This window comes from Euprymna scolopes, chromosome 2 (genome assembly GCF_053919585.1).
Source record: "Euprymna scolopes isolate OS-2025 chromosome 2, ASM5391958v1, whole genome shotgun sequence".
In the NCBI taxonomy this organism is placed as follows: Eukaryota; Metazoa; Mollusca; class Cephalopoda; order Sepiida; family Sepiolidae; genus Euprymna; species Euprymna scolopes.
In genome coordinates this window covers 200,677,220-200,749,308 of record NC_136483.1, presented here as the reverse complement: position 1 = coordinate 200,749,308, position 72,089 = coordinate 200,677,220, and positions in this window count along the sequence as shown.

Below are 72,089 nucleotides of genomic sequence, written 5' to 3'. Positions count from 1 at the left end.
AGGATTTTTCACTACGATTAGAGGAAACATAAATCATAGTGTCAGAAATGATACAACACTCTAATCTCTTTGTTAAAATCAATGAAAAATAAAAGAAACAATCATTTTCAAGGGGAAAAAGAATTGCCTCGTTATAGAAAAATTCTCCCCAAGGTAGAGATTCTAAACCAGAGGTAAATTTCCCCCTAGAGGGTAAAAAATTATATAGTAGGGGGTAAAAAATTGGAGTATAAAAATAATTATTTCTTTTCAGATTGTGTTATGTCTTTTCAAAAAATATGATTCCAACAGAGAGATGGTAATGAAACATTTTGCCACTGAACTTTCAGAAATAAAAGATGGCAGTAAAAGATGAACTGATTGATCTTCAATCTTCTTCTACTCTTGGAGAAGAATTTAAAAAATTGGAATTAATTTTTGGATAAAATTCACAGATTCATTCGCACTCCTTACTTAACATCCATTTGAAGTGATTGTTCATTTTGTCACTAGGTACTTATTATGTGGATCAGAGTTTTTTTTTTTTTTTTTTTTTTTTACAAAGGCATCACCACATTATCAAGGCCCTGAGGCCACTCAAGGATAAGGGTTAAAGAGTGTACAGTAGAAATTGGTCAATATAGTAATCATTAGTAATGAAAATTTGGTAAATTTAATAACTTATATGGAACGGCTCATTAAGAACTTATTTACTTTAGACTTGAACACAACCATATTGTAGTTAGCCGGAAAGCAGGAAAACGGAAGACAATTCCACAGTTTTGAAGTTTTGTAGCAATAAAGACAAATTATTTTTTTTTTTTGATGCAAATAACTTCATGATTTTCTATTTAGATGGTTCAGATTTTTTAGATTTTTTAGATTGTTTAGATTGTTAAGATTATTAAGATTTTTAAGTTTTTTTTAGATTGTTAAGATTGTTTTTAGATTGTTAAGATTGTTAAGATTTTTTTAGATTGTTTAGATTGTTAAGATTGTTAAGATTTTTTAGATTGTTAAGATTGTTAAGAATTTTTAGATTATTAACATTGTTTATATCTTTTAGATTGTTAAGATTGTTCAGATTGTAAAAACTTTTAAGATTGTTTAGATTGAATAGATTGTTTAGACTGTTTTGATTGTTAAGATTGATTGTTTAGATTGTTAAGATTAAGATTGTTTAAATTGTTAAGATTGCTAAAATTTTTTAATTGTTTATATTATAAGATTGTTATGATTGTTTAGATTGTTTTAATTGTTAAGATTGTTTATATTGTTAAAATTGATAAAATTTTAAAGATTGTTTAGATTGTTAAGATTGCAAAAACTGTTTAGATTGTTAAAATTGTTTAGATTGTAAAAATTGTTTAAATTGTTAAGATTGTTTGAATTGATAAGACTGTTCGGAAAGTTTAGATTATTAAAATTATTTAGATTGATTAGATTGTTAAGATTGTTAGATTGTTTAGATTGTTACAAAAATTTTTAGATTCTTAAGATTTATAAGATAATTTTGATTGTTGAGCTTGTTAAGATTGTTAAGATTTTTAAGATTGTTTAGATTGTTAAGATTGTTTAGTTGTTTAGATTGATATGATTGTTAATATTTTTTAGATTTAATAAGATGGTTTAACTTGTTCAATTTATTAAGGTTGTTAAGATTGTTAAGATTGTTTAAGTTCTTAAGATTGTTAAAAATGTTTAGATTGTGAAGAGTGTTTCGCTTGTTTAGATTGTTTCGATTGTATAGAGTGTTATGATTGTTAGAATTGTTAAAATTGTTAAGATTGTTTTGATAGTTTTATTTGTTCATATTGTTAAGATTGTTAAAATTGTTAAGATTTTAAAGATTGTTCAGATAGTTTAGATTATTAAAATTATTTAGGTTGCTAAGATTGTTAGATTGTTAAGATTTATCAGATGGTTTTGATTGTTTAGCTTGTAAGCATTGTTAAGATTGTTAAAATTGCTTTGATTGTTTATCTAAACATATTAGATTGTTAAAATTGTTTCGATTGTATAGATTGTTCTGCTTTTTATTGTTAATATTGTTTAGATTTTTTAGATTGTTTATATTGTAAAGTTTTTAGGTTGTAAACGTTTATTAGATGGATTTCTTTGTTTGAATTGTTAAGATTGTTTAGATTGTTCAGATTGTTCAGATTGTTTAGATTGTTAAGATTGTAAAGATTTGTTTGGATTGGTTAAATTTGTTAGATTAATAAGATTGTTTAGATTGTATAGATTGTTTCAATACTATAGAGTGATATGATTGTTAATATTGTTAGTATTGTTAAGATTGTTTAGGTTGTTAAGATTGTTATACGTTTTAGATTTTTTAGATTGTTAAAACTATTTAGATTGTTAAGATTGTTTAGATTTTTTTAGATTGTCAATATTGTTTCGATTGTAAAGATGGTTTCGATTGTACAGTGTTATGATTGTTAGTATTGTTTTAGATTGTAAAAATTGTTAAGATTGTTAGTATTGTAAGCATTGTTTAGATTGTTTTCATTGTTAAGATTGTTTAAATTGTTTTGTATTTTTTTTTATTGTTTACCATATTAAGATTGTTTAGATTGTTTAAAATTGTTTCGATTGTATAGATTGTTTCAATTGTTATGTTTGTTAGTATTGCTAAGATTGTTTGGATTGTTAAGATTTTTTAGACTGTTTAGATTTTTTAGGTTGTAAAAATTGTTTAGATTGTTAAGAATGTTTAGATTGATAAGGTTGTTTAGATAGTTGTGATTATTAAAATTGTTTAGATTTTTAAGATTGTTATATTGTATGATTTTTTAGATTGTAAAGATTTATTAGATGGTGTTTCTATTGTATAGCTTTTTTTCGATTGTTAAATATGATTGTTACAATTGTTTAGATTGTTTTGACTGTAATGATTGTTAAAATTGATAAGATCGTTAAGATTGTTAAAATTGTTGAGATTTTAAAGATTGTTTAAATTGTAATGATTGTTCATTATTAAAATTGTTTAGATTGTTTAGATTTTTAGATCGTTTAGCTTGTTTAGCTTGTTAAGATTGTTTAGATTGTTAAGATTGTTTAGATTTGTAGATTGTTTTGATTGTTTATATTGTTTAGATTTTTTAAATTGTTATGATTCTTAAGATAGTTTTGATTGTTAAAGTTGTTAATACCGTTAAAATTGTGTTTCGATTGTATAGATTTTTTCAATTGTTAAATATGTTTGTTAATATTGTTAAAATTGTTTAGATTGTTTAGGTGGTTTTAGTGTTGAGTTCAAATTGTTAAGATTGATAAGATTTTTCAGATTGTTTAGTTTGTTTACATTGATAAAAATTGTTTAGATTATTAAAATTGATTAAAAATTTTAGATTGTTATGATTTTTAAATTGTAAAGGTTTATTAGATGGTTTTGTTTCTTTAGATTATTAAGATTGTTTAAATTGCTAAGATCGTCTCGATTGTATGGATTGTTTTGAATGTATAGAGTGTTATGATTGTTAGTATTGTTAAGATTGTTTAGATTGTTTCGATTGTTAAGGTTTTTTTTACGTTGTTAAGGCTGTTAAAATTGTTAAGATTTAAAAGATTATTTTGATTGTTAAGATTGTTTGGATTGTTTAGATTGTTTAAAATTGATAAGATTGTTGTGATTGATAAAATTGTTTAGATAGTTAGATTATTAAAATATTTAGATTGTTTAAATTGTTAAGATTTTTTAGATTGTTTAGATTTATTAGATGGTTTTGATTGTTTAATTTGTTAAGATTGTTTTGATTGCTTAGATTGTTTAGATTGTTATGATTCTTTAGATTGTATAGAGTTATGATTGTTAGTATTGCTAGTATTGCTAAGATTATTTGAATTGTTAAAATTGTTTAGATTGTTAAGATTGTTAAGATTGTTTAGTTCGTTTAGATTGTTTCGATTTAACAATTAACAGCTTTTTTAGATAGTTAAGATTGTTTAGATTGTTTTGATTGATAAGATTGTTTATATTGTTAAAATTGTTTAGATTGTTTATATTGTTAAAATTGTTTATATTGTTAAAATTGTTTAGATTGTTAAAATTGTTTAGATTGTAAAAATTGTTTAGATTGTTTAGATTGTTAAAATTGTTTAGATTGTTTATATTGTTGACATTGTTTAGATTGTTAAAATCGTTTAGATTGTTAAGATTGTTTAGATTGTTAAAATTGTTTATATTGTTAAAATTGTTTATATTGTTTAAATTGTTTAGATTGTTAAAATTGTTTAGATTGTTAAAATTGTTTAGATTGTTTAAATTGTTTAGATTGTTAAAATTACTTACATTGTTTATATTGTTAAAATTGTTTATATTGTTAAAATTGTTTAGATTTTTAAAATTGTTTAGATTGTTTATATTGTTGACATTGTTTAGATTGTTAAAATCATTTAAATTGTTAAGCTTGTTTAGATTGTTAAAATTGTTTATATTGTTAAAATTGTAAAAATTGTTTAAATTGTTTAGATTGTTAAAATTGTTTAGATTGTTTATATTGTTGACATTGTTTAGATTGTTAAAATCGTTTAGATTGTTAAGATTGTTTAGATTGTTAAAATTGTTTATATTGTTAAAATTGTCTATATTGTTTAGATTGTTTAGATTGTTAAAATTGTTTAGATTGTCAAAATTGTTTATATTGTTTAAATTGTTTAGATTGTTAAAATTGTTTAGATTGTTAAAATTGTTTAGATTGTTTACATTGTTTATATTGTTAAAATCATTTAAATTGTTTAGATTGTATAGATTGTTTAAATTGTTTAGATTGTTAAAATTGTTTAGATTGTTTAGATTGTATAGATTGTTAAGATTGTCCAAACTGTTAAGATAATAAATTTTAATGAAATGTACGATTGTCATTAAAGTGTTGAAAGTCGCAACAAATCATACTTTTGTTTAAGTAAAAAACGAACTATCGGCGTTGAATGAATCGAACTACCCGACGTTGCCTGGCACAAAAAGTGTAACATATTTCTATTAAAACTTCTATCTTTCTATCTCTCTTTATCTTTATTTCCACTTTCTCTCTCTGGTTTTCTCATCCCTCTTCCCACATCCCTCTTTCTTCTTTGTTCAGCCCATTGGAAATGGACCATGATCGAATCGCCAGATCGGTTATGCAATATCACTCACAGTGACAGGCCATGGTTGTAGTGATGATGAAGATGGGAGCGAGGAAGTGACACCTACAATTCTATGTAGAAGTACACGTCGAAGGCAATCGCCATCTCCCTGCTATTTATGTGATAATGATATCAGGAGGGGTGCAATAGAAATCATCACGCTCGCAAACGACCTCGTGTTTGTTTAACTTGTAAAATGACAACAGAAAATGGAGGAAAGAAGAAGAAAAGACAAACATAATTTTGCAGATCGCTCATTGGTGAACGTATGTCATTAATTTGCATATGTACACAGTTGGTAACTGTTAAATGAGACGAATTCTAAAGCATGAGGGTTGAGTTTTTTTTTTTTTTTTTTTTGACAGCTTAGACCAAGAATGAACCGTGGAAGATGATATTAAATACATGAAGAGTTGTTGCAAGTTGAGGAAAGAAAGGAATAAAGGGCTTTCATGCTTTGTATTGACAAGAAGACGTTTTAACCCTGCCATTTTTCCCCCTTTTCATTTTATAGAATCCAAAATAACAATTAATTAGAGAAAAAAAAATCATGTTCTAGAGAGTCCCACAAGTAAAATTCATAACGGACACCGAAACCACTCATAAAAAGAAAAAAATAAACGAATGCAAGAAGGAAGAATCAGAAGTTTAAATTTTTTTCTCAAGAAAAAAATTAAAAAAAAAAACGATTTCTGTTACAAAACATTTTTGTAGTTTGAACTTTTTTACTTGTTGCAAAAAAGAAAACAAAAAACGCAACTGTCCCTTTTAAAGAACTAAGAAACTGACTATTTGTAAAGGTTGATGGGAAAACTGAAATATAACATTTTTAATTTGTTCAAGAATTTTTTTCCTCCTCGAGTTTTTGAATATTTTTTTTCCTGACTGTAGTTGGAAGTGAACTTTCTATTTAAAAAAAATGAATTGTTTTTTTTTGCTAGAAGGCAAAGACGCCATTTTTGTCCACTTAAATTTTTGGAAAAAAACTTTTCCCCCATCTTTATTTCAGCTTTCAATGTTTTAGAATTGGAAACCCCAAGTGCTATATATATATATATATATATATATATATATATATATATATATATATATATATAGTAAGTTATAAAATATATATGGCGTTTAAGCTACACTGAATATTCTGTGTTTCATCCATTCTAGGATTCTTCACGCTTATATATATATACGGTCGGGTTTCAATCCTGGCTTGAGGTAGTTGCCTGTCTAGCTGCACTGATGAGCTGTGAAACAGCGAAACAGTACTGTATGTGGATGAGTATATATATATATATATATATATATATATATATATACATATATATATATATATATATATATGCTTTACAGCGTTTACACACACAGAACAAAAGATAGGACATTTTTGTTCCTTCCGAGATTTTTTCTTAGTGTTCATATTAAAAACTTCATTTTGTTGTTCTCTTGGAGTAGATATCTAAGATGGAGGACTGGAAGGACATTATCGCACAGTTGCTCAAAGTGCAGGAAAAATGAACTGAACAAAATAGATAGCTGCAGTTGCAAATTTAACTGCAGTTTTAGCAACAGCAACTTTTCCTGCAGTTCTACAAGGAGCAGGAAGAAATGCGACAAAATCAACTGTTTGAACTAGAGGATAAAAAGCAAGAGCCACAACAAATGTTGAAGGAGAGATTGTTACTTCAACAGAAGGGACAAGAGAACTTTTCTTAAAATTGTTGAACAGAACGGAACACAGTGATAACAGCACAGCTTTTTCCATACACCATATGGAATTTGATGGAAGCATTCACCTACGTAACGGAGCAGGATAAGACATTTGGCAGGTGATATGAAGACTTATTCACTGTTGATTGCCAATAGTGGAGCAATGCCAAAAAGGTCCACTTACTTTTAAGAAAACTAGGGACCACAGAACACAATAAGTTCGTTGACTATTTACTACCCAAGAAGACAAGCGAACTGGAATTCTCCAAGGCGGTCAAACTCTTTATCTGAACTTTTTGGCTAAAATACAACTCTTTTTCACAAGAGATAGCAGTGTTTCAACCTGGCGAAACGCGACAACGAAGATTATCTCACCTTTGCGTCCATTGTTTACAAGTACTGCAACGACTTTTGTCTAGCTGAAATATCAGCGGATGATTTCAAGTGTTTGATTTTTGCACAGGGTCTCGTCTCAACGAAAAACGCAGAGATAAGATGACGAGTTCTCTCAAGACTCAAAAGCAAACAAGGGCTCACACTTCAAAATAAATATGGAGCAAAAAATAAAGAAAGAAAGAGAGAGAGAGAGAGAGAGAGAAGAAAATATGGAGTAAGAAAAAAGAGAGAAAGGGAATAATAGAGAGAGAGAGAGAGAGAGAGAGAGAGAGAGAGAGAGAGAGAGTAAGAGAGAGATGAAAATATGTAATTAGCAAAAGAAAGAAAGAAAGAAAGAGAAAGAAAGTAAAATATGGAGTAAGAAAAAGAAAGAAAAAAGACGAGAGAGAGAGAGAGAGAGAAAGAGAGAGAGAGAAGAAAATATGGCGTAAGAAAAAAAAAGAGAGAAAGAGAATAACACAGAGAGAGAGAGAGAGAGAGAGAGAGAGAGAGGAAATATGGAGTAAAAAAGAAAGAAAGAGAGAGAGAGAAAGAGTGAGAGAGATGAAAATATGGAATTAGCAAAAGAAAGAAAGAGAAAGAAAGTAAAATATGGAGTAAGAAAAAGAAAGAAAAAAGACGAGAGAAAGAGAGAAATATGAGTAAGAGAAAAAAGGGAGAAAGAGAAAGACAGAGAGAGAGTGAGGGAGAGAGAAAAATATGAAGTAAGAAAAAGGAAAAGAAAAGAATGAGAGAGAGAGAGAGAGGGGGGGCGTATCTTAATTGAATCGTGAAAAACAAGATGGAGAAATGTTTCCAATTTTTATCAACAAAAATTACATGAGAATTGCCAACATTTTTCCGAAAAGTTATGAGCATTTCATCTGTGATCAGAATCGTGTACAAAAGCAGCCCAATGTTTTCCTTTGTTATCCAGGCAACCCATAAAACTATTGTCCCTTGATTTAGAATGCATGTTATTTTCTTGTGCCAAGAGAAGAGTCTATCAGGCATGTATACACAATGTGATGATGGCCAGTGAGGACATGCCTTGCATGATATGAGGATGACAAAAGAGAAGCTTTTTTCTCTTGATTCAGAAGCACCCTGGTTCCAGCGAAAAGCAGTCACCCATCCAAGAACAGGAATGGTGGGATCAAAAGCTGACCCAACGATCTGAAAATGTATCGAAGTGGAGGACCATACAATGGAGTGATCTGCCTTTTCTGCTCTCTCCTGCCCAACTGGTGCAGCTTCAAAGATCTTGCAGAATACAACAACAAATGCAACAGGCTGTGTCAAAAAACTGAGAAACTGTTGCAAGACCACATGCTTCAAAGACATACAAAGAAGGAGTTAAGGAGAAGCTTCCACAGCCATGTTCAACCCGTACCAACATCTCAGGAAGAGAGCAGACTACAGCTGTTAATCTGATGAAAATCTCCTCTTATGAAGGCCACTCTCCTTGTGTCGACTAGAAAATAATCAACAGCACAAGAACATGAAGTGATCAAAATTGAAAATAAAATGAGGCTACAAAACTGACGTGACCATCTGTGAATGTGGAAAGGAAGACCATACGATGCAACACTGCATTGCCTGCTCTCTACTGCCCAACCAGTGCAACTGGAAAGATATTACAAAATACAACTATATAACAATAATACAAAGGACTTTGTAAAAACATGTGAAACTGTTGTATGACCAAATTCTTTAATGACATGCAAGGAAGGAGGATGGATGTGCAACGTGAGTCTTGATTCTGATGACCTCAGAGGAAGATCAAATAATCTTGACAGTATAGGGAGTTGTTCAGAATAGGAAACTTTGATTGTATGGCCACGTTAAAAGAATGGATGAAAGTTCTTGGGTTAGCAGATTTAGAACAGTTGAAGTAACAAGGTCAGTTCCCTGGGTAAAGCTAAAGAAAATATGGGAAGGAGGGATAAACAAAGACCTGGTCAAAGATAAATTAGTTTGAAAATCAATTTTTTAATGCTGTCCGACACATACTAGCATGCAAAATGGGTGTTAAATTGATGATGATGATGATGATGATGATGATGATGATGAAGAAGAAGAAGAAGAAGAAGAAGAAGAAGAAGAAGACTTACTTCACCAGAATGTATGACCAAAGTCAACAAGATTAACAATGTAGTCTTTTAGTATTTGTGGGGAAGTTGTCTGCAAACAGAAGAAATTCTTGCAAATTTCTTTTCATGCCATCTTTTTCCAGATTGCCCATGAAAAGAGACATTCGGGGATTACCATTGCTAGACACTAAACATATAGAATAAACCCTTTCAACCTCCAAATATTTCCATCCGTGGAATCGTTAATAAAATTTCTACAATCCAACCATATTTGGTACACATAAACTTCAGTCTATGCCTGACTTGTCCATGAAGTTTTATTTACAAATGTCCAACAGTCTTTGTTTTATCACTTTGTGTCAGTGTGTCCACTGGAATCAATTATGTTACCAAGGTGAATTTATTGACTCTTTCGGCATCTGCAGGAATTCCTATTTTTATTGGTGTCAGATGTCGACAGGTGCTGCAAATGAAATCAGTTGCATCTGTTACCTGCAGCATTGATAAATTGATGCACCTTTTGTAGCACCACTTATTGCATATTCTGCATTTGATGCAGTTCCAAGCTTACAGATGCTGCAATGCTGCATAGGCATTTGCCTTGTGAAATAGATATCATCTCTTAGCGTCAGATATCATATGCTTCGTCTTTGTCATGTTAACCATGAAGTGTCCCTTTTTCAAATGCTGATTTCCACCTGTTAAATGCTGTACTCACTTCTTTCGCACTAGATGCACTGATAACAATATCATCTATACTTCAAATGTTGCAAGCAAACCAACATATAACATACAAAATTGGCAATAAGTTTAGCATACTCTTCTCTTAGTACTTTCCAGATTTTGTCTATGATGGGTCTCTTTGGTTTAGGAATGGTCTGAGGAATGTTTTGATAAGCATTATCTTTGTGATAACACCAGAGATAAAGATCTGGGATGTTATGATCCGGTGAGTGTGAAGCCCATTCAGGATCATACCTTTTACTGATGAGACGATCACCAAAGTGTCTTCTCGATCATTAAACACAGGTAAGACAAAGACATTCATTACTGAAACTTGGTGAACAAGCCAGGCATAGACTTAAGTTTATTTGAACCAAATATGGCTGGATTGCAGAAACAATTGCGAATCTTATTAACGATTCCAAGGGTAGTATTCCGGGGGTGGGGGTACCCTATAATGATTATGTTTAAGAACTTTTGAGATATTGATAATTTATCTTGGATTGTTCAAACTACTGTTCCCATCTTAATACGTTACAGAATGTGTCCTTGTGAGGTGTACTCTATAATATGTATGTTAGGATTTGTGGTGTAATGGATAAAGTGCTAAGTTATAATCTGTTTTTAATGACACTCTTCTGGAGGTTGAAGGTTCAATCCTCAGTGCGGGTGATACTAAGAACAGAAGTACAAATTATTAAAGACTTCTACCCGGTCATGGCTGACGGAACAAGAGCATGATATCACTGTGGATTCCGTTTGAAATTCCCTATAGATTCCCATGTTTGGCAACATACATCTGAAGAAGGTCGAAGGTTGCATTGGCCAAAATGTTGTGCAAATAGCATTCAAGATAAGAACAATAATCCGAAGAATCCAAATATTATAAGCCTATAAATAGTTATTAATATATTTTCGGATTATATTTCGAGGATCATCTTATTATCAAATAGATTTTTTTTCTCATAATCAATTTTTATGAAATATTCACCCTCAGATTTAAATGAAGATTTTATTACCATATATGGAAATAAAATGTAGCATCTCCAAATCAACCACGAGAAGAAATTAAATGCGTTTGATTCCAAGAGCTTTAGATTCCAGGGATCAAATGGAGCGATCGAAATACTAACCAAAAAAGTCAGTGACCACACTAACCCATAGGTAGTATCGTCAATAATCTGCAAACGGTGTCTACGCTGGCGTGACATATTCTAAAATTGACCCCAAAGAGAATTGCTAACCAAGTGCTTCAATGAATTCCCAATGAGAAACGAAGAGGAAGACCGAAAGTGAACTGGAAATAGTGAATCGAGAGATTTGATTGGAACGGGGGATGGAGGTGGGGGGACTGGAAAGATGCTATGGATCTGGCTTCACACTGAAAACAATGTTGTACTTTGACTGCTTCATCGCAGAACGTGGAAGTTCCTAAGTCTAAGTTGTTACAGGGTTTTGTTTTAACTAAAATAAAATGTCGTCTTCGACGATATCATTGTAAGCGGCCCAAATAGAAAACTGATATTACAATTGAATTCTTCATAAAGCATTACTCAATAAAACAAATATGTTTGGTCTTGTTATAGGGCCTTGTTTTCAATTGCGTCCGCCTCAACACACACACACACACACACACACACACACACACATACATATATATATATATATATATATATATATATATATATATATATATATATATATATAAAATAAAAATTACAATTAAATTTACCAAAATGATCCAAGATGGTAAAATTAAAGTATATTATAAATATTAAAGAATTAATATTTATAAAGTTATCTCAGTCAGATGTAAAAGCTCGATAAAACCAAATAGGAGATAGAGCTTATAATACGAGCAAATAGTTAATAAAACATGTTAAAAAACACTTTGAAAAAGAGTTAAAAACATATTTAATCTGAAAAGGAAACACTAGATAAGTGGATAGTCCTTAATCCGCGGAGTTTCGAAAAAATACTTTCCTTCTCATCAGAGGGTAGGAATTAGCAAAATGCGGGATCGGATTTTGCATGCAAAAGTATATATATATATATATATATATATATATATATATATATATATATATATATATATATATATATATATATACATATGTTTATGCATGTATGAAAATTGTGAATGTGCGCGTTTATCAGTTAAAAAAATGTGTTCAGTAAAGTGTTACATAATGCGTTCTTCTGAAGTATGAATTTACGTGTGTGTTTGCGTATGTATTTCCCGGGGAGGGGAGTTACCGCGGGGTGGGGGGACAGGTGCATGGCTTCCGTATCACATGAGAATTTCTCAGAGAGACCAACAATAGAAGAGAACATAAAAGGACGCGTGTTTCATGGTTCCATTCAGCAATGAAACATTAAACCCGCAACTCAATTGAATGACTTTTCTTGTCCGTTTTTTTTTTGTTGCGTTAAAAATGACGGAGAGAAATGCAGCCCCCCCTACCTTTTTTTTTTTCAAACAAATATTTTTCTTTGTAATTTTGTTGTATACTAAATACTACATTGCTTTGCCCACGAGCGAAAACAGGAATATTGGTAATATCGCTTAACAGGGTTTGCAGGTGATATGAGAAAAATAAGTCATTCAAAGTGATTTTTATATATTTTTTTTTTTTTTTTACACAGTGATCACCACTTATCAAGGCCCGGAAGCCACTCAGGGATAAGGGTTATTGCAAGTACATTACGTTAGTGTGGAGATTTGATGAAGTGTTTAATTAAGGGGGCGGTTCATTAGGAATTTGTTAACATTGGACTTGAAGGCATCCAAGTTGTAGTCCGGAGGGAAGCAGGCAGACGGAACAGAGTTCCACAGGCGTGCAGTTCTAAGAAAGAAGCTTTGTTCATGGAATCCGCGTTTTGATTTAGGCACAGATATAGAGTGGGGGAAAATTCAACATTATTACATGAGGAGTCATTTCGTGTAAAAATGAATTTATTTTACTCATATAAACTAGAGAAATGCATGATTAGAATGCGTAAACGTTTTAATTGTATAAGAGTGACTGATGCTTGCCATTTTATAAGCGTGAAACAGCTTTGACCTTGCGATTAAAAACTAAGATAACGAACCGCAAGAAAAAAAAAAAACATGAAAAATAATTTGATCAATTTTTACTTTAAATTATTTTTATATAATTTAGAATGATAAATAGTTTAAACAATTTTTAAAAGTTGTTTAAATTATTTGTCATAAACATTGTTTAAAAATTGTTTAAATTATTTGTCATAAACATTGTTTAAAAATTGTTTAAATTATTTGTCATAAACATTGTTTAAAAGTTGTTTAAATTATTTGTCATAAACATTGTTTAAAAATTGTTTAAATTATTTGTCATAAACATTGTTTAAAAATTGTTTAAATTATTTGTCATAAACATTGTTTAAAAATTGTTTAAATTATTTGTCATAAACATTGTTTAAAAATTGTTTAAATTATTTGTCATAAACATTGTTTAAAAATTGTTTAGATTATTTGTCATAAACATTGTTTAAAATTTGTTTAAATTATTTGTCATAAACATTGTTTAAAAATTGGAAGTAAAACAGTTTTGATATATTTATTATTATTTTATATTTTAGTAAACATTTTTTTTTACTTCAGGAGTGTGAGTTCTGTTGCATAGTTCTTATTAGAAGAGGACTGATGTAATATATTGTTATTGTTGTTCGTCTTACTAGAGAGTCTTAGACTGTTTATGTTGTGGGCAGATATATCGCGTATATATCAAGAGAGAGACATATTATAAGAGAGAGACAGTCTTATATATAAAGAGACAGGGTACAGGCTAATACAGGAGAGCCGAGCATGTAATTCAACGAGAGGTGATTTATGATACACTGACAGATAGACCGAGAGATAGTGCGTTTGGTATTTACGCGACGGCCTGTACATATATCATTAAATGTTGATTGTAGTTGACAACACGCATATTTAAAATGTTTATTTAGAAAGGAGACAGAGTGACAGTAGGTACATGTTGAAGACATTTATACCGAGAGAGTACATATTCACAAGACATATACTTTGATGAGAGGATAAAGTTGTATACATTGATTCATACATATTCAGGTGCGCTTGAAAGCCAAATTACAATGCAATATTATGAAAATAAACAAATATTTTACTTGTTTGAAATTTATCATTTTAATTTATATTCCGGAGTCAAACTCCATCCTCAGTATCTCGTTTGTTTTTTTTTCTTTTTCTTCTTTCTTGCCATGTTGTAAAGTTTTTTTTTTGTTTTTTTTTTAATTTTAACTTAAGCAAGAGGCTACTATCTGGGATCGTCTCTAACAGGGGACTGTGGGGAGTTGATCAGCAAGATGCCTGTTCACATTATGTTACAAGAAAAGGAAATAATAAGAACATTACATAAGTGAAAATGAGATTAGGATGAGCCAAGACTCGAACCTTGTAAGCAAGGTTCAGAAATGGGAATGTTAGAATTTCGCTATTGTAAAATTCCAAATAAAATATTTATTGTTTGTTTTGTAAAAAGAATTTGATTGTTCGTTCTTTTATGAAAACTGAATTAAAAATATCAGCTAAAAAGAATGAACAATACAAATTAAAAATATATTGTAAAAAAATAGGTTTGGTTAAAAAATAGGTTAGTCGAGAATTCTTTGTTTGCAGAAGTGTGTTTTGGAAAAACGTGTGCTTAGCCACGTGAGTTGGTCACGTTTTGGAACCACACATCTGACGTCATACAGAAGGGAATTCCCAATATAGGAGCTAGGGTTAGTCAGATTAGAGCAGTCGGGTAGTTGAGGCTGGACAGTTGAGTCTGCTAGTCAGTCAGAGAGAGAGTTGGAGTCAGAGTCCTTTAAGAAAGAACAGTAAACTATGTAGATCCCGAATTTGAATTCCTAACGTCATCATCATTCGACCGTTCAAGTGAAATAAAGAACATCATCGATTTTTGTAACTGTTTGTCTTTGTGTCGTCATTCCACAAATTGAAGGTAACGTATTAATCATCCTAATATGAACTTTATGTAACCCTTACAAGAAATGTATCCCTCCTTCTCATCATTGTTATATATATATATATATATATATATATATATATATATATATATATATATATATATATATATATATATGTATATGCATATATATATATATATATATGTATATATATATGCATATATATATATATATATATATATATATATATATATATATATATATATATACATATGTCTCCGCCGTCTCTCTTCAATATGAATGTCCCCATCATATCTCTTTAATATGAATCCAGTGTCATCTTTTTAATGAGTCCCTACACAACATTTGCATTTAAATTTCTGCAGTCAGGGAAACATGAAAACTTGGAGGGAATTCCAAAGTCTAACAGTCCGAAGGAAGAAACTATTAGAGTAGAAGGCTTTCCGACATCTAGGGACCTAAACAGTAAAGGGGTGGGATTTTGCTGCTTGTTGGATTAATCAGGAGTATGTATTTTGAGGGAGCAAAAGTGCTATGAGTTAAAGAGAGCACATTCAATTAAAATACTTGTAAAACAGGCACAGGGATGCAACATTGCAGTGATGAGACAGAGGTCAGAGCTTGTCGACAGTGCAGGACCGATTAGATTGGAGAATCTTTTTTGTACTCTGTTTAAGAGTGAGAGACTAGTGAGAAATGCACCAGTCTAGATGCGATGACAATACTTCGTGCATTGGTGAATTGTAGCTTTTTAAAGATATAGGATACTCTCTGGTATGAGTAATTTACTAGCACGGTATAGGAAGCCCACCTTCTTTGCAGCAGCCTTGGCAATGTCGGTAATGCATTTGTCCTAATTCATGTTGCCTATGAATCTTAAACCAAGGAGTTTGAATGATGTGCTCGCAGGTAGGGTGTTATTTGTCATGGCAAACGTTCTTTGAGAAAGTCTTTTGTAGTTTAGCTTTAATAGCATTCCAAAGCATGTGGACCCGACCTCATCCCAGCTGTGCTATTAAAAAAGTGCTCAGCCGAAGTAGCTCCAGTTCTCTCCAAACTCTACAACAAATGCCTTAATGAATCTTGCTTTCCGAGCTGTTGGAAAACTGCTTCTGTAGTACCAGTATTCAAGAATTCTGGCGAAAGAACTGACCCATTAAATTATCGCCCTATTAGCCTCCTCCCACTTTTTGCCAAAATATTTGAGACCTTAATTAACCATGCTCTAGTCCAGCACCTTACAGATGCTAAACTTCTGACCGACCGTCAATATGGATTTAGACAAGCCCGTTCCACGGCAGACATCCTCACTGTAATCTCTGAACGCATATACCATTCACTGGACAAAGCGGGAGAGGGAAGAGCGGTAGCTCTAGATATATCTAAGGCTTTTGACAGGGTATGGCATGAGGGTCTCCTCAGGAAGATTAGATCTTACGGTATCACTGGTAGAATACTTAACGTAATTAAATCCTTCTTAGATAAGAGAAAAATCCAGGTTGTCCTCGACGGTCGTACATCTAAACAATATGATATAAATGCGGGAGTGCCCCAAGGATCTATCCTGGGACCTCTGCTGTTCCTGATATTCATAAATGACCTCCCCGACAAGATTGCCTCTGAGATGGGGATATATGCTGATGACACCACACTCTATAGCAGGCATGACAGGAAAACAAACGAACATATATCTAAAGTAATGGCAGAAACACTAGAGGATGACCTCCAATCAGTAGTGGAATGGGGACAAAAATGGATGGTAACGTTCAATGCCACCAAGACAAAACTGGTTTCATTCAATAATTACAAGAAACCTTCTCTACCACCTATAGCAATGGCCAACGACTCTTTATCTGAGAGTACGTCTCTCAAGCTCCTTGGCCTAACGTTCACTGGAAACATGAGTTGGAACAGTTACATCGAGGGCATTGCCAGGGTCGCTGCAAGGAAGGTGGGCTCTCTCTACCGTGCTAGAAAACTTTTAACACCCGAAAGTATCCTGTACCTCTATAAGGCCACTATTCGCCCATGTATGGAGTATTGCTGTCATATTTGGGCCGGTGCATCGGCTACTAGTCTCTCGCTCCTTGACAGGGTTCAAAAGAGAGTCGCAAATCTGATAGGCCCTAAACTGGCATCAAAACTTCAGCCTCTGTCCCATCGTCGAAACGTTGCATCCCTCTGCCTGTTCTACAAGTACTATAATGGTGAATGCTCTGAAGAACTGCAAGCACTTGTGCCCCCACGACGTGAACACCCTCGACAGACCCGACAAGCTGCAAAATCCTACCCCCACACTGTAGAGATCCCTAGATGTAAAAGATCCTTCTACTCCAGTCGTTTCTTCCCCAGAACTGCTAGACTTTGGAATTCCATTCCGGGTCACTGCTTCCCCAACTGTACTGACATGCATAAGTTCAAGTGCAACGTGAACCAACATCTCGCTGCCCTAATCCCTACATAGTACCCCAGTAGATGTTTCCCCTGATAGTAGCCCCCTACACCAAAGTGGCAATGTGCCTTGTTTGGGGTGAAAATGTAATAAAAAAAAAAAAAAAAAAAAAATGTTACCAACCATTTACTGCTCCATTCCACTAAAGAGCGAAGGTCGTTTCTAGGGTTTCTGTCATTACCTTGAATATATGCATATTCGCTTTTTCCTCATAATCTCATCAGCAAATATGCCCATCTTAGGCACAATTTTATCTGGGAAGTTATTTGTGATTATCCTGAATAATAAAGGTCTAAGGATCGACTCCTGGGGCACACCTGCATTAATATAATGTTGCTTAGACGTACGACCATTTGGGGATCGGGGACAACCTGTTTTTATTCTCTTGTCTATGACGCCTGATTCTGTTGATCATTCGTCCAGAAATACAAAAAAATTTAATTTTCATGAGAAGTCCTTTATGGCAGAATTTGTCAATATTCACAATTGTATTTTTCAGTCACCCACACTGAGAATTGAATCTTCAACCTTCAAGAGAATATAATTTTTATAATTGATTTTTTAAAGTACTCTAATCACTGCGCCATGGGTCCAAATTATTTAAGACCTCTATCTAGTCATGGCTGACAGAACAAGAACATTCTACCTCCGTGAAGTAAATAAAGGGTTCTGTTCGAAATTTGGTTCAAATTCCCGAGTTTGACAGAAACATTCCCAAATTCAACGAGATACACCTGAAGAAGGTCGGAGGCTACATTGACCGAAACGTGAAAATGACTCAAGATGGGAAAAAATCCAATGAAAGTCCGATGAATCTAAATAATACCAATTCTCATCTCAAAAATTCAGAAATGTTTTTTTTATTTATTTAAATACCTTTGCTTTTTAATTTTATTTATTTTTTTTTAGTTTAAATACCTTTGCTTTTTATTTTGTTTGTTTTTGCTATTTTTTTTGGGGAGGGGGTTCTTCGGGGGTTTTTTATTTTTATTTCGTGATTTTTGTCTTGTACAAAAGTGCAACTTGAGGTTCAATCGACAATTGTTCATTTGATCAATTGTCGATTGAATGTCTGATTGCCCATCACGTTTTTAGTCTTTGCTGAAAATTAGTCTGTATGGAGAAACAACTGACTGCGTTATGCGTTACAACATTAATTAAGACTGACATTAAAGACTTTGACTCCATTAGTTTTAATGGATCTTGTTTCCATGAAGCACCCTTAAATTGAATAAGATTTGAAAAGGTCAACATCTCATTTAATTCTGGTTATTTGATTATTAGAAAAGTTACATCTATCTATCTATCTATCTATCTATCTTTCTATCTATCTTGCTATCAATCTATCTATCTATTTATCTTTTCCCTTTTTTTTTACTCACATTTACCATTAAAAAACATATTGCCACTTGGACATAAGGGGCTCCTATTATCTTACCGATGAAAGATTAACAAGATGCTGGTTTACGTTACATTTAAACTTTTGCATGTCAATACAGTCAAGGAAGCAGGTAGCAGGAAGGGGATTCCAAAGTGTATCTGTTCCAGGGAAGAAACTATTAGAGAAGAAAGCTTTCTGGCGTTTAGAAACTTCAAGAGTGAAGGGGTGTGATTTTGTTGCTAAGCAGGTTTGTCGGGGATATGTATGTCGAGGGGACACACGTGCAATGAGTTCATCAGAGCACATTAAAATATTTGTAAAACAAGCAAAGAGATGCAACACTACAGCGATGGGACAGAGGTTGGAGCTTAGTTGACAAAGTGGGACGTATTAGATTGAAAACGCATTTTTCGACCCTATCCAAGAGGGAGAGGCTAGTGGTAGATGGACCAGCCTAGATGTGGCAACAATATTCCATGCATAGGCGAATGGTGGCCTTGTAGAGGTACAAGATATTCTCAGGTGGGAGAAGTCTTCTAGCACGATAGAGGGAGCCCATCTTCTTTGCAGCAGCCTTTGCAATGTCCTCAATGTATTTGTTCCAGTTCATATTGTCCGTAAATTTTAGGCCAAGGAGTTTGAAAGAAAGAATTCTTAGGTAGGGGTATTATTTATCATGGATATCAGTGGTTGGAGAGGCTTCTTGTAATTGTTAAAGGAGAGCAGCTTAGTCTTACTAGCATTAAATGTCGCCATCGATTTGTGGCCCCATTCCACTATAGTCTGGAGGTCATTTTCTTAGGATTCTGCCATTGTCTTAGATTTAAGCACATCCGTTTTCCTCTCATGCATGTTATAGAGCATTGTATCATTAGCAAATATACCCATCTCGGACACAATTTCATCAGTGAGGTCGTTTATGAATATCAGGAATAATAGTGGTCCAAGAATCGATCCCTAAGGCACTCCCACATTAATGTTATGCTGCTTGGATGTACGTCCATCAATGACAACCTGGATGGTCCTCTTGTTTAAAAAGGATCTAATTATATTTAATATTTGTCCAGTTAATAAAGGAATATGCGCATGATTACAAGAATTACAAAAAGGAAAACAATTGCAAATTCTCTTCCGATTTTCGGATTTTGTAATCATTTCTTTATTTTCTTTTAAAGTTGATGAGTTCCTTTTTTTCCGAAGAGTTAAGGACGGAATACATTAAAAAATTGACATAATGATTACATGAATGAATGATTCTGTGCTATGAAACAGGTGCTGTCAAGAATGGAACATAGTTAAAGGAATAAACGATAAGATGGTCAACATCTTGAAATTTTGAATACAGACTTTTGTTATTTATTTGTGTGTGTGTGTGTGTGCGCGCGCGCGCGTGTGTGTGTGTGTATATATATATATATATATATATATATATATATATAATAGATAAGGAATAAATGTGATATAAAACTTTATTATATCATCATATCAATAAGAAATGAAGAGGAGAAAAAGGAAAGAAAAATTCCTTTACGCCATGGCATTTCAAAGCTAAATGCTACTCATCAGAAGAGGAGAAAAGCCAGCATAGTACAAAAAACAAAAACAAAAACACAATCTGGCTTAATGACATTCATTTCTAAACTAAAGTTAAGTTTAAAGTTTCATTTCATTTTTGTTTTGTATAATACTAGAGAAGAAAAAAGTAGAAAAATGCAAAAATACATTTAATAATCAGCGGAAGAAAATATATATAAAAATAAAAACAAACGTATTCCAAACTTTAGTAGATTAGCCAAATAAATGAATGATAAGAGCATAAATTATGTAAATCAGGGGGAGATAAGTCAGTCTGTCATGTAACCAAGTAAAATTAAATGTCAGCTTGGCCAAATATGAAAACTGATTTCCATTTTTAATGAAACTTCCATTTGAGAAAGTTTTTCAATTTTTTTTGTGCAATTTTTTTGTATGATATGTAAATATATCAATCAGGTTTTGTGCCCAATACTATGATGTAAACGACAGTTTCCTGTATGTGTGTATGTTTGTATGTCCTACTTTATGCAGCATAATCACGCTAATGCATTAGTTCTCATTAGATCAACAAAGTTAAGCAACGTTGAACCTGGCTATTACCAGACGAGTAACCATTTGAAAATTCTAGGTATGTGCTCTCTGCTTATCTCAGCATTGTTTTCAGTCGTCCTGAACCTCCACTTGCTGCTGGTATTTAACAACACTGACTCAGGAGAGATGTTGTTAGAGATTGCACAACTCTTGCCACAAAAATCCCACATACAGGCATGCTTAATATCTAAAGTTTTGAAAAAAATTACTATTTAACCCTAAACTGACTAAAGGGCAGTAAATGTACTTTTTAAAAAATTTTCAATGAAGGTATCAATTCCCTTATGCCGACTCATTCCTTAATAAAATGACTAAAGAAAGAAAGATATTGAAGTGCTAGAAATTTTGATAGAAATATGTTACACTTTTGCCCCAGGCAACTTCGAGTAGCCCTGCTAGTACCATATATGTATGGTTCCATCAAATCTCGTGTAAAGATTCCTTAACAATATTTTAAAATCAAAAGAAAAAACTTTCATAAATGTAACATAGTTTCGGTTACAGACAGACATTATAAGAACTAGCGAAAGTATCTGCGCAGAGTGCATATATTTTCCTTAATAACGATGATAAAATTCTGCATCTTTATCGGGTGCAAATGCTATGTTCTTGCATCCCTTCAGAAAAAAAAATGGATCATTCCTACTTCTGTGCTGCTGGAATGATCCATGTTTTGCTTTTGATAAACTCATCAAATTTGATAAAATGTGGAAATTTTGATAAAAAATAAATTACGGATATTTTGGTTTTCCAGTCGCTTCCTCATAGGATTTCTCAGCAAAATTCTGTGATCATATTCACAAAGATTCTGTGATCATATTTACGAAGATAAAAACAATAACAACAAAAAAATCAATAAAATCTTCAAAAAAATCAATAAAAGCAGCCAATTATTTATTAAAAATAGATTTTGGGAATCGATATGTAAATTAGCCATCGCATTCAATCTGTGAACAGATATTTGGTTGATTGTGCATGTGTGTGCGTGTGTGTGTATGCGTGTGTGTGTGTATGTGTGTGTGTGTGTATGTGTGTGTGTATATACACTAGTGTACACCAGCTGTCAAATATGGCAGAAAAAAATTATGCTTCGCCATCATTTGCAGTAGTATCCATATCAAATAACATCCCTTATTTTATATTTTATATGTCAGTTTATTTGAATATGTTAATCTTTTATTTTAGTTTTGTTTATTTATCTATAAAAGTGAGAATGTGTGTGTGTGTGTGTGTGTGGGTGGGTGTGGGGTGTGTGGGTGTGGGGTGTGTGTGTATGAGTGTGTATGTGTGTGTGTGTATGGGTGTGTGTGTGCATGTGTGTGTGTGTGTGCATGCTGTGTGTGTGTGTGTGTGGGTGTGGGGTGTGTGTGTATGTGTGTGTGTGTGTGTGTGAGGATAATTCTCAACCTATGTACTCAATGAATTTTTGATCTACAGAATTGAAATTTGGTATATAGGGTATTCAGACGTGTGGAAAACATTTTAATCAGTTTTCATCTAGAAAATAAAAGGATTTCTAAGGGGTCAAAATTGAAAGATTTGTATTGGGGGGGGGGGGGCTCATAAGATTTTTATCTGTTTGTCAACTGTTTCACGAATGCGCACATGTGAATCGTTCACATAACAGATTCTTTATGGTAAGAATAAGTAGGTTATACGTGTCAAGCTGGTCTAATGGTTATCGTATTTGACTCACTGTCTTTAGGTTTTGGCTTCAATCTCAGCTCGAGTATTTTTTTTTTTAGTTACAAGAAGTGAACGGTTTAGAAAAAACATAATACTCGCATGCACATGTCTCAGTTTTCTGTATGAATTAAAATATTATATTCATACGTATTTTTGGTTTTGGTTGGTCTGTTTCAGAGTTGTCGGAATTGGTTATACATTCTTGTAATGTTGATATGTCGGGTGTAAGCGATTGTATTGGTGTTCTGGTTCCACGGGTGAGTTCGATCGACATACCATTCGAGTTCGGCATCTGTTGTATCAGTTTTTATGCATTTGTGAATTTTGTAGTGGCGTGTCAGGCAGTACTGTGACACATTGTGGTTTGCATTTGTTAACAAACGGAATCTCCTCTTTTAAGGCTGTTTTGTATTGTTTCAATTGTCCTATCTTTTCGCTAATTAATGTTTTGGTTTGATGATGCAATGGCAAGTTTTCTTCAAAAATTGTATAATTGGTAGACAACGGTTGGCGGTGGTGGTGATTCTCCATATTCGCTAACCAATGTCAATGACGTATTCAATTTCGCTGTAACTATCGATGTGTCTATGCTATATTGTTAACTGCATTAGAGGAATTAATTCCATTGCTTCCACTTCCTAACGTTTTGAAATTGATCTGGTGGTGTTGCAAATATGATTCTGCAGGGCTTTTTCATCCGCTACGTGTCTCCACGGATCCTCATATGATATCAACAGAGATGGTGTTCTATAATACACTTTTCTTCCTCAACATTTTGAGTGGTGAACCATATTTCATCTGTGTAGATCATCATCTTATTGGCACTTGATTTGTATGTAAAGTTATCGGAGTTTTGGTATCCAAAATTCATTAGTCCATTCCTTATCAAATGCAGAATGTAAGATTTTCCACTGTTTGATACGCCAGTGATATGAAACCTGTTAATTTTTTGACGTATCTTATGGCAAACCTCGAATGTCTTTCTTCCGAATTCCTTTGCGCAAATATTATGGTGTTTATACCACACATCGTAAATATTTAGACTTTTCTGAATGTTCCAATATCTTTTAGCGTCCATATTAAAAAGTGTTTTTTTTTGTTTTATTTGCTCCCATATAGGAGTTACTTTAGTTTGTATGTCAGTCGCTGCAGCCTAGACAATTGAGGTTTGGTGTGTTGCGAAATATGTTGTTCCAGGTTTCTTTGACAGTTTCAATACATCATAATGTCTTCAATATCTGTCGAATTGCAACGCGTCATCATTTTTAATATTTTATTAATTTTTTCCCCACGCAATGTCATAGTTTTATTAGCCAATTCCTCGTCCGAGTTTTGTTCTGGTATCTCTTCCAGTTCTTTATTAATAATTTAGGCATGTTTGTCCTTTAGTTTCCAAGTTATCAACAGTTATAACAATTCGTCTATCGGATTCCTTTTCCAGATATTAACGAACTATAAACTTTTGGGCAGTTTATTGTGTATGGACGTTCGCCTCGTTCAGTCAATAATTTTTCAATGAAAAGAAACTATGTTCTGACATTGGGTGTGTGTAGTACCATGTAATTATGTGAAAGTGGTTTACATCTGAACAGTTTTTTAATGTCAATTATCCACCAATATACAAAGAAAGAGTCCGTTCATACATGTATGGTTTTGGTTTTCCACTGTAATGCAAGGTTGACGCCTCGCAGCACAGCATCAAGCTCAGCTAAATTTATGTGTTTGTCTTCATGCACTGCTCGGAGCCAGCTTGTGTCCTCTGCCATGGAACCATTGCTTTCCACAACCGCGCCTGCAGCAATGAAACTAGCGTCTACCCACACTGTAACATCTTCACAGATACACCAGTCACCTTTTACTGGATCGTCCTGGGCTGCTCTCAAACAAATTTTTTCGATCATCCGTGCTAGAAGAGGGTGTTTCACTTCGTCATCCCATCCAGTCATCATCATATTTGCCCTTCGTTTTACAAACACTGTCGCGATGTGTAACCAGCCACACACTGGGAAATGACCTGTCAGTTTCCCATACACTGAAAATACAATTTGGCGAGAAAGTCTATTAGGCACTGCTGGAAGGTCACTTCTATGCCGCCATAACAATTTTCCATGCTCCTCCTGGACACATAATCCCAATACCCATGAATCCAGTCTCAACTGTTCTGAGGTCTTGCTTTCCAGATCAAACTTCTCCAAATGTTCCTTGACACGGATTGCAGAACACATACTTTCATTCACAAAAATGTTGTCAATATGTGAAGATGTAGCCACATTTATAGTCTTATCCTAGCTGAGGACGGTATTAACCCTGACCCACATTCTTAAAGGAGCAACATTAATCCCAAATCCGAGGTGGGTGAGACAATATCACTGTCCCTTGATCTCTACTGTTTGAAACGGCCAAAGAGATTTGTCAACACGTAATAAGATCGGTGTAGATCCAGCGCTGCAATGTTTGGTCCCTGTTGTTGCCATTCCCTCAATTTTTTTAGCAAACATCCGCGTTGGCTGGATGCATGTCCACATACTCATTTAGCTCCTGATGATCCATAACAGGCCTGACTTTCTGTTTGTTCTCCTGCCCAACAGTCATGAGTGGTATTAGACTTTTTGGAGGGTCAAGTTTGTCCTCAAGATATGGCAGCAGCCAGCCATTATCGATCTACACAATCATATTTCTCACAAATTGGTGTTAGGGCTGAATACTCTGCAAATCAATTTCTCAACACAAGCCCATTTCCACGATGTGGTCCACTTCTGAGTGTTGTGTTCATACTCTGCAGAGAAGTCAGGCTCAGTTATGGTGATAGCAGCAAAATGGTCTTGCTGAAATGTGGAAAAATCACCTTTCTTTTTTTAATTTTTTTAATTCCATTTTCACACCAAACAAGGTGGAGTACCACTTTGATTTAGAGGGCTACTATCGGTGACATACGTTGCAGGGATATTATGTAGGGAGTTGAGCAGCAAGATGTCTGTTTACATTACACTTGAACTTCTGCATGTCAGTACAGTTGGGAAAGCAGAATCCCAGAAGAGAGTTACACAGTCTAGCAGTTCTGGGGAAGAAACTATTGGAGTAGAATGCTTTCTTACACCTAGGGATCTCTACTGTGAAGGGGTGGGATTTAGCTGCTTGTCGGGTTTGTCAGGGGTATTTACGTCAAGTGCTTGTAGTTCGTCGGAGCATTCACCATTAAAATACTTGTAGAATAGGCAGAGGCAGAGGGACGCAGCATTTCGTCGATGGGACAGAGGCTGAAGCCTAGATGACAGTTCAGGACCTATCAGGTTGGCGACTCTCTTTTGAACCCTGTCCAGGAGTGAGAGACTAGTAGCAGATGCACCAGCCCAACTGCTGTGTTCAGTGTTTTTTATACGCTCAAAATCAGCCCACTTTTCGTCACTGGTACACAGCATATGCGCCACCTGACAAGCGCATCGGAATGACATACCTGATGAGCTTCCCCCCACTCAGCTGACATATTAGTTTAGCTTTCTTCAATCATTCCACTATTGACTGTCTGGATTCACTGCCATCAAATACAGGTATGAGCTTTGGATCAAAGGCCATGATGACCGAAATAGTTTGTCACTTCGCGAGGGAAGAGAGATCGCAAAAAAAAAAAAATTTATATCACACGTGACAGCACGGTCCTGAACAAATTCGTTCATGCAATCCCAAACAATACTGCCAATCGACATGCTACGCCACCAAACAATATCGTTGAATCCACACACCATGTTCCTGAGCAACACCGTTGACCAACATGATATTCCACCGAACAATCTCATCGAATCAACACGCCACTGAACAATATTGTTGAATCGACATGTCACATTCCCAAGCAACACCATTGACCGACACACCAAGCCAATGAACAATTTTGTTGAATTGACACACCACGATATGAAATTCAGTAATGGGAGACACGTTTTCAGAGCAATATTTTTCAACTGCCCATGAATGACATCAGCCCATTTTTTATAGTTGTTGGGTGAAACTCAGTCGTTGTTTTGAGATAAAATGGATGTAGTTCATCAGCAGACATTTGATTTGCAATCTAAAGGTCCCGGATTCGCTTTTCACCACAAATCTGATTCATCCATGGAAGCACACAAGAATTGTGTGCTTCCATGGATGCTCATTATAGGTTTTGTGCTGATGTTGCATACATTGTCTTTTTAAAATTTTGTTGGCATATTCGTATTAAAATTATGCTGACGAATCATAATTTGTAATCGTAATTTTTTGATTTATTTATGAATTTTCCGTGATTTAATCCTAAAATTTTATTGTTGTTCATATAGAATTAGTCCATTTGCTGATTGGCCATGGAAATGTCGATTAGGCGGAACTATGCTATGCATCTCATAGTTGAAATCCTCCAACGTTGCAACCAATGCGCACGTATGCTCTGTTAAAGGAACTTTTTGTGGATGGAGCAATGATTTGTAGAAACATTTAATTTCCAACATATAAGTAATTTCGAACATGAAATACAATATTCCTGAGGTGAAGTAAGGTCTTAGAATGAATTAATGCCATTTCTTCGTTTGTGTATGAAACTTGTTTATCAAAGTTCTGGTGTTCACTGTTGTACAACCGGATGTCTGTTCGAATCCTACTAGTGTATTTGTCAGAGCTGAGGTTGACTTAGTTTTTCATCTGTGCTGATGATCAAATGCTGTCTGAGACCTCTGCCATTACCAAGTCACCCTGATGTTCCTCACTCATTCTCTTTCATGGTTGGTTCCTGGTCAAGTTCTTTTCGCACTCTTTCACAAGTGCACCATATTTTGCTGCAGTACTTATATCCAATCCAGAATTCCATGATGTTGGAAATCCTTCTGCTATTGCAGACTTGAGGAGTGTTGGTACATCTAACATTGATCCTTGGACAATGTAATTACCTTGTGCCATTGCGTTTGTTATGGATTTGCGCAGTAAACTGTGATTATGCCATGTATATATGAATGCATCTCCTTATCTTACGTGTTTTATGTCTGGCATTTCCCTCCAATCATGTAAGTCGATCATTTTGTCGTCCGTCGATAAATTGTTTGCCCTGATTGCACCTGAATTTGGTATTTTGTTGATTAAATGTATTGATGCTTCATAGTTGTATTTATATTTTGGTAATTCTGCATCTGCCCTGACATTGGCTGAATTTCTGTAACGTTTTTATTTGATACTTTAGAGATATCTTTCAAATTTCCATAGCCAATATATTGACCTCTGTTTATGTATATGTCAAAGTACAGTTCAGGATTAAGTACAAATATCTCTTCGTTATTCTTCATTAACCATTCACCACATAAAATGTTGGTGATTGTGAAACCACTCCATTTGACTGTAAACGAGGTCGCTGATTGCATTGTTGATTCCATTTGGGCATTGTTAACCATGTTGATAAAATGTAAGCTACAATATAGTTTCCTGATTCAGGTTGTACCAAGCAAAAGTGTCCAACATTGTGTATGCCGGAATCGGTCGAACCTTGATATTTTGTAAAGTGTCTTCTGTCTGTATTTATCTCTGTTGTTTTTACAACGTTCTTGAATCGACGTCTCAATACAGAATTCCTTAATTTGTTCCCTCTTTTGGAGGGCAGTTGTCCACAGATGTTTGTTCTGGTCCATCCATTACTGTTTCCCAGGTCTGATCCATCAACTGTCAACACCAATTGGTCAGCCATTGTTTTCGTATAAGTATTTCCAGTGCTATCCCTGGAGGGATTACCCCTGAAAGCAGCGTCGAGTCCAAGTGCGTGTTTAAGTTTAAGGGCTGCCCTACTCGCCGTACCAAGTAATCCTGCGTTTTGACTGTCACTGTAGAATTGTTCATCAGCTTCTTCTGTGCTGATGAATTCATTTTTTGTAATTTAAATCGTCTCGGTTTGTTGCCCAGTCTAATTTACTTAGTGGTGGAACATATCTATATTTATCTAAATCTGTACCTGGTCTAAGAAATCAATGATATAGTACAGTGAATGCGATCTGCTTTCGCCTCCATCTCGTAATAGCATACTGAATATGGTCATGTGATGTAGCAGTATTTATGATGCATGTAACCGGATATGATGTAATACTTATGTTTAAGTATGGTGTAAGAGGTATTTTTTTTTATTTAATCAAAGATATTTATGATTATTATTATTATAGACACAATTTTATTGATGGTGTCGAAGGTATGGTGTATAACAGCAGCCGATTGTTTAATAAAATTGAATACTCACACAGAAGGACTAACACAGACCCCCACAATTTTTATATATCATCCCTGTTCAAACTGAAACATACTTGTCAAAGTATTCTTGTGCGCATCTCTATCAAAACCTTGTAAAAGTTTTTTTGTTGTAGTTTTTTATTTCCATTCTTGAGGACTGGGCGTGTACACAGACCACACATTTTTGATAAACCACTCCTGGTCAAAATGTAACATATCCATTTTTGCTCCTTGATAACTCAACTATCATTGTATGTGGTCAGTTTTGTGTAATAGTTAACCGTATAGGAGCCTATTCGTGCACACACACACACGCGCGCGCACACACACACACACACACACACACACACACATTCAGCTTTATTTTATAGATATTATTATTTTATATTATTATTAATAAATATTATTAAATGAGGAACTACTACGAGTTAAAATACAAAGTTCGTTTTTAAGCACAACAGCAGGTTAAATTCAGTGGCCATTTCGTTTTGCTTCGGCTTCTTTCCCATGACGTAAACATTTTTCAAATGTGGTTTTCTCAATTTTAGTTGCATAATACTAACTAGATTATAAATGGAAATGGGTTTCTCATTTATTAATATTTATTGCAAAAATTACATAAAACTATGTGAAATATCTTAACAATTTTTTTTATCATCTTCTTCTATAACTGCGATCTTTAAAACCACTTTTTATGAAATAAATTGAAAGAATGAATAAATGCAATTTTTTCGTGCTTTTCTACACAAGAGATTTTCTTTTGAGAAAAAAATAGTTTTTTTTTTTCTATGGAATGTCAACAATGTCCACAACATTCCATTGACATATCATAAGTTTCTTGAGTCGATTTTCATAACGCAAATCCCATAGAGTCCGCACCATCCAAATAATGATTTGAACTTTTATAATAATAATTAAAAGAATAAAATTAATCCGACGATATGTATTAAACATTGAATGTGCAAGACCTTAAAACCCAACGTTTCACTCGGTTGTTTCACGGGCTTTATCAAGAGAGAAAGAAAAGGTAAAAGTTGCAAAACACAACAAGAAGATCTGTAATTTGATGGAAGTAACACTTGGTGATGGTGTATGAGAGATTTCAATTTCTGTAGTTAATAATTAATAGTTATGAGATGACAAAAATTAAAATTTTAAAAATGTTTGTAATCTATGTACCTCTCTTGCTATGTCTTATGATGGAGGAGAAGAAGTGAGAGGAGGAGTAGTGAGAGGAGGAGGAAGAGGAGGAAGAGGAGTAGTGAGAGGAGGAGGATGATGATAAAAAGATGAAAGTGAAGAAAAGAAAGACGAGACGAGGAAGGAATGTTGAAAAGAGCAATTATCAAAAATTTAAATACAAAATAAATTCTCTCTCTCTATTTTTTTGCCAAATTTTTTTTCCAGATTCAACGCCTTTATCCACTATGGCATGGATAGAGGCGTTGAATCTCTACGGTTTCAGGTGAGCATTGTCTGAAGATAGCAATTTCAATCCTACTCAAGCAGGCCAAAGGATTAATTGACGAAAATATGGTGAGACAACAACTATGGAAGGCAGTAATTACTGAAGATACAGTTACATGACTCAGCATTTCTATCCCATCACGTTTACCCAACTGAAGAAGGCCAGACGGATAGTTTGCCGAAATGTGGTGAAACAAGAAAAACTGTGAAGATGAGGATGATCGTCCGCAAAAAATAAATAAAAATAAATTCTCTTTTTTTAATAATTCTTATCTACAAATATATAAAAGTGACCGTGTGTGTGTGTGTGTGTGTGTGTGTGTGTGTGTGTGTGTGTGTGTGTGTGTGCATGGAACCGTTTCTACCAAACTACTCTATCAATTTTTGGTCTACAGACTTTAGACTTGATGTATAGAGGATTTGGGCCTGTGGAACAAATTCGATTTGGTTAAATAGCTGCAAAGTGGTCAAAAGTGTAAATGTAGTCTTTGGCAGGCAATTAGTCTGTGTGTCATTGTGTCATGAGTTGCTTGAATCCGTGTTAAATAAAAAAAATTGTCAACCACTTTAGCAAAAACAACTCAGTTACAAGCAATATGGTTTTTGTCCGGCAAGATCTACAGCTGATGTAGTGACTGGAATTTCACATAGGATCAGGGGTTACCTCTCAGACATATCAAAGGTATTTGATAGGATTTGGCATCACAAGATTTCCAACTATGGAATATCTGGGAATGTTTTCTCAACCATCAAATCTTTTCTCTCCAAAAGGTTTATAGTTGTCAATGGGCAAAAGTCTGAAACTCAAAATGCATCGATGCTGCCGTGCTTCAATGATCCATCCTGGGCCTATCTCTTCTTTATCTTCATCAATGATCTTCCAAATCACATTCTAAGTTCATTCGTCGACATATAAGCAGATGACACTATGACCTATGGCAACACTTCAAAGATCAACAATGACTAAGATATCTCTGAGTCTCTCTCCTCAAACCTTGAATATGTGGTGCAATGGTGTAAAAAATGGCCAATTAAATTTTAATGCATCCAAAACTAAACGGAAGCAACTCAGGGATAAGGGTTATTGCAAGTACAGTACGTTAGTGTGGAGATATAATGAAGTGTTTACTTAAGAGGGCGGTTCATTAGGAACGTTTTGATTTAGGCACAGATAAAGAGTGGGGGAAATTTTTCACAGTGGATTCGGCTAGATGGGTGTTTTTTGTGAAGGATTGGCGAGGGGGGACCAGAGATTGGAGTTCAGACGAGCACCTGCCATGGAAATAACGATAAAACAAGGATAGGCTTGCAACGTCTCTTCTGTGGGAGAGAGGTTGCAGGGTAGAGAAAAGGGCATCCCCCACTAAGCCACAAAGTCTATTTTGTACTCTGTCAAGGCAGGATAGGCTGTTTTAGCAGCTCCTGCCCAGATATGGCAGCAGGATTCCATACTTGGACGTACTTGGCTTTTATATAGATAGAGAATTGCATCAGTAGTGAGATATCTTCTGGAGCGGTAGAAGGATCACCATCTTTCCAGCGACCTTGGCAACAGACTCGATGTACGTGTTCCATTTCAGATCAGGAGTAAAGGACAAACCCAGAAGCTTGTCAAAACATGGGGCTTCTCCTAGACGAGAGCCATCCATCACAATTGATGCCAGATGGGGATCAGAGCGTTAATGATGTAAAGATAGGAGTTTGGTTTTAGATGCATTAAAGGTAAGCAGCCACGTCTTCCCCCACTGAACCACGCGCTCGAGATCAGAGGAGAGAGAATCAGACATTTACAGTCTTTGATGTGTTGCCGTAGATGGTCGTGTCATCAGCATAGATGTCAACGAATGATTTAAGTATGTGTTTAGGGAGATCATTGATGTAGATCAGGAAGAGAGTTGGGCCCAGGATTGACCCTTGAGGGACTCCAGCATTAATACTGTGGGCCTCTGATTTTTGTCCATCAACCACTACTCTTATGAGCCTATCGGAGAGAAATGATTTAATGATTGAGAAAACATTTCCACTTATACCGTAGCTGGAAATCTTGTGAAGTAGACCCTCATGCCATACCTTGTCGAAGGCCTTTGATATGTCAAGAGCAATTGCCCTAGAAAGGAAGCCTTTGTCAAGAGATTCACTAATCCTGTGAGATATAACCGTTAGCACATCTGCGGTAGATCTTGCAGAATGGAAACCATATTTTGTGTCACTAAGAAGGTTATTTCTGCTCAGGTGGTTGACTATTTCTCTATTTAATATGGATTCCAACAACTTACTCATAACACACAGGAGACTTATTGGTCTGTACTGAGAGGGAGATGACATCACCTGAATTCTTAAATACATCAATTCACTGTTTTAATACATCATTGTAATACAGCTTCCTATTCCAGTAGCTTCTTTCCAAGAACTGCAATCTTGTGGAATTCTCTTCCTACCTACAGTCCTAATATTTTCAAGATTAAGGTCAATAGGTATCTTCTGTCTTTGTGTTAATCATTTTTTGTTCTTGTTAGTTCCTCACATCAAGTGGCTTTACGTCTTGTCTGGAGTGAGTCCCATGAAAAAGATAATTAAAAACAAGAATAAGTTACGATTTGGATTATCTATTTGTTATTAACACAAACGTTAAAAAGAGAAACTTTTATGGTGGATGCACGTTTAAATTCTGGATAAAATGTTGTTTCTGCTGTTTTTGTTCTGCCAGTTGGGAGAGGCTGCTTTTTTAAATCAAGATTTCTGCTCTCATTATTCTGAAAAAAAAAAACATCTTTAAAAGACGTTTGAGGTGCTGCTTTAATTTTTGTGGATTAATTTTCAATTCGGTTAAATTGAGAATGCAAGCAATTTTCAACTTACAAATATATCTAGTATATGAATGAAATGTAATTTTTTTCAAAGCAAAAGAATTACTTTTGTTTTGTGATTTTATTCAGCAAATAAATATTATTTTAATGTTTAATAAATACCATTTTAATGTTTAATAAATACTACTCAATTTTGTAAACATTTTGATATCATGAAAAAATTTTTGAAAAATAAAATTGAAACAAAATTGGTATTTCTTCATTATTAGAGTGAAAATCAAATGTTGAAAAAATGAATTTTCATTAAAAATCAATTGATATCTACTTAATTTTTGTATGTCAATTTCAACTAAAAGCAACATTATCTACTTAATTATCGTGTCGCAATTAGTTAAATATTATTGCATTATTACATAAAACATGTATTTCATGACATGCGAAACAATTATCGGCCATATTTGTTTTGGACATGGATTATAAACACAAAGGAGGAAATTCAGGGTTGTCAGACTATTAGCATATTTAAAGCCCAATTTTTCAGGCAAAAGGTTCGAAAAAAGCAAAATGGAAAATGTTCTTTGTTTATTTATCTATATATATAAAAGCGAAAATGTATGTATGTATGTATGTGTGTATGTTTGTGTGTCTGCTAAAAACTTTCGACAGACACAACGAAAATTCACAAACTCGGTATCATATCGTAGCTCCATCCTTCGCTTGAAAAATATCGAAAAATTGGCCAAAAACGTTCATTTTTTCACCCCGAAATCGACAATTTTCCACGAGGGGGGCAACAAAAACGGTCTTCTCGTGACGACGAGCGGTTCTACGCATGCGCCAGATGACGTCATGGCCTGATTTACTTTAAATAGTTGAAAAACTAAACAAATTTCATGTATGTCGCATTAGGTCAGTCGATTAGCGCATTGGTTCATTATCTAAACTTTTTGGGTTTGAATCGTGGTGTGAGATGTCTTTTCTTTTTTTTTTTTTTGATTTTTTAAATTTAAATATTGAACCAGTGTTATTTAAGCCATTTTTCACGTAACGTTCGTTTTCTGGTTTTTTTTTTTACTTCGCTTATCCACTCCCGACCACACACCCAAAAACACCCGGGTACCTACCGATTTTTTAAATTTTAATATCGAAACAGGCTTATTTAAGCCATTTTTCACGTGTTCGTTTTCTGTTTTCATTGTTCGTTTGCCTTATGTTAGTTTTTTTTGTGTTTTTTTTCCCGCTTAAGTTTTGACGTGGTTTTCTTTTTTTACTTTGCTTATAACAAACAAACTTGGTCATTGACGTCATCGTAACGCTCGACAACTTCCAGGCGCACACCTGTCAATTTGGTTCTTAAATAAATTCAAACATCTTTCACTAACTCATTCTGGCTGGCCGATTTTATTTTCAAACTTCGTCTCAGGGCTTCCGGTTCGATCCTACCCCCCCCCGTTTCTTTTTTATTTAACATCGCACACACCTTCAAACACCCGGGCAACGCCGGGTATCCCCGCTAGTGCTATATAAAATAAAAATGGCTTCATTAAAGATGTTAATTCTGGCCTATATTGAAGGTGTTTTGTATTGTTCTCTTAACAGTGATGAAATAAAGACATTTCCTATGTTTTTGGATGAAATTAAATTTTGTTAGATAAAAACATTTTCGCTAAGAAATATTAATAAGATATTCCACCATTTTCATGTTTTTTAAAGCATACCAGAGAACTTTAAAAAATATTTGAAAATGTTATATTTAAATTAATTGTTGATAAATTTGTAGACGAATATCCTCAGCTAAATTCCAATACCCTCAAAGTAAGATTCTTCTTTTTCTTTTCAGGTGATTATGTGTTGGAAACAAAAAACGATTATTTCAGAATTTAGAGTGAAGGAATTAGTATATAAATTTAACATAAAACCAAAGTAAAAAAAAAAGGCCAAATACAATTTGTCAAGGCCAAACTGTTTTAAAATAAAAAGGCCAAATTTTGAAAATTTGGCCTTTAAAAAGGCCAATTGTTTGCAAATCTATTTTCATTAATAATTAATTTTCTTTATTGTTTTTCATGCGTTTTTGATATGTTACTAATTTCAACATGACAATTAAGTAGATAACATTGGTTTAAATTGAAATTCAATATTTCGATTTTTTCTCCAATAAGGAAAAAGTGCAAAAATAAAAAATAAAAATAAATAAAAATAAAAAATAAAATTACCATCAACAAATATTTCCGTGAGAGAGCCATGTAAAATGTTAATGCTAACAGGTAGAGATTTTTTTTTTTGGTATAAAAAGAAAACTTTACTCAAATTTATATCGATGTGTTTAAACAAAGAAAAAATAAAAAAAGAAAGAAAGAATGAAACGATTTTTTAAATTTCATATTTTATTTATATTTTTGAAATTATTAATGTAAAAACAAGTAAATTTTTACTTAGTTTCTGCCTTAACATTTTCCTTTAAAATGAAAACTTGCACAGGTTTTCGGATATGCTGACAATGAATATCGCATTTAAATTTTCCATAAATCAATAGTTTTTCCGGATATTAAATAATGTCATTTCTTATGTCATTCTTATGTCAGTGGTCATCTTGTAAATGCAACCATAACCTTGCAATAACCCTTATCCCTGAGTGGCTTCCGGGCCTTGATAAGTGGTGATCACTGTGTAAAAAAAAAAAAAAAAAAGAAAAAAGAGCTATGCAGTCAGTGCAGTACGCGCAATAACATAAGAAATGACATTGCCTTGTATAAAAAAAACTACTTATTTTCAGAAAATTTAAATGCGATGATCGTTTTCCGCATACCCGAAAACCTATAAAAGTCATCATTTTAAAGGGAAATGTTAAGGTTTGAACACAGTAAAAATTTACCAAAAATAGGAATAATTTTTTTTTTGTAGTTTGTTTTTACAGTTATAGTTAACTAATTTTCCACGTGTCTGCAACCAAACCGGTGAAGAGGCAAAACAGTCCCTTCGATTTTTTGTGTTTTGTGTTTATGTTACTCAATATTTGCATTTGAAGCGATTTATTGAAATAAAATAAAATATAGGCATAAGACATTATTGAAAAGTAAAAAAATAAAAATAACAAAATTAATCTTTATTTGCACTTTTAATAACAAAATTATAAAAATAAAAGTCTTTGAAAATTTATATCAATATTTTCGGTACTTGTACAGTTTAGTCAAGACATTTAAAAAAAAAATGAAAATATCGAAAAAAAAGGTTATATTGTACGTATCCGTTTTGAACTGAAGATCTAAAAAAAAAAGTTTAATTTAATTTGATCGAGTTGTTTTATTTTACAGCGGAAAAACACGTTTTTATGAGAGCGCGTTGAAGTCAGCCATTATGAAATTTGTTGAACTCGCCAAAGGGAGATAACTCCAGTTAAAGCGCTGACACCCCCTCGCCATCTTTAATTCTAGCTTTTCTTCCTAAAAATCGAACTTTTTGCTCGGTATCATAACAAATTGTTTTTTCGCTGTAAAAAAAAAAAAAAACTACTTGATGAAATTAAGTGAAATTGTTTTTCAGAGAACTTAAGGCTATAACGAGTCCATACAATATAACTTTTTTCAATATTTTCATTTTTTTAATGTCTTGACTAAACTGTTTAAGCGCCATATTTTCAATAATTCTTGATAAAAAAAATATTGCGGAAAGTGTTTTCATGCACAGGAAAGATGTAGAAGTGAGAGAAAATAGGAAAGGAACTATTTTGCCTCTTCACCGGTTCAGGTAGCAGCCATATGGGAAATAAAGGAAGACATTAGCTGACTATAACGGGGTTTCCCTCCGAAATAAGTAAGACAAACCGGCTCTTCTGCAATCGTCGTCATTGTGCTGAGGGAGATAACTCCGTCATACTAAGAGATCAGTTCATGCGATAATTTAGGGCGTTCGGTTAAATTATTATTATTTTTTTTTTTTTTTCGTTGATATTGTAATTTTTATTTAATAAAATATTCAACTACTTTATTATTATAGGAATTGTTATTTTTCGGTGCTTGTTAAGATAGAATCGACAGATCGATTTTTTTTTTTTTTAATATGTCGTTTTAAGCAAAAACAATATGATGTACTTAATCGTCATGTCGAAAATAGTAATATATCCAAAAATTACAAAAATTAATCGAGTAGAAAGTTTTTTATAGTTAACAGTAATTTTTACAGAAAATAGCAACAGGCTTTTTAAATTAAAAACACAATAGCAATGTTCAACTCCATGAATTTTCATAAGTTTTTGATATAGTAACTATTTCGACATGACAATTAAGCACATAATATTGTTTAAAAAAATATTGATCTGTCAACGCGATCTTAGCAAGCAGCATTTTTCAACTACTTTTTATTAAGAAAATGCAACTTTGTCATATTCAAAACAATGCAACTATTTAAAAATCAGCGACGATAATTGCAGAGGTATTATAATATTTATTAAACAAGTGTGAATTAAAGATTTCTTTCATCTTCACCTGTCCTGTGGCAGTTGCTGCTGGGATGCAACCAGTCCTCTCAATCCTTCCCTGACCTCCGCACATTTAACCGTCTCAATCAACTTCAATCCTGTCAATTCTGTGATGTTGTCTTCCCATCTCTTCTTCTGTATTCCTCTCTTTCTTCCTCCTCTTACTGTTCTCTGTAACACTGTCTTGGCAAGCCTCTCTCTTCTTGTTACGTAGCCGAACCAGATCTTCATAAGGACCAATGGCTTATCTTATTCTGTTTTTGATTTCCTCATTAGTTATGTGGTTTTTGTAAGAGATGCCAAGCAGTCTTCTGAAGCATCTCATTTCTGAAGCCTGAATCTGTGGGAGCCTTTCCTAGTCTCACACAAAAACACGCGTTCACATCTTAAGCTATATTACTTGTCATATACATACGCGCACACAAACATACGCGCGCACGTCCATACGCGTACATATATTCACGTTCACGTGTATACACACACACGCTAACGTGCACACATGTACTCACACACGCGCACACATACGCACACAAGGACAACGTCACTTCCTCTTTCAAAGGAAATCCACACATCCGCAAAAGACCACTGGAAACAAGTATACAAGCAAGAGCAATAAGCAGCATCTTCCTTTTGCCGGACCAGCTTCCGAGGTGAGTGGTCGGCGTACCAACTGCCGCCATTTCGGCAGGCGTGCACACGCGCGTGCCTCACGCCATTTGCTATCATGTGGGGCAAAAAGCTAACAAACAGTACATACACTTTATACGCTTTCTCTCTCCATGGCCTGGATTGACTTTTTCTCATTTTTTCTCATTCTCTCTCTATACTACAATAGACTTTCCTCTTCACCAGCTAACAGCGAGAGACGCACACCAAACTGGATTGACTTTCTCTTTCTACGGCAATAGACTTTCCTTCTTACCAGTAAACAGCGAGAGACGCATGCCAAACTAAACACGTGTAGTACCCTTTTCTTTCACTTGTTTCTTCACAAAATAAATCCTAGTTCGTTTAATTCAAGTAAACGCGTTGTTCGTTCCTTCCTTAAAGCAATTCATTTTTCCTTTCCCAATTCAAATCATTTCTCCTTTTTTGTACGACTGGGGGATATGTCTAATATATCCACCAGCCCACTACAAATCCTCTTCTTTAATTCTGCTGGAAGGGTCCTTGTTTCACAAGCAACTGAGTAGACAAGGGAATGCATGAGTTTCATTTTTGAGCTGAGCTTGATTGCTTGTCCTTCCAAAAGACGTTCAACTTAGCCAGTATTGCAGCTGTCATTGCAATTATGGTTAATACTTCAGGCTTGGACGTCCTCACCTGAAACTATTGCTCAAAGGTATTTGAAATTCTTCACGGTTTCAAGCTTTTCTCCCTTGGCAGTGATGTCAATTTGGATTTCATTGTCATTATTTGTCATCAGTTTTCTTTTGTTTGCACTGATTCTCATGCCTTAAGCTGTGAAGGATCTGTTTAGTTACCTGACCACGTTCTCCAGTTCTTGTTCTGAGCCTTATTTTAAAGATTTAAGTTTGTTTAAAAGACGAAAATGTGGACAAATTTTCTAAAGAAAATTGAATTGTATAAGGGAGAAATATTGTTGTATGTAAAATAGAAAACATCGTCGTAGGTTCCTTTAATAAAAATCAACTTAAATTCTTACATTAAAACAGTGACAATTCGGAATTTTAACTCAATTTTAACTAAGGGAAATAATTCTATTTTAAGAAGAATCGTAAGGGGGGAAAAATAAAAATTTATAACTACTTTAGTCAGCCATTCATGGAATATCTTATTCCGTCTTGTCTGATATTTAAAAAAAAAAGAAGAGAAATTATTGCATGAAATGCTCTGCATGAAAAATATATAAACAAAAAATAAAACGTTTTTACATTTAATTTTCTCAAGAATTTGTGTCACAATAAAATGTAATCAAGGGGAAGTAATTACATAAATAGAACTTTTAAAAGTTATCTCCCCTGTGCTATGCATCTTCATCAAATGTTTCATTTTGTTAACGGTAATTCGAACGCATCCTACATATCTGGATAACAACACTGAATTATTTAAAATTTTAAATACAATAACGTGAATTTCAAATATTTAATATCGTAATAATATGAAAGGAATTAGCTATTGCAATTCTATTCAAAATTTATTTATTTTTAACTTCGATCCACTTCAAAGAAAGCACACTGCCAGTGAGACGTAAGGAGCTACTTTGAACTAGATTTATAGGGACACCCTAAGTGGGGAGCCGAGAAGTGAGAAGCCGTAATAATAAAAAAAACAAAAAAACAAACAAACAAAAAACAAAGCAAACAAGCTTTATGATTATGAACTGATTCTTTCTTTTGGTCATCGGGATGCAATCTCCCCCCCCCTCTCGCTGATATATATCTGTGCAACATACTTTTCTTCACACACACGCACATATTCACACGCGTTCACATACACACACACATGCATGCTCGTGCGCACGCAAACATGCAAACATTGGTGACGTCACTTCCTTTTAAGTGAAATCCAGACATGCGCAGTCAGAACACTGACTCCGGTATAAAAGCCAACAACACGTTTCAACTTCCTCTTTTCTCTTTTGCCTTTACTCTTCGACCATACTAGGTCTCATCCACATCGCCGACTGCTATCGTGCACGCGCAAATTTACTGAGGTCAATTCTCCCTCTCACTTTTTCTACATGCTGGACTGCTATTTCTCTTTCTACTACATCATCCCTTTTCCATGCACATAGTCGTCAATGACTTAACTGAACACGTGTTTCCCTAAACCATTTTTCCAACGGAAAATAAACAACATGTTTGTTTATTCAACAATAGTGTTTCTTCCTTCCTTCCATTCGTTTCATTAATATATTTTATTTTGTAGCGGTTAGTGTGTAAATAATATTACGCTAGTCCGCAACAAAGTTGATGACCTCAATTTTTTTTAAATGGATGTTTTTGAAGGAAGCGCGCGTTTTTTCTAAAGAAAAAAAAAAAAAAACAGAAAATGAATTTCAAAACACAAAAGTAACTCTAACTGCTTCCATTCCAGCCAGACGCCAAAGAGAGCGGACCTGTTTTCTTACTCTCTCTCTCTCTCTCTCTCTCTCTCTCTCTCTCTCTCTCTGCCTACACCGGTATCAACGATTCCCACTTGGAAATAACTACCAGGCAAAGGCAGACAAGTTTTATCCGAGTTATATCTTTTTGGCATCTTACCCTGACTCACATCAATAAACCATTTTCCTTGTTAAGTTTTACGGGGAAGAAGTCCGGCTCGTCATGCAGTAAACTTGTGTACACGTCAGGTCACCATTTTAGGGAGTTGAGTTAGTGCTTTTCGGGCACTCCTTAATAAAATAAATATTTCAACACAAGCTACTGAATAAATGAACAAACAACTTCGTAAAACTTAACAAGGAAAAGGTTTATTTAAGCAAGTCAGGATAAGATGCCAAAAAGATATAACTCGGATAAAACTTGTCTGCCTTTGCCCGGTGGTTATTCCCAAGTGGGAATCGTCGATACCGGTGTAAGCAGAGGGAGAGAGAGAGAGAGAGAGAGAGAGAGAGAGAGAGAGAGAGTAAGAAAACAGGTCCACTCTCTTTGGCGTCTGGCTGGAAAAGGAGAAGTTTTTCTCGTCCGGAATGGAAGCAGTTAGAGTTCCTTAGGGGGTAAGGAAGGTCCCTGCGTTATGCCTCTGATTGGTCAGTATGTGCCATAGCGCACAGTCAGGGGAGGCACTGACGCACAAGAAAAAGAGTTCTATTTGTTTCTGCTACAAATTTTATTTAGAGAAAAAAATTTTTGATTCAATTTCTACAATTGTGCTCATCATTATTTTTCCAACGTTTCGATTGATGTAACCTCCATCCTTTTTCAGGTGTTTCTTGTCAAACTCAGATATCTTTTAGTAAAACTCGGGAATCTGAACAGAATTTTGAGTGGAACCCTTTTTTTAATCTACAGGGGTTGTACGTTCTCATTCTGTCAGCCATGACTGTGTATAAATCTAAAGTAATTCACAATTGTATTTTTAGTATTGCTCATTTGCACAAATTAAGGATTGCACAAATTAAGTATTGCTCAAATTAAGGATTGAAACTTGTATCGGAACTGAACAACAAAAAAATAAAAATAACAAAAGAAACACACAATGGTTTACGTGAAGGTTCAGAACTGGCCGGAAGTCAAGGCAAGAGCATGTTTAGACAATTTTTAGTCTTTGTCATGAGTTTCATATGCAAATTACCAGCTGAGTCAGGTGTATATGTTGAGTGATCTTAGCAGTTGGACAGTCTTGTTTCTTTTCTTACCTTTGTAGTCGGGTAGTGCTGTGGTGCAATGTGGAGTAAGAGATGACCAATTTGTGACTTGCAGAAGAATGTCACTTAGAATTGAATTTTACTTAATATTTTATCTGTCATGCAAATAAAGTTTGAATAACAATCAAGATGAGAACAGGAGTCCAAATCATCAATCCTCAAATTTACAATTTTTGTTTGTTGCTCATGTTCATATATATATTAGTCATGTTCACCCCTAACAAGGCACATGGCCACTTGGATGTAAAGGGCTACGATTTGGGACCATACCTAGGAAAGATTAACAAGATGTTGGTTTACATTACATTTAAACTTTTGCATATCAGTACAGTTAGGAAAGCAGGTAGCAGGAAGGGAATTCCTAAGTCTAGCTGTTAGAGTAGAAAATTTTCTGGCATTTAGGGATGTCAACAGTGAAGGGGTGTGATTTTGTTGCTAAGCAAGTTTGTCAAGGATATGTACGTCGAGGAAGCACAAGAACAACAAGTTCATCAAAGCACATTCCATTAAAATATTTGTAAAACAGGCACAGGGATACAACATTGATGGGACAGGGGTTGGGACCTGTTAGATTGAAAACTCTTTTTTGGATCCTATCAAAGAGGGAGAGGCTAGTGGTAGATGCACCAGCCCAGATCTGGCAACAATATTCCAAGCATGAGTGAATGCTGGCCTTGTAGATGTACAGGATACTCTCAGGTGTGAGTAGTTTTCTAGCATGATAGATGGAGTCCACCTTCTTTGCAGCAGCCTTTGCAATGTCCTCAATGTTCATATTGCTCGTGAATGTTAGGTCGAGGAGTTTAAAGAAAGAATTCTCAGGTAGGATGTTATTTGTCATGAATATCGGTAGTGAGAGAGGTATCTTGTAATTGTCAAAGGAGAGCAACTTAGTCTTACTAGCATTAAATGTTACCATCCATTTACGGCCTCATTCCACTACGGTCTGAAGGTCATTTTCTAACAATTCTGCCATTGTCTTAGATTTGTCTACATCCGTTCTTCTCGCATGCATGTTATAGAGCATTGTATCATCAGCAAATTTACCCATCTTGGACACAATATTACGAGGAAGGTCGTTACTGAATATCAGGAATAATAGTGGTCCAGGGATTGACCACTGAGGCACTCCTGCATTAATGTTATACTGTTTGGCTGAATGTCCATCAATGATAACCTGGATGGTCCTATTGTCTAAGAAGGATCTAATTATATATAGTATAAGTCCAGTTATACCGTACGATTTAATTTTCATTAACAGCCCTTTATGCCAGACTTTGTCAAAGGCTTTGTATATATCAAGGGCTACAGCCCTGGCTTCGCCCGCCTTATTCAGTGCATGGTAAATGCGTTCAGAGATGAATGTTAAAATATCTGCAGTAGAACGACACTGCTTGAATCCATACTGTTTGTCAGAGAAATTTGCTTTTGCAAGGTGATGAACTAGTGCTTTATTAATTAAGGACTCCAAGATTTTAGCGAAGAGGGGGATAATTTAGAGGGTCATTTTTTTTTTTTTTACCAGAATTCTTGCACACTAATACCACAGAGACCATCTTCCAACTATTTGGTAAGAAAGATTCAATGTCATTTATTGTAGAATTTGGAAAGTACAGGACTAGCTCAGCTGAGCATTTCTTAATTAGTATAGCAGGAATGAGATCATGCTCACACGCCTTGGAGGTATTTAAGTTTTTTATAATATCGAGACATGAGAAAGGGAGATTTTCAGATCATCAATTGTTGCTTCCATCCACATAGGGAAATTTGGGAAGGAGTTGTTTGTTTGCTCTAAGGTGGAGTTGGAAGTAAATCTCCACGCAAGTAGCTTCACCTTCTCGATTGCCGTGCATGCAACCTTCAGATTGTTGGATAGTGGGAGAATTGCTTATTGCTCTTTATTCACTACACTATTATAAATTTTGCAGAAATCACAAGTTTCTATCTTCTATGGCTCAATGCGTTCCTTGGTTATTCCTGCATGCCTTCTTTTGGCTGTGGCTGTTTCTCTCTTACAATCATTTCTAGCATCTATAAATTTTTGCCTATTTGTATTTGACTTATGACCTATGAACTGGTGGAGATCATGCTGTCTTTGTGCAATAGCTGCACAATTTGTAGTGAACCATGACGGTGAGTGGGGCTTGCTATAATACTTCGGTGCGGGAACATGTGCTTCAATGCCTGCTTTGTGCCATTCAGTTGTCTCATTGACACACTGTTTGGCAGGAAGAGAGAAGATATTGGTCCATGGATTTATTATCTGTTAGCCTCTCAGTCAGCCCTTTTGTAGTAGCTTGTCATTTTGAGCAATGGCTCCTCACCAGCAAATTAGACAAATACACTCAGACAATGCACCGATTTTTTTTTTTTGATTTTTTTTTTTATTCAATTTTCGCCCCAAACAAGGCACAATGCCACTTTGAAGCAGGGGGCTACTATCAGGGACTTAATTAGCAGGGTCATTATGAAGGGAGTTGAGTAGAAAGATGTTTGTTAACATTACACTTGAACTTCTGCATATCAGTACAGTTGGGAAAGCAGAATCCCGGAAGGAAGTTCCAAAGACCCGCAGTTCTGGGGAAGAAACTATTGGAGTAAAAGGCTTTCTTGCACCTAGGGATCTCTACTGTAAAGGGATGAGACTTAGTAGCTTGTCGGGTTTGTCAGGGGTAGTTACGTCGGGGAGGTACAAGTGTTTGCAGTTCGTCAGAGCATTCACCATTAAAGTATTTGTAGAACCGGCAGAGGGATGCAAAATCTCATCGATGGGACAGAGGCCTAGATGACAGTTCAGGACCTATCAGGTTGGCAACTCTCTTTTGAACGCTGTCCAGGAGCGAGAGACAAGCAGCAGATGCACCAGCCCAGATGTGACAACAGTACTCCATACATGGGCGAATGGTGGCTTTATAGAGGTATAGGATATTGTCAGGCGTAAGTAGTTTTCTAGCACAGTAGAGGGAGCCAACCTTTGAAATGAAAATACAATGGATATGTGAATTTTAAAAACATGTTCTGATCTGATAACCTCAGAGGATGTATGCAGAACAAGAGAATTCACTAGAATGAAATAATGCATGAAAGTTCTTGAGTCAGTAGATGTGGCAAGTTCAGTTCACAAGGAGTAGGTCAAGAAAACATGGGAGAAATTGATAAAAACCAAACCCTCCTGGCCCGTCTGGCCCGTCTGGCCCTGGAGTTCAACAAGAAGTACCATATTCAAATAAAAATAAATTCCATAGCATGTTTTCACGGAGATCACTCCAAAAACATCCTGACTTGTGCCGTACTTGTTGGAAATTTATCCTCTTTCAGATAAATTCGATGCGAAAATAACTAACCTGAAAAAAAATAAAAGCATGAAATAAAGGGGGGGGGGAATAAAGAAATAGAAAGGTCTTGTTTCAAAACGAAGAAGACATTTTATGTACAATAAAGTTAGTCGCAAATTTTTCCCTTTGCGGGCATTAAATTCAAAAACAAAGAACGCCAAGGTAACAATATATAAAGCCAAAAAAAGAATTATAATGAAGACTAGCAGGGCTACCCGGCGTTGCTCGGGACCGTATAGACAATGAAAAAACAAAAGCAGATATTGAACATATGTTTTATTCTTAGGGGAGAGGAATCTTTCATCTCAAGTTTTAGCGTTACAAACAAACATTTGTCTTTTATATATATAAATAATGACAGGTTTTTTGGGGGCCCCCCTCGAAGATAACTGATCAGTTGACCAACTTCTAGTGGTCCGTTTGACGTGAAATTTCGATATTTGTCATCCGGGTGATGGGGCTTCGATATGATACCAAATTTGTCAAGTTTGGTTCCGTCTTTCAAAAGTTTTAGCGTTACAAACAAACATACATACATACATACACACAGACGTTTGGCTTTTATATATATAGATGTCGTATCCATGAATGAATACAATTTTTTTTTTTTTTACACAGTGATCACCACTTATCAAGGCCCGGAAGCCACTCAGGGATAAGGGTTATTGCAAGTACATTACGTTAGTGAGGAGATTTGCTGAAATGTTTACTTAAGGGGGCGGTTCATTAGGAATTTGTTAACATTGGACTTGAAGACAACCAATATAATTCAGAAAGTAGTTCCTAATCTTTCTCTCATAAGCAATAAATTTCAAGAACGTACTCACAAACTGATGACCGTCAGGCTTCTGCCTTTTTCTCTTTTTCTCATTTTAAAGTCCTTTAAAAATTTCTCTCCTTCCATTTACGTGCAAACCGTAGCCACGTAAAATAAAGTCTTTTTAAAAAAATTACACCCCTTCCAAATACATGCAAACCGTAGCCACGTAAAATAAAGTCTTCAGAAGTTCTTGCCGGATTAATACTTTTTTGGAGGAGGCTCATCAAAATTCCTTGTCTGTGCCGGGCAATGAATCCACGTCCAATATCCTCGTCGCCGGAATTTCAAAAGAGGCCGGATTTCGCGCTGGGCTCGTGACGTCATCAAGGAGCTAGCATTTCCCTTTTCTTCAAATTGAAGGGAGTTTCGTACAAACCCAAAATATAGGAAACTAAAAATCATAAGATACGAAATACAGAAAATCAAATACAAGAACCAGAATAAAAATATAATAAAAATAACAGTGGGGGGGGGGTGCACTATTATTGGTACAAAAAAATTTGGCAGACACATACTTGCATTTATAGCAGCCATGAATACAAACGAACACAACAACAACAGTGACAGCTCACAGTTTGCAATTTTGAATCTGTGTTTCATTTATAAGCATGGTGCTGATTGGGGCAATCATTTAACTTCCCTTTTGGCTTATCCAATCAGAGGCTATCTCTCATACGAGTTGACCACATAATAGAAATTGATAAGAAAAGGTTAATATAAAGTTTACTTCCTCTTTTCCAGCTAGGAGGCCAAAGTGAACCCCTTTCACGGCACTTCTTCTTACTCCAATATTTTCTCTTAGGGTACAACCAAAATCTCCCAGGCCCTGGTGTTCGACAAGAAACACTATAAACTCAACATGGCTCCTATAGCAGCACATACATGAACTTATTATAGCGACAGCGCCCACATGCACACACACACATGCATACACACACACACGCACACACGCGCACGCGCATACACACACGCGCGCGCGCACACACACGCGCGCGCACACACACACACACACACACCTACATGACACTGAATTCAAATGTTAAAATGAAACTTTATCTTTCTCATGTTTTAAGAACTTTGGAACTTTAGAACTTTAGACAGTAAATTTTTTCCTGTAAAATAAAATTATATAAAATTGTGTCCTTGAAATTTACGACGTGTGGACGGATAGAGAAACAAAATCTTATTGAGCACAAGTAAAGGATTATGGGATATTTACAAACAAAGAGAACAGGGTTGCCAGGTCGGCTTTTTTTAAAGCCAAATTTCGCTTTTAAGCAGTTTGGCCTTCAAAATTTCTGTTTGGCTTTTTTTCAAATTTCGCTTCAAATTTGGCCTTTTTCAGATCCATTTTATATAAATATTTATTTAGTAGTAATTATTTTAAAAACAAGTCATAATTAAGTAATTTAAAAAGTAGTTTGGATGTCAAAACTAAACTTGTATCTAAAACATTCATTCGTTTCATTATTTTTCTTTTGTAACGGGATTAGGATTTATATATCCTAGTCCTCTACAGTCCTGTCCAGTCAGGTCATTCGGTCACTGAGTATACCTCCTCTGAAATAATTAATGTTTGTATTTTTCGTTTGAAATTCTTTAAACCTAGTGCTTTGAAATTAATTGAATCAATTTATTTTTGATTTGTGGAAATTTGAAAACTTATAACTGCTAAATTATCTCTCAAATAGCTATTTAAATTTGTATTTAAAAAGAAATGTTTAAAAATAATCTTATACTTTTCCCTGAGTAATCCAAAAGTTTCATTAAAAAATCAATAATTATAAATTTTCTATCTTGACATAATAAATATATTTTTCTTAATAATGACGCATAGATTGTTCTTGGAAACAAAGTCTAGTTTTAGAGTTCATATTTAGTTCCTCACAAGGACAGAGTAGAACACCAGGGTCGTTTTTTAATGTGGAGAAAAGAAACAAAATTTAAAAATTGTCTCAGTCGTGAAGGATTTCTCGTCTACCAACTGAGAACAAAAAAGTCTCGTTTTAGAGTTATTAAGTTGATACCCCCTAACCCTGAGTAAATGTGGTATTGTGGCGACTGAAATAATTCTTCTCTAAGAATATGATAGACAAACAGAGTAGACAAAAAGGAACTTATGTACAAATTGTACCAATAAAAATGGCATGGAAAAATTGGCACTAGTAAAATGGTAAAATTGGTTAAATATGAAAAAAATAGCAGGAGTGAAAGGTATAAAAATCTCATGAGTGAAAATCTTGGATGCAATGTGTAAAGGGAAAACATTAAGAACTTTGGCAAATTAAAAATAAGTCAAATCTATATTTAAAAATAGATGTGGAATCTCAGCTAATTGTTACATGATAAGGGCTGCCCCCTTTTCATGTAAGTATAAAAATAGAGAGATTTAGTTAAAATAAAAATGAAATAGAATAGACGAAATTCGAACCTCGTAAATTAGGTTTAGAAATAGATTACGAGAGAGAATTAGAAAATGGAATGTAAAACAAACCATTGTTTAGCTTAGAGATAAAATAGTTTCAAGAAAAAAATTTGTATTGTCAATTTTGTTATGAAAATTCAATTGAAAGAATGCAACTACAAGATAATTTAATAAACATGTTTTTAACATATTGGAAATATAGGTTACTGAGAATATAGGTTAAAATTCCTTTTGTAAACAAAGGAAAAAGTTTTGGACACGCATGTCCAGAACACGTGAAAGAAGACACATGTTTTAACATGTGTATGACGTCATGGAAAATGGGAAGTTCTAGATATAGTTAGAAGATTGAGAGAAACTGGAGGAGAAACTGGAGAGAGTCAGAGAGAGTCTGAGGACGCCAGACGACAGTCCAGACATGAACATTCGAACGTCTAGAAGCGAGACGGTCACTTTTGAAACTTAGAATGTGAAGCTTTGAATTCTTGACTCAGAAAACCACGGCCGGTCGTGAGAAGAAATAAACCCATCATGTGTTTTTATAAACGTCGTCTTTGTGTTGTAATTCTACCAAAAGTTAAAGTGAAAATTGTTATTATATGTCTTGTATATCATGTGGTTTAAAATGTCTTTACATACACGTCTCGACATCTCATATCTACACTAAGACTGTCTGAACACTATCTCCTCACTCAAAGAGCTTCCTTCTTCAACACATCTAAGTATGAACATTTTTATATATATGAATCTCTTCATAACAACGAACAAGCTTTATAACACGAACAATCTCTCTCTTTCTAAGACACAACAACAAACTATCACTAAGACTCTCTAAGACTCTCTAAGCATCACTTTAAATAAGAAACTCTCTATATAACATAATAACCAACTATCTTTCAATCATGCCACCATCTTAGAAATATCTCGATTACACTAGCATATTTACTCATTTTAAGTGTTTTCTTCAGATTTCATGTGTAATACTAAATAGATGCTAACCCCAAAGGGTTACTGATGCCATAATCTTTAAAAAGAAATGTTATATCGCCTATGAACATTTCTTTTATTGTAATCCCTCCCCGTCCTGAATCAATGTTTATGTTGAAGTGTAGTACCTGTTTTGATACTATACTTTATCTAGTCTGTCCTTCATCAGTGAAAGAAAACTTTTTCTAAACTGGGACAATTTTTTTTTTTGCTATCGGAAATAAATTCTGTGCTTTTTACTTTTTAAGGCGATTTCATCTGGTTTCACAATTTTGCCAATCAGAATAGATATAGAAAAAAGTTAACTACCCTAAAAAGTTATGATGGCCCGAAAATTGGAGGATCATTTTATGTTTGATTTAAATGCAAAACTAATTACTTAATTTAAATTATAAAATATTTCTTTTCTGGATATTCACACCTAATCATTTGAAAAAAGTAGAATTACATTTTTAAGAGAGGTAGCTGAGGGTCTTCATCTACTTTAACATAGAGATATAATTGCATTTTAATTTGAAAAACTTCTTACTGTTATCCTGGTGCTTGTCCATAAAAATATCAGTTCCAAATAAATGACGTATTAGACAAAAATAGGTATCTACACCAAAAATCTGATCACTTCAGTTTATATATTTGTGGTCTTATCAGTGGCAAATCGGAAAAATACAATAAAATAATTAAAATTCTACTCAATCATTTTCCTAATTTGAAAAAATATATACTTATACCAAATGCAGTAGGACTTAATTATCTACCGACTAGTATACTTTTAACATGTTGCAACTTAAAAAAATATTTATATTTCAAAATATTAATACGTTGTAAATGATCTTTACACACAGGAAAAAAACAAACAAATCGCCACTTGTAGCAATAATTCGTGAAATTTGCAAACAAAATTATTTATCTTATCATTCAGTTCGAGTTTTAAGCCTCCCCACCTCCATCTCAACTAATATAAAGTTAATTTTTTACAACTTTCCAGGAATTAAATGCAACAATGTCTTTTCGTGTGATAAAAGAAAGCTTTAAAAACAACTGAAATAAAACCTTAAAAATTTGAGCACATTAAAAGTATACAGGCAGAGACATAATTACATTGTACTGCATTTGATATAATAATATATAAATAATATATTATTATATCAAATGCAGTAGAATGTAATTCTTTTATTTGGTGTCAAATGCGAACACCCTTCTAAGCAAGAAGACCTGATGTCATAATCATTAACAAGATGGAAAAGTCTTGCCAAATCATAGATTTTGTAGCAGAAACAAATAGAACTCTTTTCATGTGCGTCAGTGCCTCCCCTGACTGTGCGATATGGCACATACTGACCAATCCGAGGCATATAGGGCAGGGATCTTCCTTACCCCCTTAAGGAACTAAAACTGCTTCCGTCCCGGACAAGAAAAACTCTTCCCTTTTTTCCAGCGAGACGTCAAAGAGAGCGGACCTGTTTCCTCACTCTCTCTCTCTCTCTCTCTCTCTCTGTCTCTCTGCCTACATTGGTATCGACGGTCCCCACTTGGGAATAACTACCGGGCAATGGCAGACGAGTTCTATCCCAGCTATATCTAAATGGCATCTTACCTTACTTCAATAAATCTTTTCCTTGCAAGTTTTACGAAGTCGTTTGTTTGTTTATTCAGTAGCTTGTGTTGAAAGATTTTTTTTTATTAGGGAGTGCCCGAAAAGCATTAACTCAACTCCCTAAAATGGTGACCCGATGTGTACACAAGTTTACTGAATGGCGAGCCAGACTTCTACCCCGTCTAAGCAAGGAAAGGGACGGTGAGCAGAAATTCCTGAAATACTTTCCTCAAAAAAAGTAATACTACGGATAAACTTCACACCTCTGAGAAGGATATATATATAAAAAAAAAAAATTTCTCACGGGAACATTTTTTTCTTCGTCACCGTATAAAAAAAACGAAATAAGAAGACATTATTTCCTGCACCAGACTCTTTTGGCCCGCGTGGAAGATTCCTAGGAAAAAGAACGTGAGAGACACGGATAGCAGTTTGTCGTAAATGACTTGAGAACCAAAGTGACTAAAAGTTTTTCTTTCACCCTCCTCCTGGGGAAAACGACGCTAGAATGCACACACATGCGAACAGGAGACAAGTAATTCGAGGGACAGTTAATTCCGTGAAACAAAAGAGAGAACTTTTATTAAAAAAAAAACTTGCTTTCACGTATTGGCCAAAACGTAAGTACCCGTTTAAAGAATTCATTTACCTCCAGGTTACATGCACAGGCACACACACAAAAAAACACCCACACACACATATTGTCCATTTTTTTACCACTGCTCTTTTGAACAATTTTTCTAGTTTATTTTCTGGTAAAATTTTTTTCTCTCTTTTTAGCCTGTTAAATATTTTTCTTATTTTTGCCTCTGTTTAAATATTTTCCCTTTTTCCCGCCACGTGGTCCTATCTATATTTTGGATAATTAATTTTTTTTGTCTGTTGTCGTTTTCTTTATATATACGAGTATATAAAATAACATCGTAGATATGGCTATTTTAAAAGCCATTGAGAGACTCACTCACAAGGTAAAAACATTTAGCAAGCTGAAGCCGCAGTTGCGTGGACACCGCCTGCAGACTAACTCCTTACATACAGGCCACTACCGTCGCCACCGCCACCATTCAAACAAACCGAAACTTTGCTTTTATCGTCGTTTTGGTATGGAGGCGTGGAAATGTAAAAACCCGTGTTCATACATGAACCAGGAAAACTAAGGTCTGGGGAGCTGAGCACGGCAGGCTCTCCATGGGATATTCACAATTCACAACAACTGTGCCTATTTCATTATGGACTCTCGATCCCAAGCACGTTGTTTGGTTGATACAGGGGCAGCTTGTAGTATTTGGCCACTTAAACTTCTCACAGAGAAGCCTCCAGTGTCGTCCATCACACTGCAAGCGGTAAATCATTCTCCCATTCCCATGTACAGTCAAATTTCTCGTTCTCTGGACTTGGAATTACGTAGAGACTTTACGTGGGTCTTCACTATAGCAGATTTATCCTACCCCATATTAGGCGCAGACTTCCTGCACCACGTCAACCTGATAGTGGATATGCGCAGACGCCGGCTGATAGATGCAAATACAGAACTTTCTGTCCCTGGTGTAAAAACAAACACCCCCTCTATCAGCCCAGTATTCTTGGTCCAGTATTCTTCATTGCCGCTTCAGATAGCCCGTATCAGACCGCCTTAGACTCCTACCACATCGAGACCACAGGTGCTCCTGCTTTCTCACGCCCTCGCCACCTCCCTGCTGATAAACTTAAGGCAGCGAAGGCAGAATTTAATCATATGCTGCAGCTAGGAATAATACGCGCCTCGTCCACAGTCCATGGGCTCCCCCTTTGCATATGGTCCCGAAACGAGATGGAGATTGGCGTCCGACTGGGGACTACCGATGACTCAATGCCATGACGGTACCTGATCGTTATCCAATCCAACATATACAAGATTTTGCTTCCTCTCTGCATGGTTGTAAGACCTTCTCCAAACTAGACCTAGTTAAGGCTTACCATCAGATTTCAGTGAATCCGGCCGACATACCCAAGACTGCGGTAACAACTCCATTTGGAGCGTTTTAATTCTTAACTATGCCCTTTGGTTTACGAAACACAGCTAGCACATTTCAGCGCTTCATGGACGAAGTAGTGCGCGACTTGGACTTTGTCTATAACTACATAGACGACATCCTCGTGGCAAGTGTCTCACCTGAGGAACATGTCACTCACCTCTGCCTACTATTCGAATGGTTTCAGCGATACCAGGTGAGGATTAACTACTGCTACCCTGCTTTCTTTCCTCATTCTTAAGATTACTCTTCCCTTTTTCTTTTTAAGTAGACCATCATAAAGGTACACAAATTCACAGTTTTCAACCAGATCACAGCATGGTGTATCCACTTCATAATTTCACATTTAGGTATGAAATCATAAATACTTAACCAATGAAAATGTCTTGTCTGTTATTCTCTTGAATTCAACTGATTCCAAAAAAGACAAGAGTTATCGGACTTTCAACAACTTATTCCATTACTAAGGCTCTTCTCTTTTCCATTCCTATTTTATTAACATCTTCACAAAGATTTCGTTAATATTAGAATGAGACTTTATCTTTCTGTTTTACAAATATAAAAAGGAAACAATCCTAGAAATTAATTTGAAAACTTCAAATTATCGATGATTTCTCCGAAGCATTCAACTTCGATTAACTTGTGCTGTGAAATCTCCGCACAATGATTGGCATGCATAATCTGACACGGAATTATCCCATAATTACAAATCCCGTTTTAATTGTCGATTGTCTGTTGATTAATTTCCATTGTCCGTCTTTAATTGCAAACAGTGACAACATTTCAATCTGACATCTTTACTTCCTTACGCTTTCATTACACAGTGTACTGAAAAGTTGTTGATGACACTTTTCAATGAAGATGACGACCAATAGAGATTGATTTTTTTTGTTTGTTTCGTATAAAGTTTCAAAGTTAATAGTTGAAAAATTAGTTTGGAGACTTCACCCCCCAAATATCTTGTAACTTTGTAAATATTCATTGTAAAATCAATCTTGTTGATTCATTTTTTTTAATGGAGTTTTTGGCATGATCAAGGAAATTTTAGAAGTAATTGTTTTACCTTCCTAATAAATTATAGCAAAGAACAAAAGGCACAAAAGAAATAGAAACTTCCTTTTAAAACAATAACAATGAAGAGTATTTTATTTGTAGCAGGAACTGGCAGGTCAGGCTGCTAAAAGGGAAGAAGTAAAAGAAAGTTCATTTAAGGTCGTCGAAGGTCAATCAGTACCGTGTCGTCCCTGGCTGGATAGCAGTTGTCTCAAATCGAGACCGTCAATGCTATAGCGAGATGTCCGGTGGACAGGAGACGAAAGAGAATAGATGTTGCTATGTTGGCGGTCCGGATCTGACGTTCCCTTAAGACTTTTAGGGAGCAGATGAATCAATGCGCCCTGTTAGCTGATTGGTCAGCCTGTGGCCGAAGAACTCAGAGGGGACATTGATTCACAAGAGAAAATAGTTCTCTGTGATTGCTACAAAATAGGGAACAAGGAGAGAATTCCAAGTGAACTCGGTTTGGAGGAAAGAAGCTATTACAATAGAAAGCTTTCCATGATCTGGGGACATCTACAGTGTAGGGGTGTGATTTTGCTGCTTGTCGGGTTGGTTCCGGTACACGTTATGCAGCAAATTCGTCCAAGTACATTGCATTATAGTACTTGTACAACAAGCTTAGGTGTGCAGCATTGCGACAAGGGCTGGAAGTTTCATCTAGTTTTGAACTAGCAGGGATACCCGACGTTTCCCAGGATTGAATGATGATCAGTGGATGAATCACCTTCCCACATTTTATTGCCTTCAAAATCAGTGAAATCGATTATTTTTCAATCAAATCGATTATTTTTCAATGAAATCGATTATTTTTCAATCAAATCAATTGGTTGCCGGCGCTAGTTGGAGACCCACCATGATAAACTGTGAAGAAGCTTTACATACCTTTTTGCAGTAACTTAATCCACGATACATTGTAGTTCACATTGCACTGTAGAGAACCTATTGTTGATTTTATAAAATTATTTTTATATATAATGGCTTGAATTAAAGTTTTAAATGCAAAAGTGAAGTGTCATGGTTTAATTGTGCTCTAAACAGAAACATTCATTTCGAACATGGCCCTGTCATATCAAAGAACCTACTGCTGGTTTTATATGTCAGTAATAAAACTTCTTAAATGCAATTGTGATGTTAGGCTGTATAAGGTGTTAACTTTAGTCAAAATCGCCTGTTCGTTCTTTCATCAGATTTTTTAGATTATCAATTATTGATACTTACCGAAGATAGTCTGACACAAAACCTATCTAAGAACATTGCCAGGCACATAAAGTACATTTGTGTGAAATTTTTTAAAAATCATCCCAGTTGTTTTGGAGTCCATAGGGGACTCTCTCTCTCTCTCTCTCTCTCTCTCTCTCTCTCTCTCTCTCTCTCTCTCTCTCTCTCTCTCACACACACACACACACACACACACACACACACACACACACACACACACGCACACACACACACACACACACTGACAAAGTTCCTTTCATGGAATAAATAAAGATACCCAGAGAGAAAAAAAGTTATGTCGATTTTGTTGTTGTTGATTTTTTTAACGATAATTACATATTCGGTATTAGCATCTATTTCTTAGGAGATTAGGGAAGAAGTTTTTCCCTTAGAAAAAAATCGTTCATATTTTTTTGGACATAAATAAATATTCATTATTTATTTTACTCCTAAAGCAGTTATCTACATGCACATGTTTTGCTATTCTACAGTTCATCAGCATAGCTTGACTGTTCTAGGCTTGATGCTAATACAAAATATTTAATCACCATTAAAAAATTAACAACAAAAACTCGACATAACGATAAAAGCGATGAAAATAGCACTAACTTCAGCAGGGGTCGATAGCGTAACGGTATATGCACTCGACTATAGAATGTATGGTTCGAGGTTCGAGCCCTAGAATAGTTAAGCTATGCCGATGAGCTGTAGAATGGCAAAACACGTGTATGCAGATTACTGCTTTACGAGAAAGAAAAGAATATTTTTAACGCTCAAAAAGGAGGATTTTGCATAAATGGATATTCATAAATCGACTTTTATTTTTATTTGTTCACGTGAATACTTGATCAAACCAAAAATATAGGTCAAAGCATGAACGGTGAATATTTATAATCAGATGTTGACGAACGTTGAATGTTCACTATCATGTCGGGAGTCGCCATATGTAGAAAAAGACGTTTAAAAACAACTTTATTATACATCTTCATTAGTAGGAATAAGGAAACGGGTTAATCGTGGAAATGGTTTCCGTGTGGAGACGTAGATTAAAGATTAGACAGACTTGTTGAAAGAGACAGAGTTCGTGTCTAAAGTAGAAGTGAAAAGTTGCGTCACGAAAGATTAGAGAGTACCATAGGATGAGAAAGAAAGTTCGTGTGTGGGGGGCGCAATAAAGTCCGTGTGTGGAGATAGTTATGTTGGCTCGTTTGTATTCACGTCTTTGTTGAATCCCGAGCCCGAAGGGTGGGTGAGTTCTGTAGAGTCCCAGGAGAGACGTTGGAAGTGACAGGTCCGTGTGGAGTTGTCAGTTCAAGGTAGAGAGAGAGAGAGAGAGAGAGAGAGAGAGAGAGAGAGAGAGAGAGAGAGAGAGAGAGAGAGAGAGAGAGAGAGTGTGTGTGTGTGTTGCCGGTTTAACCTTTCATAAACTCGGTCACGTGATTAAGAGCTGGCTTCTAATTGGACAAGTCAGGAAAGAAGTGTATTCAAAATCTTCGGCAACGAGAATTCGCCCCTACTTGTGTTCCTTGCAATTTCGTCTGCTACAAATACATTTGGCATGCATGGCATCTACGTCACTCCACTATCTCCAAATCTTTCCCAGCCTTTTCTATATTTATTTTCTGCCCATCTTATTTCACAACCCCATCAACTACACACTCTCTGGCTGTCCTGGGTTAGGGTTAAGGTAAAGATTTGGGGTCTGACCAAAACTTCATCCAATGAGGAGATACTAATTTGTAAACTTTGCGAAGTATAGAATTCATGACCCTTTTTTTTTCTTTTTTTTTTTTACATAGAGGTCACCACTTATCAAGGCCCGGAGGCTACTCAGGGATAAGGGCTATTGCGTGTACAGTAATCAATGAGATAGTATTGTAGTAATCATTAGTATTGGAGATTTGATAGAGTGTCTTACTCAAGGGGCGATTTGTCAGGAATTTGAGAGACAACGGACACACCTTGTAAAAGTGGTTGCATGTGTAATTGTAAAGCAAGAGTTACACAATCTCCAGCCACACCTCTCCTGAATCAGCACTGATTTCAGTGGTAAGCAGAAGTCCAGGACAATTAAAAACAATGCCGAGGTTAAGTGGAGAGCAGATACAGCACCTGATATTCTCGCATGGTCACCCATTTTAGTACTGACCACGTTTAACATTGCTTAACTCTGGTGATCTAACTGGGATTGGTGTGTCAACATGATTATGTGATGTTGTGTGGAATATTTTCTCCTTGTTTACCAATACTCCCAGGTCCACTCTGTCACAACTCTACCTATGGGTTAAATAGAAACTCGTTCACAGACAATTTGCAAAATTTATGTCCACAAAACAAACTAAATCTGCAAATCAATCGCATACAAGTCATGCGTGTAGGACATTGCAGGTAATGATGAACACAAACACATAATAATTATAATTAACAAAAAGTGTATTAGTTAAAGTATGTTACAGAAGTATACGTCATGATTCTGAGGCCACAACTGCCACAGATCGCAGTATTTATTTCCTTTTTACCACATGGAGATATGCCGGAAGGTGGGGGAGAGTCAAAACAGCACCTCTAAAAGAGGAACACTCTGGCATTTAAAAAAATTACCTAAGAAGCCCCGTCAGTATTCCCCAGTTAGGATACCTCAGACAGTAAACAATAAACTTACTACACCTGAAAGACAAGGAGAAAGGTCTGGAAATATGGACCTCCTACTAGTACTAAGAATGAATACCTGAGCCCACCAGATAAAAGGTTACTGAAATAACTCAGTTTCTGCTGGACAGCGACACCAAATGAATGGTGCGAATCACATTCTTTTCATCTGTTATATATAATAACCCTGTTAAGGGTTGCAAAGAAAAACAGAATACGAAAATAATAACATGTATTGCAAAGCATACAATAGGTGGGTTGGTCGTCATAGCCGACGAACGCCGTAGGTTGGTCCAGTCTTCCGGTATTTATTGAGATTGGAATAGTCTATTAGTGTTGTATAGCAGGGGATCATATATCGTGGAATAACGGGGACATGTAACGGGTACATGTAATACAGAATTGACGATAATGAGAGCGGCATTTATAACAGGGTGAGAGGAGAGAGAATTCATTATTGACACAGAGGGGGACAATCATTACTTATGATGGAGAGGGAGGACACATTACTTAGAAGGGGGTTATACAAAGTTCATATTAAGATGATTAACACATTATCTTCAATTGTTGAATGACGACACGTAGTTACAAAAATCGATGTTCTTTATTTCATTTGACTGGTCCAATAATTTGATGTCAAGAATTCACATTGTTCTACATGGTTAAACTTCTACGCCTTCGCCTCTGAGGGGACCCTCCTCTGACCATGTCAGCTCTTTCTGACCGACTCTGCTGACTGTTTGAACTACATGTATTGTCTCTGGACAAATCCATTAATCCTGCAATAGGTAGATTAGCTTACCTCATGACAGGTATTAAGTAACCCAACCAAGGGTTGATAGGGTGTAAAGCACGGCAACCAACTTTTAGTCACAATAGAACCCCGGGATACGGCATTAAAAATTAGCAACAATACAGAACAGTATATAATACACATGTATATAATCAAATAACATTATAAAAAGCACCGTAAGGCGGTCATACCATAACCAGGGGCTGAAAAAACATCGTATTCCACATCGTAACCTGAAAAAAACGTATCCTAAGGTCGCCGTATCCCGAGGTTCAACTGTACTTTGTTTTCACAATCGCACGTTGAACTTTCATGCCGTTGTGACCATAGCAACAACAGTTCCCAACAAAATAAAAAAGAAAGAAAAGAAAAAGAATGGAGAAAACAAGAAAAAACATATTTGCATTTGTTTGTTTTTCTATTGTTTTTAGTTGTTTGTTGTTATTCTTGATTAATCAATAACCTCCCCCACCTTTTACCCCTCCTCCACGCCCAACAACAACAAACCGAGGAAGCTATTAATCTTAATGCGTTGTCATAAAATCAAAAGTGTTGAGTCGTGAAGAAACACGTTGATGCAATCAGTCACGACCACCAAGTGGTGTGCAAAGGTCTGGTGTTGCCCGGGAACAACTACTTGACTGTATGCCCTAAAGACTCAAGTATAAGTCCTAGTACTGAGAAATATTCCGAGAAAGAGAAATAGCCTGAGTATGATTGAATGGTGTCTCTAATGGTGATGCTCAGAGTCGAATCCGTTTCCCCCCACCTGCTACCCACTTTGTATGGCACTGCCTTTACCTCATTAAAGGACTTCACTTTGTGATCATAGGGACGGGCATCCACCTTAAATAAAGTCCTGCCGTTTGACTCCCGCTATATATTTTATAATATGCATTTTATGACATTTATTTCATAATATGTATTTTATAACATGCATTTTATATGTATTTTATAATATTTATTTTATAGGCATTTTATAACATGCATTTTATAATATTTATTTTATATGCATTTTATAATATTTATTTTATGATATGTATTTTATAACATGTACTTCATAACATGTCTTTTATAATATGTGTCTTATATAGTACGTATTTTATGACATACATTTAATAATATGTTTTTTTTTATAATATGTGCTTTATAAGAATCATTTTATTATATATATTTTATAACATGCATTTTATATGCATTTTATTAAAGTCATTTTATAACATGTATTTTATAACATGTATTTTATAACATGTATTTTATAACATGTATTTTATAACATGTATTTTATAACATGTATTTTATAACATGTATTTTATAACATGTATTTTATAACATGTTTAGTGCAACTACACTATAATGTTGGAATTTTATTCTTGCTTAATCTTTCTTCCTCTCTTTTTCCATTTCTTCTTCTTTCTTTCTTTTCTATTTCTGGTGACGATTGCTGTATCTTGTGACTGAACTAAACTCGCTGATTGGTTTGGGAAGTTTCCGCCTGTCTTTTGAAGATTGCGATATTTTTGTCAATTGTGGATTCGGCGTCCAATGGTGTGCATGTGTGAACTTTTCATCAATAAAGACGTAAACATTAGAACAATCTTAACTAGACTTTAAAACAGTTGGAAACCAGAAGTTTGGAGAAGCTAACCAAGTAAAGGTTAGGTTTTATCCTGATTGCGTGACTTGACTATATATACGTCAAAGAAGATATGTCAGTAAAGACATATAAATTCGAAATATTCCAGTATCGGAAGATAAAGACAGAACATTTCTTCTAGCAATGAAGAAATTGCTCATGGCTTAACACGAGGTTGTAATGCTGCATGGCTATGCATAGCCGGGTTACAAAAGGAGAGTTGCGTTCGGTGTGAATGAGAAAGAAAGGAAATTCTAACAAGCTAGGTGGAGATGACTCAGCTGCCGAAGAGACAAATCTACGGGAATCACCAAAAGAACTTTGAATGAATATTCGTAGGTATTTTTATCATCTGTAAAGAATTTACTCGGATTTATTTACCCTAATAAAAAAAGAAATATCGAGGACAGTTAAGGAGAAGTTACTTTTGATGGCTTATTTTCGTACACACGTAAAAAGATAAGATGGTCGACCATTGTAAAAAAGTATTTCAGTAAGTGTTTTCTCTCTCTCTCTCTCTCTCTCTCTCTCTCTCTCTCTCTCTCTCTCTCTCTTTCCTCTTTCTTTTCCCCGCTCTCTCTCTATTTTTTATAGTTACTTTAGACCATGTTTGATCATGCTAAAGGGACAAATTACAGACACAAGTGAACATTTTACATTTTCTCATCCCCCCCCTTTTTTATCCAATAAATTATTTTGTATTATAGACTTGTTTCTTGCTTTTTTTCATGTTTTTATTATTGCATTTTTTTAAATGACCTTGGTAACTATGACCCGTGGATAACCGTCGTTGGACATAGCAGCAAATTTTCTGCATAATAATAGTGAAATTCAGAAATTGAAAAAAATAGATAAAGAAAACTGATATCTATCGAACTTTTGTATCAATTTCACCTGAAAGTAATGATTGGTATGTCAGAAGTACTTAAATGTTACTGCATTATTAAAACAGGTTTTCGATCTTTATTTAAAAAATGGTCACCATATTTATTACTGCATTATTAAAATGAGTTTTAGATCTTTAATTTTAAATTTTATTTATTTGGGAAGACGTGACATAATAAAGGAAGTAACTCAGTTATGCTACAAAAAACAAAGAAAAACACAATTTATTTAGAAAATTTATTTAAAAAATTTATTAAAAAAATTATTTAAAAATTTATTTAAAAAATTTATTTAAAAAATTTATTTAAAAAATTTATTTAAACAATTTATTTAAAAAAATTATTTAAAAAATTTATTTAAGAAATTAAAAATATGCTATTTACCTCCTTTTGAAACTCTCCGGTCTTTTTTTAGCCAAACATTATTTTCGGTAATTTTCGTCCAAAATGTTTTCTTTAATACTTTTTTCTACTCTATCGTTTTTCGTTATTTTTGGATATATTAACATGATAATTAAGTAGACATCATTGGTTTGCTTTGAAATTCAATATTAAAAATTTTGAATTTCGCTATAATAGTGTAGTTGCATGATGTATTTTATAAAATGTGGAGTGAATTATAAAACGGAAAATGAGGAGGTCGCAGATTTGAGAGATATATTTTTCACTATCATGTACCATGGCGAGGCGATTCACTTACCCTATCATATATATATATATATATATATATATATATATATATATATATATATATAAATTAAAAAAAATTTTTTTACGCATATTTTATCTTTCTTTAAATAATATATTGGAATTCATTCGCTTTTCCTTGTACCTATTTGTGACTTATTCCACGGATTTCGGCCTTTTGGATTATTTTGGATCATCTTCTAATCACACGATTTCCTTGGATTTTACTTGTGCGAATGAAAATTTAACCAACTTTCTTGGATTTGCATTTTTGGATTTTACCGTCATTGGATACTTTACCTTTCACCAGACTATCCATTCACGTGAAATCACTTTTTTATTCACCCTATTCCCTCTGATTCATTTTTTGTTATCAAGTAAGATCTATTACTTACTTGTAGTTTCATTTAATACTTTTGCATGCAAAATCCGATCCCGCATTTTGCTCAATCCTACCCTCTGATGAGAAGGAAAGTATTTCTTCGAAACTCTGCGGATTAAGGACCATCCACTTATTTAGGGTTTCCTTATTAAAATTAAATGTGTTTTAACTCATTTTCAAAGTGTTTTTTAACATGTTTTATTAACTACTTGTTCTTAATATATATATATATATATATATATATATATATATATATATATATATATATATATATATTAACTTCTGTAATCTGGCGAGAACCAGTGTGTCAGCATGATTATGCCGTAAGCAATGTTGAGCCTGGCCAGTACCAGATGGGTGACCATTTGGGAAGGTTAGACGCTGTATGTACTGCGCCGAGTCATAGAAATTTCCTGGTTGGTATCTGGAGGCGTATTAATTCACTGGGAGAGATACACCCCCAGTCTTCGTAAAAAACATAGAGAAGGAAACTCTGATGTAAAAACCTACGGTCTACTGTGTACTCTGTCCCGTGGTAATCATCTGCACAAACAAAGGTTAGCAGTAATATCAAAATGTGTGGTTTGTTCTACACAAAGCCTTCACCACTATAAACAAGTCATCTGTGTGGATTTCCGAGCAACTTAGTTGTTGTGGGGGAACCTCATATGTCGAAATCAACAGGAGAGTCCATCCCCAAACCTCTGGCCTTGATGGAGGGGAGACTACAACTTGCTGCTCTGGTTTTAAATGATCTGAAATAACAGCAAGGGTAGACTTGATTCCAAATATTTCTCATATGTTATATCTCCCCTCTTTTGGAAATACGGTACGATTATGAATATCTCCAGTGTCAAATCCTTATACACTGTGAAATTTACTTTATGTGTGAAAACCAAAGAGGGGAGATATAACATATGAGGAATATTTGGAATCAAGTCTTCCCTTGCTGTTATTTCAGATCATTTGAAACCATAGCAAGTTTTAGTCTCCCTTTAGAGGTTTTGGGGAAATATCAGATATTTTGTAATTCATATGCAAAACTAGGAAAACAAATGATTATGATTAAAACATTTTATGGCTTTAATAAAATTGCAAAAATAGGCTCTGGGATGGATGATCCCCTGGATGTTCGACCTTAAAGGCAAATGTCACATAGACCACTACACAATTAAGGTCATTAGTTTTCCAACGAGTCTTTATTTGTTAAATTCTAAGCAATAGCCGCTGAGATTTGGAATATATAAAATTGCCCAAAAAGATGGTATAGCTATCTATACTCCTAGAATTTTTTTTTTGTGCATTGCTATTCATATTAAAAAAAAACTTGTATTATTTATTTCTGAAGAAAATACAACTTTGTTATATATGGGTTGTGGAATTGCATTCATCTGCAAAAGATCGAGCTAATTTGCATATTCTTTCATTTTAATTAATTCCCTATTAGTTTTTTTGGTTTTCTTATGGGATGATCATCTTTAGTTAACTATTATGTGTAATTATATTCATGCAAATATTCTATGTGATTTATACTTGCGTAATATTTGCGTAAAAAGCTTATAGTAAAGACAAACCTCTTTCTAAATGTATGCATATATTCGTTAAAAAATTTTTACCTACCAAACACCTTGGTCACTTTTTGGTCTACAGACATGAAACTTAATATACAGGGTATTCAAAACCATGTGAAACTTCATGTTCGTGTTTTAGCCGAGGAAAGTCATTGCAAAAGTGTGAAAATTTTAAAAATTGAATTTGCCAGATGAAGGTCGAACAACGGCATTACGAATATGCATGTGTAACGTAATAGCTATTGGCTCATGTTTTAATTTTTAGTCTTGCAGCAAACCATAGCTCAGGCATTAACGTCAAAGGAAAAATTTAATTGTAAGCTAAACATTTTGATTTCGATTCTCAGTGGTGCCGCACGGGTCATTTTTTTTTAACATTTTAAATCATTACTGTATATTGGGTCCAATATAATATAATAAGTACGAAACCTGCATTAATTAAAATATCATATTTAAGCGTATTTTACGACCGGGCAATGCTGGGCGGCTTACATTAAAAATTTGCAGGCTTTTTGAAGATTATAATACTATTCTATGGTTAAAAGTTTATGATGATTGGTATAAAAAGAACCTATATTTTCAAACACATAAAATATGCCCAAATTTGCCTACATTTGTATATATAGTGTCCTGGCAAGCCAGCTTCAGTTTTGCTACTTCGGTTGTTTCCTCCGTGAGAACATGTGTGTGTGTGTGTGTGTGAGGACACTTCTCAATCTATATTTTTTGATTCACAGACTTGAAATTTGATATATAGGGTATTTAGACATGTGGAAAACTTTTTAATCGGTTTTCACCCAGAAAAAAAGGACTGCTAAGGGGTAAAAATTGAAAAAAAAAATGGTTCTTGTGGGTCATCGGATTTTTATCTGTTTGTCAACTGTTACACAAGGTTTGAAAACACTTTATAAAGACGTGGCAAGCTGGTCTAATGGTTATCATAATTGACTCACTGTCTTTAGGTTTTAGTTTTGATCTCAGCTCGAGCATTTTTTTCGAAAAGTGAACTGTTTAGAAAAAACATAATACTCGCATGCACATGTCTCAGTTTATTTCCGTTTGTTTTTTTGTTTTGTTTTTTTACTCCACTTTTTTAAAGAAATTTAACGTTACATTTAATACCTGAGTACATCTTCTAGTATGTGTGTGTGTGTGTGTGTGTGTGTTTTTGTGTGTGTGTGTGTGTGTGTATGTGTGTGTGTTTGTGTGTGTGTGTTTGTGTGTGTTTGTGTGTGTGTGTGTTTGTGTGTGTGTGTGTGTTTGTGTGTGTGTGTTTGTGTGTGTGTTTGTGTGTGTGTGTGTTTTTGTGTGTGTGTTTTTGTGTGTGTGTGTGTTTGTGTGTGTGTTTGTGTGTGTTTGTGTGTGTGTGTTTGTGTGTGTGTTTGTGTGTGTGTTTGTGTGTTTGTGTGTGTGTGTGATTGTTTGTGTGTGTGTTTGTGTGTGTGTGTGTGTGTTTGTGTGTGTGTGTGTTTGTGTGTGTTTGTGTGTGTTTGTGTGTGTGTGTTTGTGTGTGTGTTTGTGTGTGTGTGTTTGTGTGTGTGTGTGTTTATGTGTGTTTGTGTGTGTGTGTGTTTGTGTTTGTGTGTGTGTTTGTGTGTGTGTTTGTGTGTGTGTTTTTGTATGTGTGTGTTTGTGTGTGTGTGTGTTTGTGTGTGTTTGTGTTTGTGTGTTTGTGTGTGTGTGTGTGTGTGTGTGTGTGTGTGTGTGTAACAACATGTTCCATGTTCCCGTAGGGGAACATTGCTCGGTAAAAAGGTTCTTACTGAAAGCCATTCAAAATTGGGTTGATTATTGGTCAATCCATATTCTTCATTTAGATTACAATGTCAATGTCAGAAATTATCTAGTAAGCAGAATTAATCTAGTAAGCAATTAAATGGAGATTAAAACCAATCATGAATTAAGAAACAAATAATTATTGCAAAAAGTTTTTGCCAGAAAAAATTTGGATCAAAATAAGTCGGTCGTTTCAACAGATCTGGGTTTCAATTGATGCCATCGAGACAGGCGGATCGATATACCCCACCACGTGCGATTTTCTCAACAGCCTAGGATTGTTAATGACTCGGCACACCGAGAACCATTGTGATTTGGTTTTACAACTGCCTCTCCATCTTCACTAGCTGCCTCCCTCGCAGGGGCACCTTTGTGGCCTTCAGGCCAAGATCAAAGTGTAGTATCTGTTCCGGCAGATGCTGCAAGCAAAGACCATTGCCCTTGTGGCAATCTTCTGGTCCATGTAGGGGCAACCCTACTTGGGCCAGCTGGCAAATCACTATCCAGCTCCAATTTCCCACCTCTCGGGAGCTGGTCCCCTTTTCCCTTCCCCCTCCCCTTCACTCCTCACATTAAAAATCGGCCTTGTGCCTAATTTGCTCGGTGGGGGAGCAAATAAATATCGCCTCTCCATCTTCACTATTTGAAAAACAAACAAACAAACAAACAAATCCTGCTCTCATCCTATCAAGCCACCATGACATCCAATGAAAGTATGGAGGTTATTTTGAGGGTAACCGCTTATAATACGCCATTTCTATTGGGATGTTTATAATGTGAGAAAGGACCCGATGGGGCACTCTTGCACGCCAGTCCTGGATTAAAGTACAGAAGAAAGGAAAAAGGAAGTGAAATGTCTTCGTTCAATCTTCATTTATTTTATTAGTTTCGCCCGGCCTCTGCGGGGGCCGGGCAGGAATCTCAAATACCATATGTGGGGGCAACCCCACATATAAGACCATTGCTCTTGTAGCAATCAGTTATTGGTCAATGTAGGGGAAACCCTCCATACCAAATGTCACTATCCAGCTCCCCTACTCCGCGGGGAGTTGGTCTCCATTTCCCCTTCACTCTCCCCATTAAAAAATGGCCTCGTGCCTAATTTGCTCAGTGGGGAACAAATAAATCCAATCTTTCATTTACTTTTTTTCTTTTTTTTTTACATGCGGTTCACCACTTATCAAGGCCCGAAGGCCACTCAGGGATAAGGGTTATTGCGTGTGCAGTAATCAATGAGATAGTATTGTAGTAATCATTAGTATTGGGGGTTTTGATAGAGTGTCTTACTTAAGGGGGCGGTTTGTCAGGAATTTGTTTATGTTGGAATTGGGCAAGTCGGGAGTTAAGCGGTGAACCTGTGCTAATCAGATTTCAGCATGTAAATGAAAGCTATTCAACTATCAAACCCGCGAACAACTTTCTGGTTTCACCACAAAAGTTTTTAAATAAAAAATACCAGTGCAACATCGCTTTTTTGATTTTCTGATGACCGGGCACTACTTTTAATCCAGACAAATCATGGCCAGATGAGTTTACTGAGCAGCCAACAAATAACTCTGGGTGTTGCCTGCCATAAATTTGTTTGTTTACATTGCTGGTGCTACTCTCACTTTATTTTAAGATTATATCTCACCAGCAAAAAAAATTCTCCACATTCTAGTGGCTATTAATCTAGCTCTAAATATTCTTTTTAAATATATAACTTATATTACACATATTTAATTAATTTGGCTGCTGTTAATCTGGAGCAGAAAACCTTCCACAATCTGAAGACCTGAATGGATGTAATTTAGCTGATTGTTAGGTTAGTTGGGTTAGTTTGAACATATATAGCAAATCGTTATTTTACAGATTTGTTATATACGTTCAAAGGGAAATAACACAATTGAAATTATTTCATGTTTTACAATAGATGATGCAATGTTTATGCTGATGTTTATGATGATGTTTATGATGATGTTATGAAGATGTTTATGATGATAATTACGATGATGTTTATGATGATGGAATGTTTACGATGATGTTTATGATGATATTTATGATGATGTTTATGATGATGTTTATGATGATATTTATGATGATGTTTATGATGATATTTATGATGACGTTTATGATGATGGAATGGTTACGATGATGTTTATGATGATGTTTATAATGATGGAATGTTTACGATGATGTTTGTGATGATGGAATGTTAACGATGATATTTATGGTGATGGAATGGTTACGATGATGTTTATGATGATGTTTATAATGATCGAATGTTTACGATGATGCTTGTGATGATATTTATGATGATGTTTATGATGATAGAATATTTACGATGATGTTTATGATGATGTTTATGATGATGTTTACAATTATGTTTACGATGATGTTTATGATGATGTTTATGATTATGTTTATGATGATGTTTATGATGATGTTTACGATGAAGTTTATGATGATGTTTATGATGATGTTTACGATGATGTTTATGATGATGTTTATGATGATGTTTATGATGATGTTTATGATGATGTTTACAATTATGTTTACGATGATGTTTATGATGATGTTTATGATTATGTTTATGATGATGTTTATAATGAAGTTTACGATGAAGTTTATGATGATGTTTATGATGACGTTTATGATGATGTTTATGATGATGTTTATGATGATGTTTACGATGATGTTTATGATGATGTTTATGAGGACGTTTATGATGATATTTATGATGATGTTTACGATGATGTTTATGATGATGTTTATGATGATGTTTATGATGACTTTTGTGATGATGTTTATGATGATGTTTACGATGATGTTTATGATGATGTTTATGATGACGTTTATGATGATATTTATGATGATGTTTATGATGATGTTTACGATGATGTTTATGATGATGTTTATGATGATGTTTATGATGATGTTTACGATGATGTTTATGATGATGTTTACAATTATGTTTACGATGATGTTTATGATGATGTTTATGATGATGTTTACGATGATGTTTACGATGAGGTTTATGATGATGTTTACGATGATGTTTATGATGATGTTTATGATGATGTTTATGATGATGTTTACGATGATGTTTATGATGATGTTTATGATGACGTTTATGATGATGTTTATGATGATATTTATGATGATGTTTATGATGGCGTTTATGATGATGTTTATGATGATGTTTACGATTATGTTTACGATGACGTTTATGATGATGTTTATGATGATGTTTACGATGATGTTTATGATGATGTTTACAATTATGTTTACGATGATGTTTATGATGATGTTTATGATGATGTTTATGATGATTTTTATGATGATGTTTATGATGATGTTTATGATGATGTTTATGATGATAGAATGTTTACGATGATGTTTATGATGATGTTTATGATGATGTTTATGATGATGTTTACGATGATGTTTATGATGATGTTTACAATTATGTTTACGATGATGTTTATGATGATGTTTATGATGATGTTTATGATGATGTTTACGATGATGTTTATGATGATGTTTATGATGACGTTTATGATGATGTTTATGATGATATTTATGATGATGTTTATGATGGCGTTTATGATGATGTTTATGATGATGTTTACGATTATGTTTACGATGACGTTTATGATGATGTTTATGATGATGTTTACGATGATGTTTATGATGATGTTTACAATTATGTTTACGATGATGTTTATGATGATGTTTATGATGATGTTTACGATGATGTTTACGATGATGTTTATGATGATGTTTATGATGATGTTTATGATGATAGAATGTTTACGATGATGTTTATGATGATGTTTACAATGATGTTTACAATTATGTTTACGATGATGTTTATGATGATGTTTATGATTATGTTTATGATGATGTTTATGATGAAGTCTACAATTAAGTTTATGATGATGTTTATGATGACGTTTATGATGATGTTTACGATGATGTTTATGATGATGTTTATGATGACGTTTACGATGATGTTTATGATGATATTTATGATGATGTTTATGATGATGTTTATGATGATGTTTATGATGATGTTTACAATGATAATGTTTATGATGACGTTTATGATGATGTTTATGATGATGTTTAGAATGATGGTTACGATGATTTTTATGATGGCGTTTAAGATGATGTTTGTGATGTTTACGATGATGTTTATGATGATGTTTATGATGATAATGTTTATGATGATGTTTATGATGATGTTTATGATTATGTTTATGATTATGTATATTATGTTTATGATCATAATTACGATGATGTTTACGATGATGTTTATGATGTTGTTTATGATGATTTTTACAATGATGGTAAGGATGATGTTGATGATGATGTTTTTGATGATAATTACGATAATGTCTATGACGATGTTTATGTTGTTGCCTACGATGATGATTATGATGATGTTTATGATGATAGAATGTTTACGATGCTGTTAATGATTATGCTCATAATGATGTTTGTGATGATGTTTATGATGATGATTATGATGATGTTTATGATATTGGAATGTTTACGATGATGTTTATGATGATTTTTATGATGATGTTTTAAATGATGTTTATGATGATATTTATGATGATGTTTATGATGATGGAATGTCTATGATGATGTTTATGATGATGTTTATGATGATATTTATGATGTTGGAATGTTTACGATGATGTTTATGATGATTTTTATGATGATGTTTATAATGATGTTTATGATGATATTTATGATGATGTTTATGATGATGGAATGTTTATGATGATGTTTATGATGATGTTTATGATGATGATTATGATGATGTTTATGATGTTGGAATGTTTACGATGATGTTTATGATGATTTTTATGATGATGTTTATAATGATGTTTATGATGATATTTATGATGATGTTTATGATGATGGAATGTTTATGATGATATTTATGATGATGTTTATGATGATATTTATGATAATGTTTATGATGATGGAATGTTTATGATGATGTTTATGATGGTCTTTATGATGATGATTATGATGATGTTTATGATGATATTTATGATGATGTTTATGATGATGGAATGTTTACGATGATTTTTATGATGATATTTTGATGATGTTTATGATGATGTTTATGATGATGTTTATGTTTATGTTTATGATGATGTTTATGATGATGTTTATGTTGATGTTTACGATGATGTTTATGATGATGTTTATGATGATGTTTATGATGATAGAATGTTTACGATGCTGTTAATGATGATGCTCATAATGATGTTTATGATGATGTTTATTATGATGTTTATGATGATGGAATTTTTATGATGATGTTTATGATGATGTTTATGATGATGTTTATGATGATGGAATGTTTATGATGATGTTTATGATGATGTTTATTAGGATGTTTATGATGATGTTTATGATGTTGGAATGTTTACGATGATGTTTATGATGATGTTTATGATGATGTTTATGATGATGTTTATGATGATGGAATGTGTACGATGATGTTTATGATGATGTTTATGATGATGGTTATGATGATGTTTATGATGATGTTTATGATGATGTTTATGATGATGTTATGTTTACGATGATGTTTATGATGATGTTTACGATGATGTTTATGATGATATTTATGATGATGTTTATGATGATGTTTATGATGGTAGAATGTTTACGATGCTGTTAATGATGATGCTCATAATGATGTTTGTGATGATGTTTATTGTTGGGGTGGCAACCACTTATTTGCATATGCGAATAACATAACACTATAAATGGCAAGCCTAAGTTGGCCTTGGTGTGTCTTACTCAAATGCCACCAGAAGTGACGCCGAAGAGCGTACACGTCCTCCCACCAAGACTCTCTGACTCGACACCGTCATTTGTACATATTGTAAATATACCTTTTCTTTAATACACTTATTATTGCGTTATCTTGTTGTTTGCGTCTTCATTGTATTTCCTTACTAATTATTGTTCAACCTTGCAACCACAACAGTTGGCGACGAGATATAAAGCGTCAAATATAACAGTTTGACGAAGAACTATTAAAAAAAAAAAGTACAACACAAAGGTTGAGCATGTTTTTTAAGGAATGCAAAGTGTTGACGAGCAAACGGATTTTACGCTAAAGAGAAGAAGAACTCAAGTGAAAAAAAAACAAACTCTAACGTGGCAAAAGCGACAATTTACGCCGTTTTCTTGGAATCCGACTTGCAAACGAATCTAAAAGTGAATTTTTGTTTGTCGCTACACGACAAATCTTACTAAAGGACCAACTTGTAAATGAAAAGCTAACTTTGTTCTGTCGCAAAAACGACAG